This window comes from Chlorocebus sabaeus, chromosome 25, assembly GCF_047675955.1.
Source record: "Chlorocebus sabaeus isolate Y175 chromosome 25, mChlSab1.0.hap1, whole genome shotgun sequence".
Classification (NCBI taxonomy): Eukaryota; Metazoa; Chordata; class Mammalia; order Primates; family Cercopithecidae; genus Chlorocebus; species Chlorocebus sabaeus.
The window spans coordinates 85,830,164-85,902,252 of NC_132928.1; the positions used below are offsets into that span (position 1 = coordinate 85,830,164).

General features: G+C 43.3%; 2 protein-coding genes across 8 annotated transcripts; one reads left to right on the forward strand and one right to left on the reverse strand.

The window, feature by feature from the left end:
• Positions 1–1,144: 1,144 nt before the first annotated feature.
• On the reverse strand, positions 1,145–2,453 carry OR11L1 (olfactory receptor family 11 subfamily L member 1). The gene has a single exon (XM_007990072.3). It carries the CDS (start codon positions 2,123–2,125, stop codon positions 1,154–1,156), a length of 972 nt encoding a protein of 323 aa, XP_007988263.3. The 5' UTR covers positions 2,126–2,453; the 3' UTR covers positions 1,145–1,153.
• Positions 2,454–18,019: 15,566 nt separating this feature from the next.
• Positions 18,020–54,237, forward strand: TRIM58 (tripartite motif containing 58). 7 transcript variants are annotated; one of them, XM_073011928.1, is made up of 6 exons: positions 18,020–18,138; positions 23,038–23,133; positions 27,436–27,666; positions 30,594–30,616; positions 30,712–30,812; positions 52,142–54,237. In XM_073011928.1, the coding sequence occupies exons 2-6, from the start codon at positions 23,050–23,052 to the stop codon at positions 53,095–53,097; spliced, it is 1,395 nt and encodes a 464-aa protein (XP_072868029.1). In that variant the 5' UTR covers positions 18,020–18,138; positions 23,038–23,049; the 3' UTR covers positions 53,098–54,237. The 7 variants fall into 7 exon arrangements, with proteins under 7 accessions (XP_072868029.1, XP_072868030.1, XP_072868028.1 ...); XM_073011927.1 differs by lacking the exon at positions 18,020–18,138 and adding an exon at positions 19,545–20,145 and having other exon boundaries at positions 52,142–54,025; XM_073011932.1 differs by lacking the exon at positions 18,020–18,138 and adding an exon at positions 19,640–19,838.
• Positions 54,238–72,089: the final 17,852 nt, after the last annotated feature.

Genomic DNA, 72,089 nt, shown 5'->3' on the forward strand with positions numbered 1-72,089 from the left:
CGTGAGCCACCATGGCTGGCTTGCTTGGTCCTTTCTATGTCATTGTGTTTCCAGGAAATTCAGACTGTGGCACAGGACATGGCATGAATCATGAGATGAAAAATATTTGTAGAATTAATGAATCGAACAGTGGGCAGGATTTGTAGAGATCTTCTAGACTGGCTGAATAAAATAAAATGTAAAAGTGATTTAAGAGACCGGGCACAGAGACTCACCCCTGTAATCCCAGCGCTTTGGGAGGCAGAGGTGGATGGATCATGAGGTCAGGAGTTCAAGACCTGCCTGACCAACAGGGTGAAACCCCATCTCTACTAAAAATAAAGAAATTAGCTGGGTATGGTGGTACATACCTGTATTCCCAGCTACTCAGGAGGCTGAGGCAGGAGAATCACTTGAACCTGGGAGGCGGAGGTTGCAGTGTGCAGAAATCGCGCCATTGCACTCCAGCCTGGGTGACAGAGTGAGACTCTGTCTCAAGAAAAAAAAAGTGATTTAAGCATTTTAGTGACAGCCTCTGACTCTCAGGACTCACAGTAGCACAGAATACTGAGGATCTTCCCCTCCCTCCCTCCCTCCCTTCCTTCCTTCCTTCCCTCAATGTCATTGAACAAAAAAACACTAAAACAGCTAAGGTCTTGTAGATGAATATTTGGCACTTCAAAAATCCTTACTTTTTTCTTGTCATTAGAAGACAATGTAGGTCGACAAACATTTTAAATGTCTTTTTTTTTTGTGTGTGATTTATTCTTTCTACTGCTATTTAATAAGCACCAATGGCACCCACCAGGTTTTAGGTCCACAAGGCCAGTCTACTGATAGTACTTAAAAGATGCAGGTCTTTCTGTATATAAGGTTATATAAACATTATTGTAGAATGTGAAAGTAATGTGTGTGTAATCACCATCCACTGGAATTCAATCAGATTTTCCTAACAAGATGTTAGAAAGTGTCTAGCACAAAACTGACCTCAAAATGGTTTGGTGGAGGCAATTTATCTTCTGACCAGTTGCTGGCAAGGAACCCTCAAAAAACTGTTGTTTTTTGGCTTACGGAATTCAATGCAGTTCTGACAAGGAGCTTCAGGTTTAAAGGTCTGACTCTACCATTCGCTTAACCCTGAATTTAATCCACTGCATGTTCTGTGCAATTTTCCTCACCTAATAAAGGAACTTCCTTTTGCTCGTACTCCATAGATACCACATTTCCTTCTCATGACCTTTCTAACAGCTTCTTTGAAGTCTTTGTTCCTCAAGCTGTAGATAAGTGGGTTCAGCAGTGGTGTGACCACAGTGTAGAAGACAGAAATGATCTTGTTGACTTCAGGCAACAGGTGGGGACTGGGGTGCACATACATGGAGATCATGGTCCCGTAGTAGATAGTGACAACAGCCAGGTGGGAGCCACATGTGGAAAATGTCTTTCTCCGGCCAGAGGTGGAAGGGATTCTCAATACGGAGGACACGATGAAAACATAGGACCCCAGTGTCAGAAAAAAACAAATGCACAGCACGGCAGTTGACAGGATGAAGATGGTCACCTCAGTGATATAAACACTGGAACAGGAGAGCCGCATGAGTGGGAGGAGGTCACAGAAGAAATGGTTAATCTCATTGGGCCCACAGAAGTCCAACCTGGAAATCATCAGGGAAGGCAGAAAGCCTGTGCTGATCCCTGTCCACCAGGAGACCGCCACCAACCTGGTGCAGAGCTCATGATGCATGAGGAAAGGGTAGCGGAGCGGGCTGCAGATGGCCAGGTAACGGTCATAGGCCATCACGGCCAGGAGAAAGCACTCGGTAGCGCCGAGGAACACGAAGAAGTAGAGCTGTGCCATGCAGGCGGAGAAGGAGATAGCTTGGCCCCAGGACAGCAGGTTGGCTAGGAGAAGGGGCACAGTGGTGGATGTGTACCAGACCTCCAGAAAGGAGAGATGCTGGAGGAACATGTACATAGGGGAGTGCAGTCGCTGGTCCTGGCTCACCACAGTAACGATGACGACATTCCCTGTAATGGTCAGGCAGTAGATGAGCAGGAAAATGACAAAGAGCAGGGTCTGCCATTCAAGAAGGTTCTGGAATCCTAACAGCCGAAAGTTAGTCACAGTGGAGGTATTTTGGGGCTCCATTGCCTGTGGGGGATGAAAAACATTTTGGAAAAGCACAGGATGCAAGGCACAAATGTATCACTATTGATGTTTGGCACTTCAGAGATTAATTTTTAAATAGTTTAGAGCTGTATGCACAGCTTTTTAGAAGGATAAATGCATAATTCCGCATCTCTTTTCTAAGAACACATTTTGAAATCTTAAGCTGAATGTGAATGTTAGATCTTGTAAGGAGACTCAGCAAGTTTCATTTATCTGGGTTCTCTGAAATCTTGAAGTCTCCTATCCAAAGACAGGCAAAAGAGGACTCTGATTAGTAGACCTTCAGTGCTCTCACCATACCAAAAAGAAAAACTGAGGCGATGACTATGTTACTTGGATTGATTGTGATGATTATTTCACAATGAATACCTCTATCAGAACAAGGTTGTACACTTTAAATATATAGTATACAATAATATTTATCGACTACACCTCAGTAAAGCTGGACAAAAACTCAAAAAACTGACAATAACAACAAAACTTAAAAAAAAAAAAATCCTGCAGGGCTGGGCGCAGTGGCTCACGCCTGTAATCCCAGCACTTTGGAAGGCCGAGGCGGGCATATCACGAGGTCAAGAGTTCAAGAGCAGCCTAACCAACATAGTGAAACCCTGTCTCTACTAAAAATACAAAAATTAGGTGGGCGTAGTGGCACGTGCCTGTAATCCCAGCTACTTGGGAGGCTGGGGCAGGAGAATCATTTGAACTCGGGAGGTGGAGGTTGCACTGAGCCAAGATCACGCCACTGCATTCCAGCCTGGGCGATAGGGCGAGATTCCGTCTCAAAAAAGAAAAAAAAAATCTTGCACATACGGAAGCAAATGCCTTTCCCTTGTCATATGTGGGCTTTGTCTGAAAAGAAGCCAGACACAGCACGTCTCCTACGCCATCTTGGGAAAGTGTATATATTCTACCCTCAAGCAATATTTATTGGTCCCTGCTGTGTGTGTGTGTGTGTGTGTGTGTGTGTGTGTGACAGAGAGAGAGAGAAGGCCTGTGCTGAACTAATCTGTCTCACTCCACTGGTGTCCTTTCTTGCCTTACCCGACACCATACTCACGCCCAACCACTATCATTGCATCCTCGTGTACACCTTCTTTTCTTTCATTTAATTCCCTATCTATAGTTCTGGATAAAGTAAACATCCACCTGCCATACAGGAGCTTCTGTGAAGTTGAGGGAGTGGGACATAGCACAGAATAGAACCTCTGTAAAATGTACAACCAACGCACTCAGTGTGCCCTTACTGCTGGAGAGCAATCATTCTATATTTCCCTTATACACCAAAAATAAAATTCTAAACCCCACAACTGACCGAGCGGACTCCTCCTTTCTGCCAAGGGGATTTCAAAGAAACCTAAAAAATCTGGTTCAAGCCATGATGGGAAGAGGAGGTTGGACAAACCTCATCACGCTCTCCTTTCTTCAGAATTCAGGCACAACTGAGTAGCAATAACATCAAAAAAGAGATTTTAAGGCTGACAAAACAGACTCTATAGCAATAAGGTACCAGATTCGAATCTGACTCTAGTATAGCATCATGACAGACAGCCGACCCTGAAAGAAATGGAAATATTTTACCACAACATATATGTATTTGTCATATTTAAAATGGCCCTGCAAAGCTGTCTCTTGTGGGGGAAATCTACATTCTGTGGAGAACCCCTTTCCCTCTCCAGGCCTTTGTCTGATCCTCAAGAGATGAGCTGAAAGTCTAGCAGCTTTTAAAAGTCTCAATAGAACATTTTTGCCATCTGCTGCTTCTCAGGCTGGCAACATATGAGACTTCATCTACATCGTAAGAACCCTGGTTTCCCCAACCCCCTTATCTTAATCCAGATTCTCCTTCTATTGATTCCAGGTCTTTGGACAATAACTTAATTCTTTCAACCAGTTGCCAATCAGAAAGTCTTTGCATCCACGTATGACCTGTAACCTTCTCCCATTCTTGGAGTTGTCCTGCCTTTCCAGACCAAACCAATGCATAGCTCACATGTACTGATTGATGTCTTATGTCACCCTAAAATGGGTAAAGTCAAGCTGTAACACAACCACCTTAAGCACATATTCTCAGGACCTCCTGGGACTGTCACAGATCATAGTCCTTAAATTTGGCTCAGAATAAACCTCTTCAAATATTTGTTACAGACTTTGGCTTTTTATCAATACCCATATCTATTCACTCCTCCAATCTCTTAAGTGACTATTTCACTTATGCTGCTCTCTTTTCAAAGGTCTAGCACATCCTTGTTGCTCTGTACCCTCAGTAAGATACTTATTTCACTGGAAAATCCTGAAATCCTTCAATGGAAATATCCACAAGCTCAGGCCACTAAATTCTGCCACCGACTCCCTTTTGTTCCTATGCATTGACGCCTCACACTTCCTCTGAGTAAACTTTCTGCATCCGAGTCAAAGACAAATCCCTCCACCTGGGCATCAGGCGCCAATAACCTCCTACACACTGGAAAGGTATTGCAGGTGAAGGAGGCAAAACGATTCCTCTCCAAAAAAACTCAGGAGTGTTGAGCTGAAGAAGATGAACACACAGGGGACCTGCCCCTCCCTCTGCTTTCCTGAAGGCAGGACCAAGAATGTACAAAGACAAAGGACTTCCTGCCTCCCCTCTGCCTCTTCCCGCCTGAAGATTCTTGCTTATCAGTTCAGACAGCAACACCAGGGATCTCAGAACAGACTACTCTTCCTGTAAATGTTCCTTCCCAAATGTCTTGCGTTTTGGAAGCCTGACGATGCCATTTTCTTTGTTTTTTTCACTGTAGATAATGTATGGCTCCTTGCTAAGACACTATTTCAGCAAGGCCTCAAAGCCACTGCTCCCAAAGCGTTGCAGCAATCTAGGTGAGCCGTTTTCCTGAGAGAGCTGCTTTCTTTCTTGTGATGGGGGTGGCATGCAGAAATAATCACGCTTGTTTTTCTCTTGGTGATCTGTGTTTTGCTCATGAAAATCTGTCCCAGCAGTGAATTTATGAAAGTCGAGAAGAGAAATTCTTTTTTTCTCTCCTTCACGGGTATTCTCAGCTTCATGCCTGAATCACCCATGGTGCCCTTTCTGCCAAAGCATTTCCTCGACATGCTAATGGGCTGGATTGCTCTCCCCCACTTTAAAAAGACGAAACAGAGAAGAATAGGTCTAGAGGCTTTGCTGTTCTCTGAATACTACCTGCACTTCTCTGCTCCCTTTTCCTGATGCTTTCCCTTCTGGAGGGCACTGCCCCTCCCTGCTGCTCCTCGTCCTCCGCCTTCTTGCTCACTGGAATGCACTATGATCTGGATGTTTCTCTTGCCACTGCCCCAGAACGGCATTGCCCTGCAGCCACCCATCACATTCCCAACCCTCTTCATCTGTGGCATCATCGCACTGTCGATCCCTCCCTCTTCCTGGATCCACTGGTCACTTAATATCCACAACTACATACGCTCTTAGATCAGCGACAGCCCTGGTTTTTCACACTTGTACAGGGCTTCAAGTCTCTCAGTCTACCTTCATTTCCTTCACAGTTTCAGGCAGTCTCTTGACTTGAATACTGTCACTTTGCTCTCAGCCCTCAAATTTATGTCTCGAGCTTGAACACAAGCCTCCTGTAAACAACTGCCCTATGTGAAATGCTCACTCATATCTTGTCAGCATTTGCAATGTAACGAGACCTGACTTAGCTGACCAGCACTCCTGACTACCCCAGCCTCCCCCAGTGCAGCCTTCCTCCCACTTGCTCAGACCAGAAACTCTGAATTTGACTCTTGTTCCTTTCAAACCCAATGTCCAATTTTTCAGCAAAATTGACTAGCTCCACCTGAAAATGTATCCAGAACTGATCTGATCACCCTTCACGACCACCATCACTTGCTCCCTAGAAAAGGCACCACTATCTCTCATCTAGCACCTCCATGTCCAGCCTGCCCCACTCAAGAAAGCCGTCAAAGAGAACATTTTAAAACACGGGAGAGTTTTCACAGGGAACAGAGATGTACTGTGAATTGTTCCTGAAAAGGAAGAAAATATTGTGGCCAGACAATCCACATATTCACCTCTGCAGTTTCCACTTCGTCAGAATCGACGTTCTGTTGACTTGCTGTTTCTGTTCTTCATGTCTGTTGTAGTTCACTGTTTCTTCTGTGTTCTACGTTCTCTCTCATCCTTGGCCAAAGTTACTGGGAATATTATTTTCATGTAGCCAGGAAATAATTACATCAAGAGAAAATGATATCTTAACATTATTGCACATGCTACAAAGAGTATAATACTGAATGTGTCATATATATTGAACTATATAGTACTTGATTTCTTCAATAAAGCTTAAGAAACAAAAACAACCAACAAACAAACAAAAACAAAGCCTTGATGGACCCAGCCCTGCTTGATCTCTCCTCCCACAGCCTCACCAAACTCTTAGTCTACTTTCTTCTTGGTCCATTCCGCACCCAGCGCTCCCGCCTCCTTAGTATTCTTCAAGTTACCTGAAACTTGCCTCGTTTTCTCCTTAGCATGTTTAGTTCCCTGCAATGTTGTCCTTGAACAGCTTTGTATAGCTTATTTCTCACGTCCTTCCAGTCTGCTCAGATAACACCTTTTTTAGGCCTGATCTAAATACTCTTCTGCCATTCTCAGAATGTATAACAGAGTCAAGATAAAAGTGTTAAGTATATGTTTGTTTGAAGGCAAAATATTCCAGCAATTCTGGCTTGAAAACACTGAATGAAAACTAAGAGATGTGAGAAAATTGTTATTTGATCCACATAGATTGATTTATTCATATAGATTGATTTATTCACATAGATTATTTATTCAGCCAGGCACGGTGGCTGACGCCTGTAACCCCAGCACTTTGGGAGGCCAAGGCAGGTGGATCACTTGAGGTCAGGAGTTCAAGACCAGCCTGGCCAAAATGGCGAAAGCCCATCTCTACTAAAAATACCAAATTTAGTCGGGTGTGGTAGGGGGCACCTGTAGTTCCAGCTACTCAGGAGGCTGAGGCAGGAGAATCACTTGAACATGGGAGGCGGAGGTAGCAATGGGCCGAGATCCCACCACTGTGATCACTCCAGCCCGGGTGATAGAGCAAGATTCCATTTCAAACCATAATAATAAATACTCTTGGTAAAACAACAATGCTATCTTGGAAAATGGTTCCTTTTTGCCTTGGCTTTCACTTAGTATTTTATGAGAATATGACCATGGTATTCAATTTAAAATGAATGTCCACAGAAAAATAAGGTAAACATGGAGAGCAATGAGGGTCTCCTTAGGGAGACCACAGTGAAAACAAAACAGCCCTTTATTACAATAGACTAAGTTTACAGGACACTGGGCTCAGTTCCTAGTTTTCTAAAGTACCTCCCACAATTCATATCCAAACGAACAAGGAAACTGAGCTATTGTGTAATCACTGCTTCATGGTTAAATACTTTCAGTAATGAAGAGCTCACCACCTTTTGAAATAGTGATTTATTTATTTTTTTAAGAGACAAAGCCTTGCTTGGTTGCCCCAGCTGGAAGGCAGTGGCACAATCATAGCTCACTGTAATCTCAAACTTCTAGGCTCAAGTGTCCTCCCACTAGAGTGGTTAGGACCACAGGTGTGTGCCACCATGCCTGGTTAATTTTATATATATATTTTTTTATTTGGTAGAGGTAGAGGTCATGCTATATTGTCCAGGCTGGCCCTTAACTCCTGGCTCAAGTGATCCTCCTGCCTTGGCCTCCCAAAGTGCTGGGATTACAGGTGCTCTGGGCCTGATCATTTAAATACTGGCTATTTCCAAGTGCTAGAATTACTTTAATTACATTGAGCTGAAAAAAAAAATCTGCCTCCCAAAAGACTGGGTTGGCTTTAGCACTAGGGCAACAAGGGTAACCTCAGATTTAACTTTGTAGCTTTCTTTGAAATAAAAATAATCATGACTGTTGTTGTTGTTGGGGGTAGTGGCTCATGCCTGTAATCTCAGCCCTTTGGGAGGCCGAAGAGGGTGAATCACCTGAGGTCAGGAGTTTGAGACCATCCTGGCCAACATGGTGAAACCCCGTCTCTACTAAAAATACAAAAATTAGCCAGGCATGGTGGTGGATGCCTGTAATCCCAGCAATTGGGGAGACTGAGGCAGGAGAATCACTTGAACCCAGGAGGAAGAGGTTGCAGTGAGCCAAGATCATGCCATTGCACTTCAGCCTGGGCAACAGAGCAAGACTCTGTCTCAAAAAAAAAAAAAAAAAAGAATGTTGTTGTTCTTAGTTGCAACCTTGCCCAGAGTAAACTAAATGGCCTTTTGACTTCTTGAGAACTCTTGATTATTATTACAAAACTGTTATTACAGTTTGATAATTTAGGCAAGATCATTTACTGTTTCCATAAAGATAGAGAAACTGCAAAGGCTAAAATTGCCTTGATAATGTCAAATAATTTATTGAAGTTGATGTATTTTTAGAATCCAACATACACAACCAAAACAAGAACATTTATGTTATTTGACAGTAAAATACCCGCCATGTTGATTTTCTTCTTCTCTGCATGAACGCCCCTACCTGTTTTCCCAGCATCCAGAGCGCTAAACGGCCCCTGCTCTAGGCAGTGTCTACCGTGCCCTCCTGTGACCCAAATTCATACTATGCTTTCATTGTGAGATCTGAAATTTGCCATCTTCTGCTGGCGTCTGACACTGGGTAAAGCCAGCTTCTCCTTTCAATAACCTTGGGTTTCTTGGGGACCTGGCCCTTCTGAGAATCTTGTTCCCCAGATATTATTCTATAATTTGACAATCAAGTCAGAAAACAATCAAATCACCCTTTTGAGATTCGACTCTGCCCACTGAGGCGTGGATGTTGATAAAATACTCGAGACACATGCAATTTTTACATTCTTTTTGAAACGGATTTTTTTTTTAACTTAACATAGGCCCCAAAAATGTTGAACTAAAATCTGAATCAAACAAATGGAGATTTCTCTAAAATCCAGCAAGCAGACAGTGAGTAAGTGAGCCGTTCTGACTGAAAGCATAACCAGTGCTTTTTGCTGAATGGCATTTCCTCTTCATACCTTAATTACAGATGTGGCTAAATGGAAAAAATTATGACTGCAAATTAATTAATTCATTCAATTAAAGCAATCTGTAGCAAAGCTCATTCTAAGTTTAAATCTGTCAATTTAACAAAGAAAATGCAATATATAAATTGATCTGAGAGGCTATTAGCTTGAGTTTTAGAAAATAAGTTAAAAAAGAAAATATTTTCTTTTGAGATGAAGTCTTGCTCTGTCACCTAGGCTGGAATACAGTGGCACGATCTTGGCTCACTGCAACCTCTGCCTCCTGGGTTCAAGCAATACTCCTGCCTCAGCCTCCCGAGTAGCTGGGATTACAGGCATGAGCTACCATGCCCAGCTAATTTTTTTGTATTTTCAGTAGAGACGGGGTTTCTCCATATTGGCCAGGCTGGTCTCGAAATCCTGACCTTGTGATCCTCCCGCCTCGGCCTCTCAAAGTGCTGGGATTACAGGCATGAGCCACCAGGCCCGGCCTAAAAAAGAAAAGATTTTCAACCCATTCCTAATATAGCAGGATTTCTTTTTTAATTCCATTGTATAGAAGTCTAATTAAGAAGAGCAAATTTATTAATATTTCTAGTTAAATTTATATATTTTAGTCTAAGAGAAAATATTAAAGCATTGAATAAATAAACATATAAAAACAAAAAACACATATTTTGTTTGGTTCTTTATGATTCATTTATTCAACAAATACCTACTATGTGCCTGGAGTTCATTCGGGCATTATGATACAACAGTGAATCACACCACGTTATAGTCTGATGGGGCAGGCTGACGGGATTTATGATTTATTGATGTTTGATTTAACCAATATGCATTTTTTCAAGATAAAATGATTCATATGTATAGTTTTTAGAAAAGTTGGAGGAGGAAAGACAGTGCAGAAAAAAATACATCTTTTTAAATAGTCATAGAACTGTCTTTCAGAGTTAGGTATCTAATGTTTTGCCTTCCAAACTCTTTGTGTCCCACATACGGGGTAGAACAACTGGGTTACTACTTATACAGCCTGTATCTTGGTTTTCTTTGCAGCAAATTTTATATAGCCTGAATCTTGGCTATTTTGCAGCTACTTTTACAGTTAATTCCTACCATAGCTCTTTTCTCCCTCTGTTAAATTAAAGGGAAAAAAATGAATAAAGCACCCTTTATGGATTGTATAACAGTCCATTGTTTGGGGTGGTCTTTTCATATCTTATCACAAATCTAGATCTTGTAATAGCTGCATGTTTGCAGAGACAGGCATGACCTAGCCAGCAAAAATTATGTATCCACTTTCTTTCTTTTTTTTTTTTCTTTGAGACGGAGTCTCACTCTGTGGCCTAGTCTCGGCTCACTCCAACCTCCGCCTCCCGGGTTCAGGCAATTCTCCTGCCTCAGCCTCCTGAGTAGCTGGTATTATAGGCACCCCCCACAACGCCCAGATTATTTTTGTAGTTTTAGTAGAGATGGGGTTTCACCATGTTGGCCAGGCTGGTCTCGAACTCCTAACCTCGTGATCTACCCGTGTTGGCCTCCCAAAGTGGTGGGATTACAGGCATGAGCCAAATAACAAAACTTCTGTACTCATCAGCAACAGCTGAGAAAATGGAAATAAAAGGGTGCTCAGGCCTGCAAAACCATCAAGGCTTACACTCAAGAGAGTACCAGGCAAAGGGTACCTGGGATATCAGCCATGTACACAAACATAACCAGAAGGTGTTAGGCCCTCAATGTCCAAGGACAATCTTAGGCAAGATGGTTGTTTTTAATTTAGAACCACTCTTTGGAATCAAATAATTGAATAAAACTGGTGAATTAATTGAAACAACCAGCCACAAAAGGTAAATAACCAATCTAGAAATCAACAATTATTCCTTCTCAGTCAGCCACATCTTAAAAGTTCTTATATAATTTGTTGTTATCTTCACAAACCTTCCGGCACCTAACTGGGGAGAAAGTCCTCACTTCTGTATATCTCCAGGTAAAATACACAATGGAAATAAGGAAACTTCAGAACAATCAGCCCTGCAGACAATTAAACAAAAAATATGTCCCCAAAGATTTGCATTTGCTTTTCTTTCTTCCGTGTGGATTAATTGATTGGGGAGTCAAGGGTTTGGATGAGCATTTGTTGAGTGCATATTAGATTCCAGACACTCCATGTATAATGCTCCATGCAAGCCTTCTAAAAGGACCTTTTCACCGCAGAAGGCATAGGCAGAGAGACTTACATAACACACCAGGGTCAGAGGAAGGGTGCATTACGGCACTATTGTTTGAAGGCAGGTCTGTTTCAACTTCATTGTCTGATTTTCAGTTTAATGCACTGCTTTCAAGACAGTTATGGAAATTGCAGGGATTGTATTAGTGGAATCTAGTTGAAAGGGCATCTAAAGAAACATGTAAATACTAGTTATGGGAATGATGCAAAGTTTCTGGTTCTGCTAAGTAATTCGGGAGCTAGTAAGAGGAACAAATGAGGGAGAGACCTGATACATGAAGTGAAGAGAACTTCTACTGCCAAGTGGTAGACAAGGTCAGAAGGAGAGGAGTTGATAAGGAAAGCCGTTCTGCAAGGGTCCTGGGAGAGTGCTGGAGATGTAGCCACTTGGATTGGTACTTCTTATCAGCATATTCTTCTAGAAAGATCTGCTTTTCAGACAAATTTTATTTTTAAAAATAATTTTTAAAAATTTACTTTTCAAAGACCCAACTTGGATCATATTACCTTCTTTATTTTTATACTTTGAACAATGTGCTCATTTCTTTCAAAATTGAGGTTAACGTTTATAACTTTATTTATTTGGAGGGCTTCCCTCTTGCTGTTTCCACTATTAGGAACCACCTCCCTTCAAATATCATCATAAATTTGTTCCTGCTTTTCTTCCTACCCTGCCATCAATTAATCAAATATATATATGCCTCTTATCTTTCTTTCAATCATATATAATGCAGGAGAAAATACTCTTTTATAACTCATGCATTTTGTCTTCTTGTGCTATGGCGTGTGTTTGTGAAAGATTCTGGAACTCACAGACATTCTTAGCACATGTCATGTAAGTATTAAGAGCCAATACATGTTTTTTGTATCAAACTGATTTACACAATAGATTTACACAAACGAATTTAACACAATATGAAACACTGGATCCATATTAGGCCATTCATTGCAGACTCATTGCGGAAGTCTGTATATCTGGAAAAATGCTTCAGTGCCTTTTTCCTCCTCATTTAACACAGAATAGAGATAGAAAGGGGGTGTTGAGGGATCACTTCGAACTCATGAGAGAGCTTTTGTGGGCCTTCCTGGGAGAAGCGGCTAGGGAGACCTACTATGGGTGTTTGTGCATTTATCAGCTGGAACAATGCGATCTATGCAAATGCAGTTGGATCCGGGCTGCCTCCAAAGGCTGTCAGAAAACCCCACAACGTGGCTGTCCCATTCCGGCCACCCCAGTCACCCTAGAGCATCGTTCGGACAGACGAAGCCTCTAATTCACAGTAATCCACAGGATGTCAATGCTGGCAACCACTGGGAAAGAGAAAAGTAGGGTCTATATATCACATCCAGTGGTGATAATTGTGAGTGTCATTGATATCCACTGCCTACCAATAAAAACTAAACTGTTTGGCACAGCATACAAAATTAGCCCTGATCTCTTTCCCTGCATTGCCACCTGAGTGGGAGCCGCATCCAGCCACAGGTGGTTCAAAGACACCCTGTAGTCTTTCCTGCCCAGCTGGACTCTCCACGTGCTGCTTTCTCTGACCAAATTCCGTTAGAAGGACAGAGGCTGGCTAGGAATCCCAGGCCTCCTAAGGACTGGATTCAAATAGTTTATCTGTGAACTTTCTCAGACCTCTGCCTCCCATGCTCACATGCGGTGTCTTCCTTCTGGTGTCTTCCTTGTACCTGTATGTGGTAAGACGGGTTCCCTCTGTGTTATCACTTCGTCCATGTGCCAGTTCCTCCCTACAGCAGGACATGAGCTCCAAGCTCCTCTTCATAGTTAGCTCTGTGTCTTCAGCCAACCCTTGGTGTCTGGCTCCTAAATGTGTCTACTGAACAAGTGAAGAGATGCCTGTGACCAGTTTGCATAGTACGGCAGGAACATCATCCAACATTAGACCTAGAATGATAGATGGAATTCGCTCATTACATTTGCTCAAATCTCAGGTTTCTCATGTCTAAAACACAGATGGGGTTTAGAATACTTCCTTCAGGGACAGATTGCAAACCTCACATGGAATACTGCATTATTAATTGCTTACAGAATCTATTCTGAGCCCTTATTCTGAGCATGCTCAGACTGAAGGGGCTTTGGAATAAAATATTAAAAGAATACATTCTTAGGCCGGGCACAGTGGCTCACGCCTGTAATCCTACCACTTTGGGAGGCCGAGGCAGGTGGATCACCATCAGGGGTTCAAGACCAGCCTGGCCAACATGGAGAAATCCTGTCTCTACTGAAAATACAAAAATTAGCTGGGTGTGCTGGCATGCACCTGTAATCCCAGCTAGTCGGGAAGCTGAGGCAGGAGAATCACTTGAACCCTGGAAGCAGAGGTTACAGTGAGCCGAGACCCCACCATTGCACTCCAGCCTGGGCAACAAAAGCAAAAACTCCATCGCAAAAAAAAACAGAGAGAAAAAAAAAGAATATATTCTTTTCCTCAAATCAGTCAAATTATGTAAAAAAAGAGTGTAAACCACTCTTTAAATATCCATTATTATATTAATATAACTTCATCAAAATGCACACATGTTGCTTCCATCTCGGGTGCATGGAAAACAAACCAAGGACCAGATTTTATTTCTCTTTATCAATCTCCTGAAGACTACTTGGTTCACTCTCACTATCACTAGCCACTAAGAGCTGTCTCTGCTTTAACTTTGCCCTCTGAATCCCTTCCATAAAAGCACAGAGGTGCACTGAATTCCAGCAGGCCTTACCCAGGTAAAAATGGAGGCTGTGCCCACAGAGAACATCACATAATCTTAGTTCAACTTTACTTCAATATAGTTTCTGGAAAAAAAGGAAAAACAAAAAAATGCAGGGTATACCACCTCATTAGGATGGTTACTATTGAAAAAACAGAAAATAACAAGTGTTGGTGAGGATGTGGAGAAATCAGAACCCTTGTGCACTGTTGGTATAAATATAAAATAGTACAGCCACTGTGGAAAATAGTATGGAGGTTCCTCAAGAAATGAGATATAGAATTACCTTGTGATTCAGCAATTCCACTTCTGGAGATATATTCAAAACAGGGTCTGGAAGAGATATACATGCATTCATGTTTATAGCTGCATTATTCATAATAACCAAAATACAGTAGCAACCCAAGTGTCTATAGTGGAATGGATAAGCAAAATGTGGTATACACATACAATGAAACTGTATTCAGCCTTAAAAATGGAGTACATTCTGCAATATGCTACAACATGAATGAATCTTGCGGACATTACGCTAAGTGAAATAAGTCAGTCACAGGAAGATAAATACTTACATGAGGTACTTAGAGTAGTCAGAATCACAGACACAGACGGAATGGTGATTGCCAGGGAATGGAGGGAGGAGGAAGTGGGAAGTTATTGTTTAATGGGCTTAGAGTTTCAGCTTTACAAGATGTCAAGGGTTCTGGAGGTGGCTGTACAACACTATGAGTGTATTAGGTACCACTGCATTGTACACTTAAAAATGGTTAAGGTAGTAACTTTTTTTGTTATGAGTATTTTACTGCAATTAAAGAAAATGGGAGAGGCTGGGCGGAGTGGCTCACACCTGTAATCCCAGCACTTTTGGAGGCCGAGGTGGACAGATCACCAGAGGTCAGGAGTTTGAGACTAGCCTGGCCAACATGGTGAAACCCCGTCTTTACTAAAAACACAAAATCAGCCAAGCGTGGTGGCATGCGCCTGTAATCCCAGCTACTCAGGAGGCTGAGGCAGGAGAATCACTTGAACCGAGGAGGCAGAGGTTGTAGTGAGCTGAGGTCGTACCATTGCACTCCAGCCTGGGTGACAGAGTGAGACTCTGTCTGGAAAAAAAAAAAAAAAAAAAAGGAGAAAAAAATGCAGGGTTCAGTTGCTTGAATGAGGTCCTTTCAAAGCCAGAAACAGGGAAGGAAATGCTGAGTCAGCGGATGCTAGTCTTGAGGGCTGTGCTTTTACTTTTGGCATTTGAATTTGCCAACCCAATAGTCCTATAGATAGATAGATAGATAGATAGATAGATAGATAGATAGATAGACAGACAGACAGACAGACAGACAGATATAGAGAGAGAATTTGACCTTTCTGGTCTTAGAGCTTGAAATTTACTTTTGTTTTATCTGAGTTCCTTCCTCAGGAAAGGACCACCAGCCCTCTCGAAAAGTAAGAAAGAACTGAAACTCATCAGCTCACCCCAGGTCATCTCAACCAGATAGTAAGATGCCAGTCCAGTCCGCTTATTCAACATGATTGCTTCCTTATCCCTCCCTAGTTCCTCTTTTTCCACACAGTGTTATATTTCTTCCCTGCTGCTACATAAGCCCCTAATTTTAGTCAGTCAGGGAGATGGATTTGAAACTGAGCTCCTATCTCCTCTGCTGCAGCACCTGATTAAAAGATTCTTCTCTGGCAATAATCGTGGTCTCAGTGATTGGCTTTCTGTATGGAAAGCAGCAGGACTTAGACCGAACTCCTGGTGTCTTGAGAACAAATTGGGCTGATTTGAGGGCTATGGAGCTAAGAGATTGTGAATCCCCAAAGCTGAGGCAAAGGGTTTGGCCATGGAGATCTGAGAAACTCCATGAAAAGGGTTCAAAGTAAGGAAGAAAACATTGCTGTCCTGAAGAAATGGTTTCAGGAGCCCAAAGCCATGAGATAAAATAAATCACAAAAAAGAGCAGGGAGGAATAATGCTCAGATGATGGCAGATCCCATATTTTAATGACGTCACAGAAGGCAGGACACAACGGGAGAGGAATATTAGAGAAGGAGGATGGTTGCGGGTGGTATTAGCTAAAAGATTTGCAACTCTGCAACCTGTAAATGAATCAGAGGGTGGACTTATAAATTAAGGAGTGGGGTGCATTGGAATTTGGTCGTATTGGCATAAACAAAGAGATGCTTTATTTACCCCAAAAGAAAGCTCATGAGAAAATACAAATTTAAGTTAGATTATTCCCATTAAACCAGAAACTGCCTGGCGAAGCACTCCACATAGCATTTGTAAATACAGTGACACCTAGATATAATCCAATCCACGACTTACCTGCATCGATGTGCTATAAGGGAAATGTGTGTTTCTAAGAACAATGGTACCGATGTCATTCCTAGTCAACCAGTGTCAGAGACAAAGCATTTTAAGCTCAGCAACTCTAGAACCAGCAGGGGAAGAAGTGAGCTCGCCCACTCCGTCACACCCTCCTGAAAATCACAGTGACCCCCAACATCAGAAGCCAGAGGCCTTCCCTTAGGATCATAGGCACTAGGAAATCTGAATTTAAGTGAGCTTGGTTATCAACTGGCCCATACATTTGAGCAAATGTATTGTTTTACTGTGTCTCGTTATGCCTGCAAAACAGAAAAATGCTCCAACATCTGCCAGAGTTATGGAGAGCCAGAGCAAGATCATATATGTAAAATGCAGACAAACATGGATTTCACATTTGACATAATATAATCATCTTTGAACTTCCCTCTTTCATTAGCTCCTAGGATAAACTGTGCTAATTCTGTTCATTCACTTATTAACTTGTTTATTCAATTAGCATTTGTGGAGTGTCCACTTGTGCCAGTTACTCTTCAAGGTCCTAGGGATACATAGAGCAGTGAACAAAATAGAAAAAATTCTCTCTTCCTAATGTAGCTTACCTTTTGACTCACCATCCTTCCATTCACTTTGCTATTTCATTTCCTTTTCTTCAATTAAATATATTTGCTACATGGCCGGGCGAGGTGGCTTACACTTGTAATTCCAGCACTTTGGGAAGCCAAGGTGGGCAGATGGTTTGAACCCAGGAGTTTGAGACCAGCCTGGGCAACATGGCAAAACCCTGTCTCTACAAAAAATACAAAAATTAGCTGGGCGTGGTGGCGGGCACCTGTAGTCCCAGGTACTTGGGAGGCTGAGGTGAGAGGATCACTTGAGCCTGAAAGGTAGAGGCTGCAGTGAGTCAGGTTGTGGCACTACACTACAGCCTGGGCAGCAGAGCAAGACCCTGTCTCAATATATATACGCATGTGTGTGTGTATTTGCAACATGCCAGGACCTATATTAAGCATCTACTGTCTGTTAGCTCATTTAATACTCTGAAAGGCCTTGTAAGAACGACACTTCTTCACTGCATGTTAGAAGAAATGCAGGGCAGAAATGTGGCACAGCTAGCCTCAAGTTTCTTAGCAAGTGCTGCAGCCCTTAATTTGGAGCCAGAGTCTGTTTTTCTTTGCTAAGTCTTCTTTCCGCTCTTTAGCTTTTTTCTCTAATGTCACATCTTTAATGTTTTGCTAATACAAACCCATGTGTGTTCTCCAAGAATCTACTCACTTTAATTAGGCACTTAACCTTTAGGCAGGAGGCCTCAAAATCCTTAGCTCTGGCTGTCACCAGAGATCCAGCCCAAGACGTTGTCCTTATAACAAAGACCCACAAACCCCACAGGATCCCCAAGGACCTGAGTCATCTGGTCCCGCCTCTTGCTGCAGCCTTATCTGCTGCCACCATATTCTGGCCCAGCTTGCCAGCCTGCCTGGCTTCTCAGTGTCATCTGGGTATGTCTTGCTCCCACCTGCTGAAGTTTACCTTGTACTCTTCATGGCTTCGGGGGGCACAACCTTGCGGAGCCCCCCTTCCTGCTGGCCAGCTTGTGTTCACCTATCAGAGGTTAACTCAGAGACCTCAGGTGTCGGCCCCCCACCCTGCAGTCTCATTCGGAGTCCTCTGTTATATTCCTGCAGGACTGGTAAGCCACCTTCCTTGCAGTTATTGGTTTGTAATTACGTTTGCATGATTTCATAGCCACCTCTTCTAGTTGATCTTAAGGCTCCTTGAGAAATGAGGTCCTACCTCTTTTCCTTAACATGTGTGTTTTCAGTACCTGGTGCAATGTATGAGACTCCTGGCTACAAACAGACACAACGTGTGCTCAGGGGCGGTTTGATTTGCCAGAGGCACACCCCACCATCACTTCAAACTCGACCATACTAAAGTTATTTTGCACAGATGCAGACACTGCCCCAGACTTGTCTACTTTCTGGACGACGTTAGAGTCTTTAATGTACTTTATCCTGATTCAGTCTCCCATTGGATGAAGTAACATACTCTGTCAAATCATTTTGCTCCTGTCTCAGCCTCCCCCATCTGACAGGTACAGCACCGAGAGGCTAAGCTTGAATTATTCCTTCTGATGAGCATTCTATAGCTTTGTCATCTCCAAGATTGGCTTTGCAACAATCCTACAACACTTGTGTATTCCTTATAGGACCCTCATTGAACTAGGCCAGATATTTATTTAAATATTTAGAATTATTTTTGGCTGGACTGTAAACCTATAGTTATACATCTTCCCGTGTCAGGCGGTGTCTCATTTCTTTATCTAGAGGTAATTAGTGCAAGAGAAAAAAATGAAGTTTGGAAAAAAACACTTAAAAAGTGATTATGCTATATAAAGAGGGAAAGGTTTTTAAGAAACGATTATGGTATGAGAGGACCATGGATAGCTCAGTATACAATGGAAGGGGCTCAGAGGGTGGAAGGCGGGCGAGGGATGAGAGATCACCGAATGAGAACAGTGTACACGATTACAGCGACGCCTGCGCTAACGCCTAGACTTTATGCAGTGTATCCATGTAACAAAACTGCAGTGGTACCTCAGAAATCTGCACAAAATCTACATAATAATGATGGAGGCCGGGCGCAGTGGCTCACGCCTGTAATTCCAGCACTCTGGGAGGCCGAGGCAGGCAGATCACCTGAGGTCACGAGTTCAAGACCAGCCTGACCAAAATGGTGAAATCCCCGTCTCTACTAAAAATACAAAAATTAGCCGGACATGGTGGCGGGCGCCTGTAATCCCGGCTACTCGGGAGGCTGAGGCTGGAGAATCGCTTGAACCCGGGAGGCGGAGGCTGTAGTGAGCCGAGATCTTGCCATTGCACTCCAGCCTGGGCGACAGAGCGAGACTCCCTCTCAAAAAACAAAAACAAAAACAACCCCAAAAAAAGATGGAAGGAAGGAGGGAATGTAGCAATTCTCCAAATCTACTGACAGTGAAAATGAGATGACGAGGGATTCCAGTTAGAAATGCCGTTTCCTGGGGGTGTGTGTGGCGGGGGGTGGGGGGAACCATAACGTTAATTTGACCCCCGACGTTGGGAGCGCCTGAGTGGTGGCTTTTCACCGGGTGTGGCTCGTCTGAGCTCTTGAACTGAGGCCAGCGGACACCACCCACCGGCGCCTGCTTTCCTGCGGCGTGGGCTCCTCCCCCGTGCAGACAGCGAAGGGAGACGGTGCGGGTGGCCGGGAGCGCAGCCACCCGGGGAGGCGGGCCATGGCCTCGGGGCCGCCCGGGGAGCGGCTGCGCGAGGAGGCGCGGTGCCCGGTGTGCCTGGATTTCCTGCAGGAGCCGGTCAGCGTGGACTGCGGCCACAGCTTCTGCCTCAGGTGCATCTCCGAGTTCTGCGAGAAGTCGAACGTCGCGCAGGGCGGCGTCTACGCCTGCCCGCAGTGCCGGGGCCCCTTCCGGCCCGCGGGCTTCCGCCCCAACCGGCAGCTGGCGGGCCTGGTGGACAGCGTGCGGCGGCTGGGGCTGGGCGCGGGGCCCGGGGCGCGGCGGTGCGCGCGGCACGGCGAGGAGCTGAACCGCTTCTGCGAGGAGGACCAGGCGGCGCTGTGCTGGGTGTGCGACGCCGGCCCGGAGCACAGGACGCACCGCACGGCGCCGCTGCAGGAGGCCGCCGGCCGCTACCAGGTGAGGCGCCCCCCGGCGGGGGCTGCGGGCGCTGCGGGACCGGGAAGCGGGAGACCGTCCGGAGCGGAGCCGCCAAGGCCACCCGTCTCCTGAGCGGCTCCCACGGCCGCTCCCCGCGCCCCGCGCCGTACCCCCCGCCCACGCGGCTCACTCAGTGTGGGTCTCCTTGCCTTGCCTGGGGTAACCCCCTTTGCGACACACAACCATTATTTTACACCGTCCGCTCCTCCCTCAAGCACTCTCCTGTCCTCGAACTCGCGCTGGGCTGGGTTTTCCTGGTGCGGATAGTCTGGTCCCTCAGCTGGGCTCTGGTCGGGAGGGCTGTGGTCCAGTTCATTCTTGGTAACTACTGTACATCTATATCGTAAACTTGCCGTAATAGTTCTCATTTGTGCAATGCTTTGCTTTTGCACAGTGTTTACGTTAAATGAGTGTTGTTACAAAAGCAACGCACGGGTTTGGGCGTTGTTAGGAAGAGTGTCATCCTGGGCACGGGTTCCGATCCCTCCAAAACTCAGGCGCCTGTGCCTCCTGAAGTAGGAGAGGGTGGCCCGCGGGTGGCTCTCCATCAGCAGGGATTTGGGGACTTAGGATTCGAACATCCTCAAAAGGTGTTTCATTTGGAGTGTAGCCCGGGAAGCTTAAAAGAGAAAGAAGAAAAACAAAATGGAAGTATTTGGCCCCCAAAGTGGCATCTGTGAAATTTTGTGTAGAATTCTTCCTACTGGTGCCCTTCAAAAGTTCTTGGGTGTTTTCTGAACACACTTTAATCCCAGCATGTAGAACAACTGCCAGCAGCGAGGAGGTCTAAGTCGTCTTTAATCTACTGACATGTTTAACCAAAGGACTATCAGTCGCGCTGTAGTGCATTGCAAATACTAGCTTTCTTAAAATTTTTATTTGTTTTGTTTTTTTAAATTAAGGTTTAGGATATTTTCCCCTTCCCTCTGGACCTACCAGTATCTCTCTTGGTATGTCTTCTTGATTTTCATTGTCATTGGCGAGATGTAGGTAATTTCTAGTTAAACTTTTCTGCTATGTTCTTGCCTTTTTTTTTTAAAAAAAAAAAGTCCAGAAAGTACCATACAGAGGATTGGTAGTGTAATATTTCTTTTTTCCTTTTTTTTTTTTTTTTTGAGTCGGGGTCTAGCTCTGTAGCTCAGGCTGGAGTGCAGTGGTGTGATCTCGGCTCATTGCAACCTCTGCCTCCCGGGTCCTGGTTCAGACAGTTCTCCTGCCTCAACCTCCTGATTACAGGTACGAGGCATCACACACGGCTAATTTTTGTATTTTTAGTAGAGACAGGGTTTCACCGTGTTGGCCAGGCTGGTCTTGAACTACTGACCTTGTGATCCACCCTCCTTGACCTCCCAAAGTGCTGGTGTTACAGGCAGCCCAGCCTCTAGGGTAATATTTCTAAAGATGTTCTCTGTATTTCCAGTAGTTCTTCAGTTAAATACCAAATAAATATTATCTAAACTCCTGAGCTTGTCAGTGATAGCGTTCTAGGGCCTTAAGTTATATTTCCATAGCTCTTGTCTTAACTAGCCAGGAAACCCAGCAAATTTAGCCGAATCACTGTTTTCCTAACCGTGCCACATCTCCTTGCTTTTGCTGACAGTTTCTTTGGCCTGAGGGAGCTTTTCTCTATCTACAAGTGTCAAAGTGCTTTCTCTATCTACAAGTGTCAAAGCGTTCATTCTTTGTAAACACCAAAACAAATGCCACTTTCCCCACTGGGTCAAATGGTATCATGAATTACTACTGTTATTTTATGTATAACAATTATAATATTCTCCTTTTAAAAACAATTGATGTGTATATAGGATTTATTAAGTAACTTTGAGAATAGAATTTTTAAATTAAAATCCTGTTTATGTATGTATCTTTGTGGATATTTTCTGTAAATAAAATACACATATTTAGTGAGGGCCCTATCATTGAAGGAAGATTTAGTTCTTGTATTTTTACTCATTGTAAAGTTTACAACATATTGTATTTTTTCATATAAAATATGATAACCTCCCAAGTTCCTTCTGACCTAATAATACTGCTAATACTACAATAATAAACCCATGCTTTATCATAAAGTAATCAATAACTTCAAGAAGTTGAAATATAGAGAGATATAATAGCATCACTCTTCATCCAAATACCAATAGATGACATTTTGTCTAATATTCTCATTTACATCAGCCCAGTTTTAATATATTCATTACCAGCACATTTTTTTCAAAATTAATGCTATTTTGTAAAATATATTTATTTATTGGACATTATCATTGTATTTCTTGTCATTAAACATTCTGTAACATCCTATTTTAATTCTATCCAGTTAATATGATTTTTTCTCCCCTATCTTTAATGTTTTAGTTAAGTTATGCTATCGTATATAACAATGCAGTGAGCATACTTTTAGATAACTATTTGATTGTATCTGGTATTGAAATACATTTAAGGAGCTAGGCATGGTGGCTCACGCCTGTGATTCCAGAACTTTGGAAGGCCAAGATGGGAGACTCTCTGAAGGCCAACAGTTTGACACCAACCTGGGCAATATAGTAAGACCGCATCTCTACAGAAAACAAAATTAGCTGAGTGTGCCTGGAGTACTAGCTGCTTGGGAGCTGAGGTAGGAGGACCATTTGAGCCCAGGAGTTTGAGGCTGCAGTGAGCCATGATCGCATCACTGCACAACAACCTGAGTGACAGAGCGAGACCCTGACACTAAAACTTAAATACATTTATGTTTAGTTTTTAATGATATTGAACATTTTTTATGTGCTTTCAAGAGATGGTTTAAATTGATATTTGTATTTCCTCACACATCTGTGTAACGTTAGGTACTGAGTGAGAGCATCTGTAACAGCTTTGAAATATCTTCCCAAACAGGTAAAGCTCCAGATGGCTCTGGAACTTGTGAGGAAAGAGTTGGAGGACGCCTTGGCTCAGGAGGCCAATGTGGGGAAAAAGACTGTCATTTGGAAGGTAAGACTGTGTTGGGGCTTTAGGAGGCTTGCATGTTTGAAGGATCCAGATTCGGGTCAGTAATTCTTCCACCGTCTTCCATTCTCCAGCACTTTTGTTCCATCTCCATAAATGCCCAAGAACACCTCAGAGCCATCCTGGGTCATCCCTGTCCCCTCAAATGATATGGTTCATTTTTGTTCTTTTTGTCTCTGTTGCCGTCACCCAATCCAAATTATAATTAAATGGCTTTGCTAGCTTGATCTTACTGTAAAACCCACTGCTGTATCCCTGTCGCCTAGAATAGCATCTTATACTGTCACTACTAGTTTGAAAATATTTGTTAGGTGAATGAAATAATGAATATTTCACAACTTTGTAACAGAAGAAGTACAGCCCAAAGTGATCATCTTATATACAGGGAAATAATCTGAACATTCAGCCTTTTTTGATCTTCTGTACATACGCATATTCCATTTTTTTTTTTTTTGAGATGGAGTCTGGCTCTGTCTCCCAGGCTGGAGTGCAGTGGCCGGATCTCAGCTCACTGCAAGCTCCGCCTCCCGGGTTTACGCCATTCTCCCGCCTCAGCCTCCCGAGTAGCCGGGACTACAGGCGCCCGCCACCTTGCCCGGCTAGTTTTTTGTATTTTTTTAGTAGAGACAGGGTTTCACCGTGTTCGCCAGGATGGTCTCGATCTCCTGACCTCGTGATCCGCCCGTCTCGGCCTCCCAAAGTGCTGGGATTACAGGCTTGAGCCACCGCGCCCGGCCTATTCCATTTTTTTATACGTCACTAGCTCTTTTTATTCCATGTTTCATTCATGCGCATGCACGTGAATATGTGTATACACACACACACAGTGATTCGTACACACACACAGTGATTCGTACACACACACACAGTGATTCTCAACCTGAGGCGATACCCACCACCCCCAGATACATTTTGCAATTTCTGGAGATGATATTTTTGGTTGTCACAACTGAGGAAGGGTAGGTGCAGTGCATCTGTCATCTAGTAGAGACAAGAATGCAGCTTAACACCCTGTAGTCCACAGGACAGTTCCCATATCTTATGAGAAAAAATGATCTGTTCAAGATGTCAATAGTGTCAAGATTGAGAAACTATATATAGAAACTGTGTGTATAGTTCTATATATTCATATAATGTATTATGTAATATGATATATAATAGGTTATACTCTACAGGATATTCCTATTCTTTTTCCTTTTCCAAATAACCCTTCTTTTCTGATGACTCTATATATTTATAATTATTTCCTTCTTGTTTTCTTTGAAAATTTTGTCTTATACTCTATCTTTACACAGATATTACATAAAAACTTTTTAAACTACATTTTTCTATATTTACTACATTACTAGATTACTATATATATACACATAGGGATAGGAAAAGATAACACTTATCCGAGAAGAAAGATGTATGTTAAGGCCAGGCATGGTGGCTCACACCTGTAATCCCAGCACATTGGGAAGCCGAGGGAGGTGGATCACCTGAGGTCGGGAGTTCAAGACCAGCCTGACCAACATAGAGAAACCCCATCTCTACTAAAAATACAAAAAAAAAAAAAAAATGAGCCGGGCGTGGTGGCGCATGCCTATAATCCCAGCTACTCAGGAGGCTGAGGCAAGAGAATCGCTTGAACCCAGGAGGCGGAGGTTGCGGTGAGCTGAGATAGTGCCATTGCACTCCAGCCTGGGCAACAAGAGTGAAACTCTGTCTCAAAAAAAAAAGGAAAAAAGAAAAGAAAAATGTACATTATAGGTAAATAATGTAGATAGTGATAGGAAAGGATAAAAGTTATCAATATTAAATAATATTGATGTTAATAACTTTAGTACCTAATGTTACTCAGATGTGTGAAGAAATATTTAAACTTATTAACGTTGATACTGACAAACTTGTTCATCAGTATTATTAACGAATATTTTTAAACTAGTAGTGACGGTATAAGATGCAACTCTAGGTGAGAGGGATATAGCCGTGGGTTTTGCAGGAAGAGCAAGTTAGTAAAGCATAGTTTGGATTGGGTAGTGGCAATCGAGATAAAAAGAGCAAGAACAAAGCTTTACAATATTAAATAATGTTCGTTATTTGCCTATAATGTACATAGTGATAGGATGTACATTATTTAATATTGTAATATTGATGGATAATTTTTGTTCTTTTCAGGCTGAAATACAAGTCTATTGTTTTCAATCCTGGCCTGACCGTAGATCTATAAAATCAGAATGCCTATATCGGAGAGCTGAGTTCCTGCATGTTTTAAACCCTCTACTGATTATTCTTAAGTAGGGATGATACTGAGATCCCTGTTCTAAGCCAAGTAAACTTGCATGATCTTTACCATCAAGAATGTATCCATGTGAGCCAAATGCAGCAAGCACATTTTTGGTCACAAGGTATTCTAAATACTACAAAACAACCTTTCCTGTTTCTCTGTCTGCAGATATAGTTGTGCTCAAGAGGGTGGTGTGAAAGGAAGATGAATTGCAGGCAAATCGCTTCCCACCACACCCCCCTTCATGCCCCAGGTATGACTCAACTCTTTTCTAGTGGCTGGGTTATTTGCCCCACCCCACAACAGCACAGCCGTGCTGATATGAAGAGAGCTTCTCATATTTACATGAGTTACACCTTTCAGGAATCAGTGTATGGAATTCAGACTTGACTGATTTCAGAAAGAAGATGAAGTTTTCTGAATCTGGTGATTTAGAAAATGGTAGAAGGAAGTAGAATTGGAAAATGGAAGGAAGGAGTTAAGTCTTAGGGGATGTTTAGTTTAAAAAGGTGATAGTTTATGCCTTTTAGTCAAAGCAAGAAGTTACCACGTTTAAAAACAGGCAGATAGGCTGGGCACAGTGGCTCACGCCTGTAATACCAGCACTTTGGGAGGCCAAGGTGGGCCAATCATGAGGTCAGGAGTTTAAGACCAGCCTGACCAACATGGTGAAACCCTGTCTCTACTGAAAATACAAAAATTAGCTGGGCATGGTGGTGTGTGCCTGTAATCCCAGTTACTTGGGAGGCTGAGACAGGAGAATCACTTGAACCCCGGAGGAGGAGATTGTAGTGAGCCAAGATTGTGCCACTGCACTCCAGCCTGGGTGACAGAGCAAGACTCTGTCTCAAAAAAAAGATTGAAAAAACCAGGCAAATGACTTCACCTACAAGGCAGTATAATAGTGTAACAAAACTCCATTTGTACCTCATGAATATATACAAAAAATAAAATAAATCGATAAAACAGGACAGAGAATGGGAGGTACAGATACTTTGAGGGAGTGATTTGCCTCTGGTACTCAGCTTAAAGTTAGTTTCCAATATGCTTATCTCGAGAGGAGAAAATCTAGAAACTAAGCCTGGGATGAAGTATGTTCCTTAGGTCTATTCAGAAACTGAAGACGTGAGATTCGGGTAGAAATCGGGGTTAATTCCCTGACGTGAACTGTGAACTCAGTGGCCTGAGCATTACTTAGTTCTTTCTTGGCTTCGTAGAGAACGTTAGACCTATGGTTGTTGGTTGTGTTCACTATTACCATATTATGAAACAGCATTCATATTTTCTCATCTCTCAGCCTTTTCTTATTCAAACAATTCTAGGTCTCTAACATTTCTTCATAATTCGGTTGTTTCTAGTGGTTCTAGTGACTAATCTACTAGTAAATAGTAACCTGTTGTGTGACTGCTCTATGCCGATCACTGTTCTTGTAGTTTAATAGATATTCAACCGTAATCCACATACTCTTCTTTTTCCCGACATTTTTTAAGAGATGGAGTCTTGCTGAAGTGCAGTGGTGTAATCAAAGCTTACTGCAGCCTCGAGCTCTTAGACTCAAGTAATCCTCCCACTTCAGCCTTGTGGGTAGCTGGGACTACAGGGCTTACCACCATGCCCGGTCAGTTCATCTAATTTTTTTAAAGATAGAGTCACGTTTTGCTTTGTTACCCGGGCTGGTCTTGAACTCCTGACCTCAAGCAATCCTCTTGCCTCAACCTCCCCAGAACCTCACATTTTGTATATGGTACTGAAACTTCAATATAAAAGTACCTTGCCCCCAAGCCTGTGGCAAAATGGGAACTCCAGTCCAACAGTATTTTTTAAACTTAGTTTGAAAACTCTCCTGGGCTACTTCTTATACGAATGGACTGCAGTCTGTGCATGTTGTTAGAATGCAGCCAGTCAGTCCACAGAGTTACGGATCCCAGGGAAGTCTGGACATTGCCTTCTCCAGCTCTGTCCTGTACATGGCTGCAGGAGGCCGAGCGCTGATGATGTGATCCACTGTGTCACCTCAGGAGAAAGTGGAAATGCAGAGGCAGCGCTTCAGGTTGGAGTTTGAGAAGCATCGTGGCTTTCTGGCCCAGGAGGAGCAACTGCAGCTAAGGCGGCTGGAGGCGGAGGAGCGAGCGACGCTGCAGAGACTGCGGGAGAGCAAGAGCCGGCTGGTCCAGCAGAGCAAGGCCCTGAAGGAGCTGGCAGATGAGCTGCAGGAGAGGTGCCAGCGCCAGGCCCTGGGTCTGCTGGAGGTGAGACCGGGTGCCAGAAAAGCGGGCAGGTGTGAGACTGAGGTGACAGGGACTAGTACAGTGGCTTTCAGAGACAAACACGTTGACGTTTATGTTCTTTAGGAAAAGGGCACCCTCGAATTTACTCAGAAGGCAGCTTAAACACCCTAGAATTTACTCAGATGCTATTCCTGGCATCAGAATCATGAGATTCTAGAGAATCATATAGTTTGAGTCTGGCATGGTGGCACTTGCCTGTAGTCCCAGTTATTAGAGAGGCTGAGATAGGAGGATTGCTTGGGCCAAGGAAATTGAGACCAGCCTGGGCAACATAGCAAGACCCTGTCTCAAAAAACAAACAGACAAACAGCATATAGTTCGTTTTAAGGACTAAAGAATTTTTTAAATTAAAATTAATGATTTCTGAAAATTTAAACAGCTAGGAAAAGGACAGGCTATACTCTGCTGGCTGAGAAGTAATTCCTAAAACCTCAGAGTCAGTTTGCGGTTTGTCCATGATGGCATTGCTGTTTTTCAGGGATGGCTAACCCAGAAAGTCTGCATAACACATTTTAGTGTCACTGGCCAGAAGGATGAATAATGATTTAAATTGTCCAGTTGAAATTGTTATATTGGATTGTAAAGCAAACATTGATTTCCTGGCCCACATTGCGTGCCCGTTCCAGGCATGGTGAGGAGGGATTATGTGGACTCCCGTGCAGCTTCCTCCCAGTCTATTTGGGATTACAGAACAGAAAGATGAATGACATTGAAAGGGAATCTTTGTTTTTAATCCTCTGTGAAGACATCATATCCCAAGTGAACAGGGAAAGTCAAAGCTGTTGATGGATCATGTTTTCTTGATAGAACCAATGGCAACAGAAATTTATCTGGGCCAACTTCTATCTCCTCCCCAGTGAGTCATTCAGGGGATTCTAAACTAAGTGATTCATGTTCTCATTTAACAGCTGACCCACAGATTCTACCTTTTCTGACTCAGTTCTAGACACTGAAATTGCCATGAATATTAATAATCATATTAACTCTCTGTATAATGTTTGCAAGTACAGTTACTAAACAGTACTGATTACGAGGCAGAGGACCATGAAATGAATTTGTAAAACCGTTTGTCTCATTTTATCTTATATATGTTAAATTTATATTTTATTATTATTGCTGTGCTCATTTCCTTGTTAGCAAACTAAGAGTAAGAAGGAATTTTCCAAATAGCAGACAGCAAAACACAAGAACTTTGACAGTTTTTTTTCTTTTCTTTTCTTTTTTTTTGAGACGGAGTCTCGCTCTGTTGCCCAGGCTGGAATGCAGTATGCAGTGGTGTGATCTTGGCTCACTGCAACCTCTGCCTCCTTGGCTCAAGCGATTCTCCTGCCTCAGCCTCCTGAGTAGCTGGGATTAAAGGTGAGTGCCACAGCACCTGGCTAATTTTTTTTTTTTTTTTGCATTTTTAGTAGAGATGGGGTTTCACCATGTTGGCCAGGCTGGTCTTGAACTCCTAACCTTAGGTGATCCACCTACCTCGGCCTCCCAAAGTGCTGGGATTACAGGCATGAGCCCCTGTGCCCGGCTTGACAATTTCAACAACAGTATTGCTCTGCCCACCTAGGCCTCCCAAAGTGCTGGGATTGTAGGCATGAGCTACCCTGCCCGGCATGGGAGGGTATATTCTTAAATAGGGTATCTTATCTATCTACTGTTTCATAAGGGCGGGATCTCACTCTGTCACTCAGGCTGGAGTGCAGTGGCTCAATCATAGCTCACTGCAGCCTCAGTCTCCTGGGATCAGGCAATCCTTGTGCCTCAGCCTCCCAAGTAGCGGGGACTAAAGGTGTGCACCACCATGCCCAGCTAATTTTTAAAAAATTTTTAGTAAAGATGAGACTTCATTGTGTTGCCCAGGCTGTATATTTTTGTACTTTCCTTTCTTCCCTGGTACTAATAAGCTACATTTTACCCCCGAAGGCCAAGACCGAGGCCTGACATTCCCATACAGGGTAAAGCAAATTATTTCCCTCTTTTATGCCATCAAAATTTATCTGACTGGCGACTGTTTTTAAGGGGAGAGGGGAAATGTATCCCAAATGCAATTATTAATATAATAAATGTATCACAGATATATTTATTTAATAATCTACTTTGAGAAAGTAATGTTAGTAGTTATTAAAGGCTTCCTTTATTAATCTACTTAGATAACCTACTCATAGGAATAGCTCTGGTACGTTGGTTCAGAGAATTAGGAATTTATAATTCCTATGAAGACATTTAGGGAAACATTTTGTGTCTTTATTTAAGGAACCCATCCCTGCCCCTCAAATTCTGTGAGTACTTAGGATCTATTTTATCCTGCTCCATCTGAATTACCTACAGAATGTTACTCTGTTACAATATGCAAGTGGCAGAATTATTAATTCAGAAGATAATTAAATTGATAGATGTTGCAGGAATTAACCTAAACTTTGTATAGCTTTAAAGAAAAGAGATTTGGCTGGGTGCAGTGACTCACGCCTGTAATCCCAGCACTTTGGGAGGCCAAGGTGGGCGGATCACCTGTGGTCAGGAGTTCGAGACCAACCTGGCCAACATGGTGAAACCCCGTCCCTACTAAAAATACAAAAAAAACAAAAACAAAAAAAATATTAGCCAGGCGTGGTGGCGGGAGCCTGTAATCCCAGCTACTTGGGAGTCTGAGGCAGGGAGGTGGAGGTTGCAGTGAGCCAAGATCGCGCCATTGCACTCCAGCAGCCTGGGTAACAAGAGCAAAATTCCATCTCAAAAAAAAAAAAAAAAAAAAAAGAGATTTATTGTCTCCTATAATTTTATCTTAATAATGTTTTCCAGTAATTTCTAAGGAAATTTTCGTGGTGTCCTCAGTCTGACTGGGAAAAGCAGTTCAGAGTCCAGCTTTCACTGTATTTTTCTTTCCTTTTCAGGGTGTGAGAGGAGTCCTGAGCAGGTATGCATGCTTTCTGAATTGGTGAAGGGACTGGGAGAGGCAGAGGAGCTGGTGGAGAACCCTGCTGACCTCTGTGGTTTCTGTGCTCTTCCCAGAAGTAAGGCCGTCACAAGGCTGGAAGCAGAGAACATCCCCATGGAACTGAAGACAGCATGCTGCATCCCTGGGAGGAGGGAACTGTTGAGGAAGTTCCAAGGTAGTTTGCATCTTAGAGACTGGGAAGTAGGCTGCCTGGGGTTTGCCTTGTATTGCAGTTTATTACTGTGCCAGTCAGCTGCAGTGAGCAACAGAACCTAAAGTCTTAGTGGCCCAGATCAGCAGAAATTTGTTTTGAGAGTGTGCCGTTGGTTTGTTCCTGGGTGTGGGGACTTCTGTGCCACATCTTCTCACTCTGAGACCCATGCTGACAGAGCTCCACCTCCCTCTTGGTGCTGGGAGCCATAGAAACGGGCAAGGTTATTGAAGAGATGGGGGAAGAAGTTCTCTTACAGAGTCAATACAACACCTCACTTCTGGTCACCAAAATGTGTGGGGATTTCTCCCCGCAAACAGCCAATCTGTTCTCCAGCACATACTCCAGCCAGATGTCCTTCCATGCAATTTGATTTTGACACTATCTACCTGGAGATAGCACCAGGTCCCCCGGGTTAAGGGCTTAGTCCCACAAGACTGACCCCACTTCACGTGCCAGCCACAAGCACAGGTTGTGGCCTGTGATTCTGACCAACTGACTGTAAATTGGGGTTCCCACAACCCCTTCTTGAGTTCACTTGATTTCCTGAAAGAGCTCACAGAACTCAGGGACACATATTTACTCATTTATTATAATGGGCATTACAGAGGCTAGAGATAAACAGATGGAAGAGATTCCTAGGGCGAGGTTTATGAGAAGGCGTACGGAGCTTCCACGCCCTCTCTAGGCATGCTACCTTGGGAACCTCCATGTGTTCAGTGATCTGGAAGTCCTCAGTACTCAGTTCTTTCTTTTTTTTTTTTTTTTTTTTTTTTTGTGATGAAGCCTTACCCTGTCCCCAGGATGGAGTGCAGTGGCACCATCTTGGCTCACTGCAACCTCCGCCTCCCAGGTTCAAGCGATTCTCTTATCTCAGCCTCCTGAGTAGCTGGGATTACAGCCACATGCCACCACACCCGGCTAATTTTTATATTTTTAGTAGAGACGGGGCTTTATCATGTTGGCCAGGCTGGTCTCAAACTCGACCTCAAATGATCCACCTGCCTTGGCCTCCCAGAGGGCTGGGATTACAGGCGTGGGCCACCGTGCCCGGCCAATGAACTCAGTTCTTTTAGGTTTTCATGGAAGCACTTTGTAGATGTGATTGATTAAATCATAGGCCATTGGTTTATCAACGCACCCTTCAGCCCGTCCCTCTTCAGAGGTAGGTGGGAGCATGGCACTGAAAGTTTCAAGCCTCTAATCACATGGTTGGTTCCCCTGGCAACCCACAACCATGGGAGGCTTTCTGGGGGATCACCAACAGAAAGTTATTATATTGCCCATTATAATATATAATAAAAGTTATTATTATAATGCCCATTATAATAAATGAGTAATCTTAGTAGCATGCAAAAGACACTGTTGTCTTTCTGGAAGTTCCAAGGATTTTAAAAACTATATGTCAGTAAACAGGATGTAGACAAAATACATACTTCACAGTTTCATAGGCATGGTGACTGTAGACCAAATACATACTTCACAGTATCATAGGCATGGTGTCTGTAGACCAAATAGATACTTCCCAGTATCATAGGTATGGTGAATCCTGCACCGTAGACCAAATACACACTTCACAGTATCATAGGCACAGTGACTCATGCACTGTAGACCAAATACACACTTCACAGTATCATAGGCACGGTGACTCATGCACTCCTCTTAAAGGCATCCTTGCTGAATTGGGGCATGTGGCCTTCCTGAGATTTCATGGCTAAGCCAAACTATCAAGGAGACAGTGTAGGGGGCAAGGGAGAACTTTCCCCTTTCACTATGAATGTTTGCTGAAAATCAACTGACCAAAGACAAATAGGAACAAAGGCATAGAAAAAGTTCAACATTCAAAGCACAGCGGAATCGCAGGAGAATAATTACTCAGTAACTCAATGGGATACGGATGCTTATATACCCTTCTTTGTTGGAGGAAAGGGAGATGGGGAGGCGTGGATGATTTTAGAGGGATAGTAAATGATTTTTTGGTGGATTCATTGGACTTGGAGTACATACAGTGGCTTGGGACAAAGTCTATTGAAAAATAGACAGTGGTTTGTGACTGAAGTCTGTCCAGGTGTGTTGACAGACTTGTTTATCTTCCTGCAGTATGAACTAAATTAATTAAAACACAGGGACTTTAGGAAGATAAATGAGTGTTAGAATAAAGCTTCTTCCAGTGTGTGCTCGTCTCCAAGGGCCTTTAATTTAAAATAATCGGCATTACCGGGGTGCCATATTTTAGGGTAGAATTCTCTGGTCTTCAGTGGGAGAGTGGACCATGCCCAGAAAAATGCGGATTGGTGTATTCATGAGCAGTATCAAAATCACAGCCACCCATAGAATCTACATTTGGTTAGAACAGTGGGCTCAAAATTGTAGTTCATCTCTTATTAGCTGTGATATGAGTAACGTTAGTTCCAGTAGATTTACATTTCCTTGTTTATAAAATGCTAAAAATGTTTGGAGGACAAAATGAAACATTTGAAAGTACCCCACCTCCTAAAAGTTATCAATATGAAAGCATTGCAAAGTTATTAATTAACAAGAAATTTGGTTTAATGTATTGGCTGAGAATTTGTTGAGTTGCTATTTTTATGTAGGAATAAGCAGTGTCACAAAAAATTAGTCTGTTCAATCTGATTGTATTATTCTTTGAAACAGTATAGATTCAGTATTGTTTAAAATTTCATTTTAAAATCTAATTTATCCCAAGTAATGAAAACTGACTATGTCTAAATAGTGGCTTCACTACTTACAGGGAAAGAGTGTAAAGTCCCTTAATGAGAAAATCCATCTCCGCAGCATAGTACCCACGTTCTCCTGGGTAGATGAATGTATACTAAATGCCCGACTCGATTAAAATCATCATGGCACCCTTAGACTCAGTAACCTCATATCCATATTTATTTTTATTGAATGAAACAATTCAAAATGTTTTATTCTATCTCATCCATTCTTTTAAACATTGGAATATATCATTAAACAACAACAACGGCAAAATATGCTACAATCCATAGCTTTGTGTTGCAGATACCTACTTAGCCAAAATACACAGGCTGTAAGAGGCTGATACAGAATATTGAATAAAATAAAAAGGAGTATGAAAAGGGTAATGAGAAGTTCTGGTTTTGAATAAGGTGACCAGGAAGGACCTCGCCCCGCGGGGATAATGCAGCACATACATGATTTGGAAGAAAGCACTCAGACAGCAGAAATGAGCGCTGAGGCCTGACATGGAGGATGGCAGGTGTGTTCCAGGAGCTGTGAAGATGTCAGTGTGAGGACTCTGTGGCGGAGGGTCAGAGAGACCAAGGAAGGGCTAGATGGGCAGGCCACTCTGAGCAGGATACTTTATCCCTGAGTGAAATAGGACGTCATTGAAAGTTGTACCTAGAAAAATAGTTTGATTGGACTAATGTTTTATGAGGATCACTTTGTATGGTTTCTTGTAAGTAAATTACGGAGAGGAGAAGATTACCTGGGAAAAGCAGTTAAGGGTCTTTGCAGTAATTTGATGAGAGATGATGATGTGTTGGAACAGATGTTATTACGGAAGGTGCCGCAAGATGGACGTATTTTTGTTATACACTGAAGGCAGAGCTGTTAAGATTTGGTATTGGATTATATATGATGTGCTATTAAAAAGAAGAGCCATGAATGATTCCAAGGTTTTGGAGCTTGCAAACTGGCAAAATGTGATGGCCACTTCTGTTGATGAGGAAAGCTACAGTTGAAGCAGAAGAAGGGGTTGGGTTTTGGACACGTGGATGTTGCGATGAGTGCTAAATATCCAAATGTTGCTATCAGGTGGGCAGATGAGTGTACAATAGGGACTTTCAGGGTAAAGTTCAAAGCTAAGCACATGCATTGGGAATCAGTCAGCATATGAATGGAATTTTATCAAAGCGATGAGCCAGTCAACTCCCGGGTAGATAGGGAGTGAGGTGAGAGAGAGAGAAGAAGTCCAAGTCTTGGGACCATAGGTTTCTCCAGTGGTGGTGGTGGAGGAGAAGAGAACAGCAAAGAGGATGAAGGAGTAGTGAGCAGCGAGAGAAGGGAAACATGGATGAGTGCTGTCTGTGGAAAAGGGAGATTTTCCAGCACAAGTGGATTCTCAGTAGTGTTGAGAGATACAGAAAAATCATTGAAGACGAACTCTGGGCCAGGTGTGGTGGCTCACACCTGTAATCCCTACACTTTGGGAGGCCGAGGTGGGCACATCACCTGAGGTCAGGAGTTTGAGACCAGCCTAGTCAGCATGGAGAAACTCCGTCTCTACTAAAAATACAAAATTAGCCGGATATAGTGGTGCATGCCTATAATCCCAGCTACTCGGGAGGCTGAGGCAGGAAAATTGCTTGAACCCAGGAGGCGGAGACTGCAGTGAGCCGAGATCACACTATTGAACTCCAGCCTGGGTAACAAGAGCAAAACTCCATCTAAATAAAAAGACAAACTCTGACAAATAGCCATTCATCAACACGCAGGTCCCTGGGAAGATGGACATGAGCAGTTTGGTTGGGGTATAGTCACATCATGATGAAGAATTGAGTTCAGGAGAGAAGGGGTAGGGAGAGGAATGGGGTGTAGACCATATCAAAAGCCATTTCACAGATGTCTTTTGTTAGAAATGAAGCAGACAAATGTGCTGGAGCAGGCATGGCATGGGAATACATGACTTCTGTTAAATGCACAATCCGTGGAGACCTACCTTTCCATCTCTGTTATTTACCTCTAGAGTTTGGGAAGACCACATGAACTCTTTGACTCGGAATCTACTCTTGTGTAATGTAGGAATGACAGTGGTGACCCTCAGGGTGGTTATATGAGTTAATAAAAATAATGCAATATGCAGTTATGTGACCACTCAGGTTCGGTACCAATAAAAGTTCACTAGGCTGGGCGCGGTGGCTCACACCTGTAATCCTAACACTTTGGGGAGGCCGAGGCGGGTGGATCACCTGAGGTCAGGAGTTCAAGACCAGCCTAATCAACAAGGAGAAACCCCATCTCTACTAAAAATACAAAATTATCTAGGTGTGGTGGTGCATGCCTGTAATCCCAGCTACTTGGGAGGCTGAGGCAGGAGAATCGCATGAACCCAGGAGGCGGAGGTTGCAGTGAGCCGAGATCGTGCCAGTGCATTCTAGCCTGGGCAACAAGAGTGAAACTCTGTCTCAAAAATTAAATTAAGTTGAATTAAAAATTTTGAAAAAATTCACTAGGCCTTGAATTGAATTAAAAAATTTGAAAAAATTCACTAGGCCAGGCATGGTGGCTCACACCTGTAATCCCAACATTTTGGGAGGTTGAGGCTGATGAATCGCTTGAACCCAGGAGTTCAAGACCAGCCTGGGCAACATAGTAAAACTCCATCTCTACAAAAAATACAGAAAACTAGCTGGGCATGGTGGTGTACGCCTTCCCAGCTACTCAGAAGGCTGAGGTGGGGGGATGGCTTGAGTCTGAGAGGTGGAGGCTGCAGCGAGCTGTGATTGTACCACTGCACTCCAGACTGGGCAACAGAGCAAGGCTCTGTCTCAAGTAAAAGAAAAAAAAGTTCACTAGAAGTGTTTAAAGGCAGGTAAGTATAGTGGTAGTGACAGTAGTGGTGGTAGTAGTAGCAGTAATAGGTATAGTAGTAGCAGTAGTAGTAATAGTAGTAGCAGTAGAAGCAGTATTCTGATATTAAAACTCAAACTATATTAACATGTTAGTCTGATTTTGCATTGCTATAAAGAAATACCTGAGGCTGCGTAATTTATTAATATAAGGAAATGTGGTTTGTTTTGGCTCATAGTTCTGTAGACTGTACAGGAAGCATGTTGCTGGCACCTGCTTCTGGTGAGGCCTCAGAAAACCTACAGTCAATGTGGAAAGCAAAGGGGGAGCCAGCGTATCACATGGCAAGAGGGAAGCAGTAAAGTGGGCAAGTGCCGGGTTCCTCTTAAACAACCAGCTCTTGCATGAACTGATAAAGAACTCACTTATCAGCAGTGGGATGGCATTAAGACATTCATGGGGGATCAGCGCCCACGATCCAGCACTTCCCACTAGACCCCACCTTCAACACTGGGAATCACATTTAAACATGAGACTGGGAGGGGATACACACCCAAACCATATTATTAATTAACTATTTATAAGCAATGCTAATAAGGAAATCCACTGAATATTTTACATCCCCCCTTCACTGAGGTTTCATATCTAGATGTATTTATTTATTATATGTATGGGTCAAATGTCTCATCAATCTCGCTGGGACTTCAGAGTATCAATATTTTTTATTGTTACGTAATGAATAACTACAAGCTTAGCTGCCTAAAGCCATACCATTTAGTAGCTCACAGTTCTGAAGATCAGACATCCAGGTGGGATCAGCTGGTTCCTCTGCTTAGGTTTTCTCAAGGCCCAAATATGGGTGTTGGCCAGGCTAGGCTTCTCTGTAGGTCTGGGGAAGAACCTTCCCTCTAAGCTTATTCAGGTTGTTGGCATAATACAATTCCATGCAAATGCAGTACTGAGATTCCTGTTTTCTTGCTGACTGTTGGTTGGGGGCCATTCTCAGCTCTGGAGATCACTCGTTTTTCTCTTCATGTGACCTTTACATCTTCAAAGCCAGCAAAGAGATATCAAATCCACGTCTTACTGACCTTTCCTGCTGCCACCAACCCAATAGCCAGAGAAAACTTTCTGATTTTACAGGGCTTGTGGGATTAGATTAGACTCACCTTGATAATCTCTCTCTGGTCATATAGTGTAACATACTCATGAGACTGACACCAGGGTGTGAAGGTCATGGGGTTCATCTTAGAATTCTGCCTACCACAGTAATATAACTTTGAAAGTAGTGGGCTTAATATTAATAAAATTCTCCTATAAATTTTTAAGAAAAGAATTCCTAAGGGGTTTGTAAATTTTATGTTAAATGCAGAAGATCCTCCTAAGTGCACCCAAATGCTTTGGATGTAAGCCGGACATGGTGGTGTGCACCTGTAGTCCCAGCTGCTGGGGAGGCAGACACAGGAGGATCGCTTGAGTCCAGGAGTTTGAGGCTGTAGTGGACCATGGCTATGCCCATGAATAGCTCTGCACTCCAGCCTGGGCAACACAGCAAGACCCCATCTCTCTCTCTTTCTCTCTCTCTCTCTCTCTCTCACACACACACACACATGCACACACACACATGCTTTAGATGTAAATGAAAGGAAATGAAATGATTGTTTACTTGGTTTGTCATCATCAATAGTTGTTTTTATTGAGGAAGTTAGAGAGTTCTGGATTATGCAGAGGTAACAGTGGAATACACCAGAAAGTAATAAAGAATAATAAAGTAATAAAGAAGATTTCACCTGTAAGGTGAAATACTGATTTGTTTTCTCTAGGCGTTGTTAGAGAGAGAAGTGAGGAACTCTGGGACTATTCATTTCAGTGGTTTCCTGAGTTTCTACCTTTCTTTCCTTTCACCTGCTCCACCACATTCCTTCCGCAGTGGATGTAAAGCTGGATCCCGCCACGGCGCACCCGAGTCTGCTCTTGACCGCCGACCTGCGCAGTGTGCAGGATGGAGAACTATGGAGGGATGTCCCCAACAACCCTGAGCGGTTTGACACGTGGCCCTGCATCCTGGGTTTGCAGAGCTTCTCATGTGGGAGGCATTACTGGGAGGTTCAGGTGGAAGAAAGAGCAGAGTGGGGTTTAGGGGTCTGTCAAGACACACTGCCGAGAAAGGGGGAAACCACACCGTCTCCTGAGAACGGGGTCTGGGCCCTGTGGCTGCTGAAGGGGAATGAGTACATGGTCCTTGCCTCCTCATCGGTGCCTCTTCTCCTGCTGGAAAGTCCTCGCTGCATTGGGATATTCTTGGACTATGAAGCCGGTGAAGTCTCGTTCTACAACGTCACCAATGGGTCTTATATCTACACATTCAACCAACTCTTCTCTGGTCTTCTTCGGCCTTACTTTTTCATCTGCGATGCAACTCCTCTTATCCTGCCACCCATGACAGTAGCAGAGTCGGGAAATTGGGCATCCAGGGATCATTTAGATCCTGCTTCTGATGTAAGAGATGATCATCTCTAAAATTCTGTTCCCAAGATGCAGTCCCAGCCTAGCAAACGTTCCTGGAGTGGGGTGAAGGATATCAATATACTAAGTTTTAACAGATACCCCCATTTAGGTCAGCACTTGATTCCTTGTTGCTGTGAAATATTTCCATGGGACAAAAGAGGGAATACGCAATATTTGCATATGGGAAGATTATAGAGCATAATAATTTTATAAATGCAGCAATCTCAACCTCTATTTCTAGATCACATTTTCTTGATGAGTCTTCCTTCAAATTAATGACCTTGGATTACATAAGGATTTCTATACCTTCATTATAATTTGTTATTCCTTTCAACATCCTTGTATTCCAAGTCTTCCATATAAGAATTAGACATGGCAATTCTTAAACTGATTCAGAATGGTCTGATACTATTCCAGTATCACATCCATACTTCTGTTTCTCCTCCTTTTCCTGATTTTTCTTCTCATTCTCTCCTTCCCCCCTCTATCTCTCGTTCCCTGTCACTCTCTCTCTCTGTCTCTCTCTTGTTCTTTATTTTTTGTTTCTTACCTCTTACTGTTTAACCTGTTGCTTCCTTCTAGATTAATACATTTAGAGCCATTCCTTTATACAGTCACATTTCCTGTGACTTTACTCAGTTACTTTTAAAGTCCTTTTTATTCTGGGACTCATTTTTAAGAATTACAAAGCTCATTCCTCTGAATCTGATATTACTGACTGCTAGACTTTTTCCTTTTCTTTGGATACCCTTTAGGAATTTATCAGAATTTTCATTCAACTCGTTCTTTAACGTAGATATTTATTAGTTTTAAGACCTTAAGGCTGGGCGCAGTGACTCATGCCTGTAATCCCAGCACTTTGGGAGGCTGAGGTGGGTGGATCACAAGCTCAGGAGTTCGAGACCAGCCTGGCCAATAGGTAAAACTCTGTCTCTACTTAAAAAAAAAAAAAAAAATACAAAAATTAGCTGGGTGTGGTGGCAGGAGCCTGTAATACCAGCTATTTGGGAGGCCAAGACAGGAGAATTGCTTGAATCCTGGAGGCAGAGGTTGCAGTGAGCAGAGATCGCACCACTGTACTCCAGCCCAGTGCGAGACTCCGTCTCAAAAAAAAAAAAAAAAAAAAAAAGACCTCAGACAACACTTCTCTCTCTCTTTTAGCTGCTTGTTATGGTTCCTATATGTGGAACAATTGTACTGGCCTTGCAGTGGTATGGTAAATATTTAAGGTCATATTTGATATTGCTGGTTTGAATTCAGCTTTTCCATTTAAATACATTATAATAATGATGAAATGATGATAATATTTAACTTATTTTTAAAGTATATTCTATACCTTTCCAACAGAAGTTTTAAAAGTCATTGAAGGCTAACCTTGCTGCCCTCTTTGTATCACTGTCTTCTAATAATTGTTATGGCTGGGCGCGGTGGCTCACGCCTGTAATCCCAGCACTTTGGGAGGCCGAGGTGGGTGGATCATGAGGTCAGGAGATCGAGACCATCCCGGCTAACACGGTAAAACCTCGTCTCTACTAAAAATACAAAAAATTAGCCGGGCGAGGTGGCGGGCGCCTGTAGTCCCAGCTACTCGGGAGGCTGAGGCAGGAGAATGGCGTGAACGCGGGAGGCGGAGCTTGCAGTGAGCTGAGATTCGGCCACTGCACTCCAGTCTGGGCAAAGAGTGAGACTCCGTCTCAAAAATAATAATAATAATAATAATAATAAATAATAGTTACACAAATGCTAAAATGTTTAAATGGTAACCAAATATTAATTAATGGCAAATTACTTAACATTATCTGACAATAATCTGCAGAAGGTTTAATTTTCCTCCTCAATTTGAAGTTCAAGATGTTTTTCTCTTCCAGGGAGATTTTTTCGACTGACACCTTTAACTTACCTTCCGATTATATTATTAACGTAGGCTTCTTCCTAGATTTTTTTAATTGTTTGATCACGAGTGAACACTTCTACTCTCTGTGTTAGATTTGCAAACAGAGGGAATAACGCATCCTCACGTCCCTCCTCTTGGTGTTCCACGGGCCGGTGTGCCCTAGCCCTCCCTTGTGCAAGGTCTGTGTAGGGAAGGTGGGCTTCAGCTCAGCCACAGCATCCCTGCCCCCAGGGATGAGGAGGGTGGCCTGAGATACCCCATCCATGGGGCACCACCCATTCACTGAGACGGGGAAACCCTGGGTGGGAGGGAGAACACGTCCATGTGTCTTCTACTCTCTCCATAGAGTGGAACGAGAGGCCCAGGAGTATCCATTTCCCACCGTGTAGCCCAGTACTCTGGTCTCACTGTCTCTGCTGAATGCTGTCTCACTGTGCATTTTATTATGGTTTATGTCAGTCAGTAGACTGATGTGAGTCTTCATCTCTTGCATTCTTAGGTTCGCAGAGTTTTGTGTGTCTCCTGTAATGACCTCTTTCCCTTTCCAACTCCTGAAAGGTTTCCACTATTTCCTCTGGAACTTTGTTTCATTACCAGCAAAATCCTCTACATCCCTACCCGTTTCCTGGCTTTCCCTCTCCTTTCCTCTGAATGTGTCTTTTATATTCAGCTGTCCACTTGACATTAAAATAGACATTTTAAACTCAATTTGCCTTAAACTTAACCACGCATTTCTCCCCAAGTCTCTTCCTAACTACAACAACAAAAACCACAGGCTGCTCCCTGGCACTGGATGACAACTCCATTCTCCTGTCACTGGATGACAACTCCATTCTCCTGTCACTGGATGACAACTCCATTCTGTCACTGGATGACAACTCCATTCTCCTGTCACTGGATGACAACTGCATTCTCCTGTCACTGGATGACAACACTCCATTCTTCAGATTGCTTAGGCCAGCCGTCCAACTGAGTGCTTTCTTGACTTCTGCAGCCCACATCCAGCCCATCAGCAAGCCCTGTTGGTCCTACCTTCAGAATATGTCTGGGGTTCAGTTGTCCTGGCCACCCTGCTGCTGTAACCATGGTCGGAACTCCATCCTGCCACTCTGGATTATGACTTTCGTTTCCTCACAGTGGTCCTGCTTGGGCTCTAGGCCCTTCTGCTCCCATTCTCTCTGCAGCAGCTGGGCTGATCCTTTTAGCATCCAAGGATATGTTGGCATCACAGTGACCTAGATGGTGATACCATCACAATGACGAGTGAAAGTCAGAATCCTCACAGTGAACCCCTAGGCCCTAGAGGTTCTGAATCCCCATGCCCCCTTTGATTCTCTCTTCCTCCCCCACTTCCCTTTGCATTCTGCTCCAGCTGCCCTGGCCTCATGGCTGGGTTTCCACCAAGGCAGGCGCTTCCCATCATAGGGCCGTTTCCCCCACTGTGGCTTCTGCTTGAAATTCCCTTTTCCCTGATGTTCCCTTGACTCATTATTCCCTTTCTTCCTTTGAGTCTTCTGAGATCCAGCCTCTCAGTGATGCCGTATAACGCTACTCACCCCAGAGCCCATCCGGAGCTCACCTTTCCAGTTGCCCTTGCTGGGCTCAGTGGAGGCTCTTTGTTCCCCGTAGAGTACGTGTCATCTAGTGTACTATATTGTTCTCTTATTTATTAGGCTTGTTTTATTTATTTATGTTTTGCCTTTTGTGCTAAATGTAAACACCGCAAGGGGTGGTATCTTTGTCTCTTGACAATGACACGTTCAGTGTTTCTCAAGCACCTCCAATGCTGGTTTGTTATCAATCTGTATTTTTTGAATAAATAAATGATTGACTATCTAGAGAGCAAAATTGATGGACCTGAAAATGTTGTGTGAAATGTAACGTAGTATACTGATGTAACAACAATAATTGGCCAATAAAGTTTAATTCCAAGTGCTAAATTAGTAAAATTTTGGGAATAGAGAAAAATTGAGCAGAAGACTAAGTTTGTAAACATGATGGATTTCGTGACCTGATAACTTGGCATGTCCAGGCCTAGTCCCATTGAACCCCCTGTGGTTTTGATTCCCTGTGACATCACAGCGACACCTTTGCATTATGCTTTGTCTCATACTCCATAAGCCGCCTCGCAAAGTGGTATCGTCACTAAAAATGTGAGGAACTTTCTATAAACTTATGTAGACTAGAAACTTTAAAAAAAAAAAAAAAATCGACTTTCGTGTTTTATGTACCTTTCTTTACCTAAACAATATGGTGCATCCACGCCATCTAGAAATGGGGTGTCTTAGGTCTACTCTCCTCATCACTTCCCTATTACTGTGCATTTCTCTGTTATATACATTGGGCTTTTTTTCTATCTCAAATCATAATTGTTTTCTTTCTGACACATCCTTAGGGACTGCTCTGACAATTACCAGTGAAATTCTCTTCTTCTAGAGCACAGTGGCTCCCACCTGTAATCCCAACACTTTGGGGACTGAGGTGGGAGGATTGCTTGAGACCAGAAGTTTGAGACCAGCTGGGCAACAAAGCAAGACCTGGTCTCTACAAAAAAATATAAATTAGCCAGATATGGTGGTGCAAACCTATAGTCCCAGCCACTTCAGAGGGACTTGAGCCCAGGATTTCAACTCTGCAGTGAGCCAGGATCACACCACTGCACTCCTGCCTGAGTGACAGAGTGAGACCCTGTCTCTTGAAAAAGAGAAGACTAAAAGAGAAAGTCCCCAGCATGAGCTTCTAGGCTTTTCTGAGCTGTAACCCTCCAGAACTCTGTCTATATATCCAGAAGACTGGGTAATTTATTCTAAGAACTAATCTGCTCAGTAACTCCCTGATATAGCTTGGCTTTGTGTCCCCACCCAAATCTCATGCTCAGTTATAATCCCCAGTGTTGAAGGTGGGGCCTGGTGGGAGGTGATTGGATCATGGGGGCAGTTTCTCATGGTTTAACACCATCTCTCTTGGATGAGTTGTGAAATCCGGATGTTTAAAAGTGTGTGGACCCCCAACTTTCTCTTGCCCCTGCTTTTGCCATGCAAGGCAGCAGTTCCTGCTTTGCCTTCTGCCATGAGTAAAAGCTCCCTGAGGCCTACTGGAAGCAGATGCTGCCTTGCTTTCTGCACAGCCTGTGGAACCGTGAGCCAACTAAACCTCTTTTCTTCATAAATTTCCCGGTTTCAGATATTTATAGCAGTGTGAGAACAGGCTAATATACCCCCAGGTCCCCCTCCTCCAAATCAGGTGACTGGTTTATCAATTTAATAAACTTTTTAATTTTTTTTTTTGAGATGGAGTCTCATTTTGTTGCCCCAGCTGGAGTGCAGTGGCATGATCTCGGCTCACTGCAACCTACACCTCCCAGGTTCAAGCGATTCTCCTGCTTCAGCCTCCCAAGTAGCTGGGATGACAGGCGCCCGCCACCACACCCAGCTAATTTTTGTGTTTTTAGTAGAGATGGGGTTTTGCCATGTTGGCCAGGCTGGTGGTCTTGAACTCCTGACCTCAGGTGATCCGCCTGCCTCAGCCTCCCAAAGTGCTCGGATTACAGGTGTGAGCAACTGTGCCCGGCCTTAAACACATTTTTCTAGCATGTTGAGAAGGCCCTGAGTGAAGAGGACTGGGAGGAGGGGATACATGGAGCGATCAGGAGTGGGAAGTAAAATAACCTCCTTAGCCAGCGGAAGTAATGGAAAGCATTTAGAGTGGTGATTGCAACCCCTAGAACCCCAGAGGGCTGAGAACTGGGAACACTGGGATCTATTCAGCCTGTCTGCCCTCCAAGCACTGACTCCTTGGTGCATGCTTTCTCTGTGCTTCTGGGGCCCTCTGTAGTCTGCTTTTCTATTACACGGGGAAGAAGAAAGGATGCTGGGCCTGCATATGTGTACCACATATATTCTATGAATTCTATACATTCACTTATGTAGAATAGTCTCTTTATTCTCTAATTCTCTGACTACATCTACCCAAAAGTACCCAGTCAGATTGATACGTTTCTTAGTTAATTGACTGTACGTCTGATTTTTTTCTGACATTGCTTGGCTATAGCTGTATATTTATTTATTTTATTTAAAAATTTCAGCATTGTGATGTCATTTTTGCCTTTACAAGAGCGTTCAAACATAGTTACATATACACAATCTAAGTAATGATACTTGCTCAATTTCCTTACTAGTTTTTGAAACTAAAGTATAAACCTATGTATGCTAACATCTTCCTTTCAAATCAAAAAGTAAAAATAAGGCTGGGCGCAGTGGCTCACATCTGTAATCCCAGCACTTTGGGAGGCCAACAAGGGTGGATCACCTGATGTCAGGAGTTTGAGACCGGCCTGGCCCCCATGGTGAAACCTCATCTCTACTAAAAATACAAAAATTAGCCAGGCATGGTGCCCATAATCCCAGATACGAGGGAGACTGAGGCAGGAGAATTGCTTGAACCTGGGGGGCAGAGGTTGCAAGTTGCAGAGATAGCAGCACTTCACTCCAGCCTGGGCGAAAGAGCGAAACTCCATCTCAAAATAAATAAATAAATAAAAATAAAACAGCCACCCTGTGGCTCCTTAATGTATGTAATAATACACTTTATATGACTTTTTTTCCACTATCTAGGACAATGGGTTCTTTCTTTTATACATAAAAATATTAGTAAAAAGAAGATGTCAAAATATTTTGGCCCTATTTTCATCAGATATAAGGAGAAAGAAAAAAACAAATGCATGATTCTGTTCTAGGTAGGATGGGACCAATTATGCCTCAGCTGTTTTCTTAGCCATCTAATGATTCTTGGGAACAGGGGAGGGGAGCAAATGGCTCATTGGTATTTATGGTTTTAGAACAGCAGCGGATTGAGTTCCCTAATTTTACTTACGTGAGGTAGTAAATTCTCTTTATATCAAGGGACAAATTCTCATGGTCCGCATTTTCTCTCGGGACCTGACGGGAGATGGGGCAGTTTGATGTGGTGCACGCCTCTGCCTCCGTGGACGTGCTAGTGATCCCTGTGGCTCTGAAGTTTCCCCAGCGGTTTGAGATGCTGGTGAACCCAGGCCGCTCTCAGGGTCCGTCTCCAGTCTTCCCTCAGCAGAGCTGCAACACTGTGTACACGCAGTAAACCCGTATCGATAAATACTGTGGCCACTGCACTTACAAGGAATGGGCCAAGTCTGAGAGAGGCACTTGGATTTCCTTACCCCTGGCTATGTGCGCCCAAGAGGGTACAAGGCATTCTGAGATCTGACTGAGGCCCTCTGGCTACGTCTATGCTCCTGCATCCTTTCAGTGTTGCCTAGCAGCATACAAGTAAAAATGGTGAGTAGGTTTCTGCATTGAGGTACTCAGCTCAGAGGTCTGCACTTCTAGGTTGGTTTGTTAAATAAAGAAGCCACAGGGAGTGCCTCAAGGGTTAGAAAAATCTCAAGAACACACTCGTTGCTCTTAGAACACTTACAAATTGTGACAGGCTGGGCGCGGTGGCTCACGGCTGTAATCTCAGCACTTTGGGAGGCTGAGGCGGGCAGATCATGAGGTCAGGAGATCAAGACCATCCTGGCCAACATGGTGAAACCCCGTCTCTACTAAAAATACAAAAATTAGCCAGGCATGGTGGCGGGCATCTGTAGTCCCAGCTACTCGGGAGGCTGAGGCAGGAGAATGGTGTGAACTTGGGAGGCGGAGCTTGCAGTGAGCTGAGATCACGCCACTGCACTCCAGCCTGGGCGACAGCGCAAGACTCTGTCTCAAAAAAAAAAAAAGTGAATTATGATAGACACACCAACACACAAAGATACACAGTCAGCACTTATATCACAACTCATTGTTTAATTTTAACAAAGCAATACATCTGCCAATGCGAAATTATTATTATTACTATTATTATTATTATTTTGAGATGGAGTTTCGCTCTGTTGCCCAGGCTGGAGTACAACGGTGTGATCTTGGCTCACTATAACCTCTGCCTCCTGGGTTCAAGTGATTCTCCTGCCTCAGCCTCCTGAGTAGCTGGGATTACAGGCACCCACCAACTTGCCCAGCTAATTTTTTTTTTTTTTTGAATTTTTAGTAGAGACAGGTTTTCTCCATGTTGGTCAGGCTGGTCTTGAACTCCCAACCTCAGGTGATCCCCCTGCCTCAGCCTCCCAAAGTGCTGGGAGTACAGACGTGGGCCACCGCGCCCAGCCTAATGAGAGTCTTCTTTAACCTCCACTTCACTTTCTAAAAGAGAGTCTTTTTTCGGCGAGGGTGGGGGAGGACAGGGTCTCACTCTGTCGCCCAGGTTGGGGTGCCAGTGGCATGATCATAGCTCACTGCAGCCTTGACCTCCTGGGCCCATTGATCGCCCGTCTCAGTCTCCTGAGTAGCTGGGACCGTACGTTTGTGCGACCATGCCAGGCTAATGTTTAATTTTGACTTTTGTACAGATGGGGTCTCCCCATGTTGCCCAAGCTAGAAATGACCCTTTTAAACAATTTCAAACCGTACATCCAGATATCGGTTCTATCTGAATACAAATACAGTCATGTGTTGCTTAACGATGGGGATATGTTCTGAGAAATGCGTCTTTAGGTGATTTTGTCATTGTGTGAGCATCACAGAATGTACTTACGCAAACCCGATGGTGTGTCCTACTACAAGCCTAGGCCATAAGTGTGTGGTATAGCTTGTCACTCCCAGGCTACAAACGAGTACGGCGTGTCCTGTACTGAATACGGAAGACAGCTGTAACACAGTGGTAAGTATTTGTGTATCTAAGCATAGAAAAGGCACAGTAAAAATACTGTATAAAATACAAAAAAAGGTAACCTGTCCAGGGCACTTACCATGAATGGAGCTTGCAGGACTGGAAGTTGCTCTCAGTGAGTCAGTGAGTGGGTGGTGAGTGAATGTGAAGGCCCAGGACATTCCCGTACACGGCTACAGACTTTATCAACTTTGTACACTTAGGCTATATTAAATGCATTAAAAAATATTTTTCTTTCTTTAATAAGAAATTATCCTTAGTTTACTGAAACTTTTTACCTGGCAAACCTTTTACTTTTTATTAACTTTGTGACTTTTTTGTAATAGCACTTAGCTTAAAACACACATTGTAAAACTGTATAAAATACGCTCTTTTTATTCTTATTCTACAAGTCATATTCCATTTAATTTTTTAATATTTATTTATTTATTTTTTACTTTTCAAACTTTTTCTTTGCAAACTAAGACACAAGCACGCACATTAGCCTGGGTGTCCCCTGAGACGGAATGATCAGTACTACCACTGTCTTGACCTCTACACCTTGTCCCACCGGAAGGATTTCCGGGGCGGCCACATGCATGGAGCTGTCTCCTCCTGTGATCACAATGCTTTCTACAATACTGCCTGAAGGACCTGCCTCAGACCCCTCTTCAGGAGGTGGAACCACCACATATGTAATTTGTTGTTGACCAAATGTGTTGTTCTGCAACATGTGACTGTATACATATATACATACCATGTGTGTTTGTGTGTGTATAGTAAGAGTTTGTGAACAAAAAATGGAGTCACACTATATACAATCTCACTATACATTATATTTAGCTTTCTTTTTCTTTCTTTTTTTTTGAGACGGTGTCTCACTCTGTCACTGGGCTGGAGTACAGTGGCATGACCTTGCCTCACTGCAACCTCTGCCTCCCAGGTTCAAGCCGTTCTCCTGCCTCAGCCTCCTGAGTAGCTGGGGTTACAAGCATGTACCACCACGCCCAGCTAATTTTTGTATTTTTTAGTTGGGACGAGATTTCACCATCTTGGCCAGGCTGGTCTCGAACTCCTGCCTTGTGATCCATCCGCCTTGGCCTCCCAAAGTGTTGGGATTACAGGCGTGAGCCACCACGCCCGGCATATTTAACTTCCTACTTGTTTGATATTAATATCTTTTTTTTTTTTGGACAAAATTCTTGGTAATGTCATTCCAATTTAATGATTGTTTCCAGTCATTATTAAATCATGTCTACCACTTTAAACACATACCTTGTTTCCCAGTATTATCTATTTCAGTACATGCTATAATGAAGTTTTTGAGGGTATGTGTTTACTGATTGAGGGTTAATAAATGCAAAGCAGATTCCTAGATGTAGAATTAACAGGGCAATGAGAAAAGTATGTCATTTAACATTTTATGAAAGACAGATATTTCTTTTGTTAAAATAATATGTACTATGTCAAGATATATGTGTATTTAAATAGTCGTTTTTTTAAAGATCTCTCTAAAGATACTATTTCAATTTTGACTCTTATCAAGAGTTCATGAGGCCAGGCATGATGGCTCACACCTGTAATGCCAGCACTTTGGGATTCCAAGGTGGGCAGATTGCTTGAGATCAGGAGTTCAAGATCAGCCTGGGCAACATCGCAAAACCCCATCTCAACTAAACATACAAAAATTAGCCGGCGTGGTGGAACATGCCTGTAATCCCAGCTACTTGGGAGGCTGAGGCAGGAGAACCTGGGAGGACGAGGCTGCAGTGAGCCCAGATCACACCACTGCATTCAAGCCTGAGCAACACAGTGAGACTCTGTCTCAAAAAAAAAAAAAAAAAAAAAAAAAAAAAAAGAACGAAATAATCATGAGATTGGGCTTATTTCCCACATTTTTTCAAACTCTGGATATTACCAAGCTTTTCATTATTTACCTATCTGGAAAAGCAAGTATCTTTATATTTAAATTTTTATAACCTCAATCATCAGTGAAAACATTTCTAATGTTTATATCACTTGCTTGTAAACCATTTTCCTGTGAACTGTTTCTTCAAGTCATTACATATTTTTCTTTTGCTACATGTTTTTATTGCCAATTTTTTGAGAAAAAAATTAAGCAAGGTAGCCTTCGATTGTCTTCTTGAATTTTTCTACTATTGTCATTATTTTTTAGAGTTTGCTAGTAGTGTTTCTTTTTTGTTTTGTTTTGTTTTGTTTTTGAGATGGAGTCTTGCTCTGTTGCCCAGACTGGAGTGCAGTGGTGCCATCTCGGCTCACTGCAACCTCCGCCTCCTGGGTTCACGCCATTCTCCTACCTCAGCCTCGAGAGTGGCTGGGACTACAGGCATGCACCACCACACCTGTGTAATTTTTGTATGTTTAGTAGAGAAGGGGTTTCACTGTGTTGGCCAGACTAGTTGTGAACTCCTGACCTCAGGTGATCCACCCATCTTGGCCTCCGAGAGTGCTGGGATTACAGGCGTGAGCCACCGCACCCGGCCAATAGTGTTTCTTAGAGTGTAGATTTTTCTAAATAGGTAATTTATCTATGTTTTGCTTTTTAACTTTTGAGAATTGCAGCTTGGCTTATGATGTATACTTATTCAAGATGATTGGGAAAAAAAGGAAAAATATCATGCTTTCTGATAGTAGTTGTATTTTTGAAATGTTTAAATATATAATTCATAATTTTAATATTTTTGGTGTAAGGAATAAAGATGGGACCCACACTCCCTTCCTCCCACAAATGCCTTGTCAGTTATCATGATATAGTTATTGTATTTTCAAAGCTTGATAAGATATAAGATAAGAGAATTTCTCTTCAGTAGGCTTTTTTTCTTCTGGATTTCTCTGGCTAGACTTATGGGTTTATGTTCCTATTCTGTGTTTGCATGACACATCACCTTTTTTTTTAAACATATGTAGAAACTTTTACACTCACTAAACTTTTATATGTTTTATATATTTATATTTCATATTAAAAATCTCAAAGCATATCTGTAAACTAAGTAAGGTAGGTTTGATTATTACCATTTTAGATGAGAAAACTATGAAAAGGCAAATGAGCTTGCTGAGATCTTGTAATTTAGTCTTGTTGACCTAGGGATAATGCAGAACAGTTTGGAGGGATTTCCCAAAATGTATGTATGTATTTTTATTTGTCTTAGTTTGGGAGTACTGTTTTGTTACCTGCATGTTTGGATTTATTTTTATTTGTATTAATTTGGGAGTACTGCTTTTTAGCTGCTCGTACATATTTATATTTATTTATATTAATTTGGGAGTACTGCTTTTTAGCTGCACGTATTGCATAGTGGTGAAGTCTTGGCTTTTAATGCGTCCATCACCCAAACACCAGGATGGACCGAGTTTCTCTATATCCATCTGTAAGACTTGTGGTTTGTCTCATCAAATATGCTTTGCTTTGAATGTGATGTGGTATTGGAATTGGAACGTGATAAGAGTTTTCTGTGCATATGCGTGAATTATTGCATTACAATTATAATATCTGTTACAAAGGTTTTTCAAGCTGTTTTATCCTCTCAGGCAGTATATAGTACTGTGGAAGAAAAACTCATACACTCTATTTCTTCAATACCAGGCCCAATTAAAAGAGAGAGAGAGAAAGAGATTTTATGTGTATTTTGCTTGTCTCTTACGTTATTTATCTACTAAAGTGTTTTAAAAATTACCTCAGAAATGATAACCCAATGAATGAGGTGTTTCTTTGAGACCAGTAATAGATAAAGAACTCTGTGTGTAATGAATATTTTCTAAATACTATTGATGGATTATTCTGAGGCTCCATTTTGAGTCCTTGAGGTTTTTGGCAGGAGCTTAGGGACTGGAGTCTCTAGAAAAATTCATCGTTTGGTCACAGCAGGATTTGTCTTCACTTCATTGGATTTAGAGGCAGTACTAATAGTGGTTAAGAATACACACTCTCAGCCACGTTGCTGGGGTTCAGAATAAACTCTGCGTCTTCCTACATATGACAGTTTGCTCAACACACATGTGTTTCAGCTTCCTTTTCTATAAGTTGGGAGCTAATAATAATAGTGCAACTCCATATAACTGTTGGGGTTACATGAATAGAATATATATAGTAAAAAAGCATAGAAGAATGCTTAGCTTCTGTTGGAGTTAAATGAATAAAATAAATATAAAAAGCATAGAAAAGAGGCCAGGCACGGTGGCTCACACCTGTAATCCCAGCACTTTGGGAGGCCGAGGTGGGTGGATCATGAAGTCAGGAGTTCGAGACCAGCCTGGCCAACATGTGAAACCCCGTCTCTACTAAAAACACAAAAAATTAGCCGGGCATGGTGGTGGTGCCTGTAATCCTAGCTACTTGGGAGGCTGAGGCAGGAGAATGGATTGAATCCGGGAGGCAGAGGTTGCAGTGAGCTGAGATCATGCCATTGCACTCCAGCCTGGGCAACAGAGCCAGATTCCATTTCAAAAAAAAAAAAAAGCATAGAAGAATGCTTAGCTTGTGCTGGGGTTAAATGAAAAAAATAAATATAAAAAGCAGAGAAGAATTGCTTAACTTCTAGTAAGTTCTCCCTTAATATCAGCTGTTACTATTATTAGGATTGATATTTCTGTTTAGCTGCAGTAGAGATGGATGGAACCAATGGCAGCACCCAAACCCATTTCATCCTGCTGGGGTTCTCTGACCGACCCCATCTGGAGAGGATCCTCTTTGTGGTCATCCTGATCGCATACCTCCTGACCCTGGTGGGCAACACCACCATCATCCTGGTGTCCCGGCTGGACCCCCACCTCCACACCCCCATGTACTTCTTCCTCACCCACCTCTCCTTCCTGGACCTCAGTTTCACCACCAGCTCCATCCCCCAGCTGCTCTACAACCTTCGTGGACGTGACAAGACCATCAGCTACACGGGCTGTGCCATCCAGCTCTTCCTGTTCCTGGGTCTGGGTGGTGTGGAGTGCCTGCTCCTGGCTGTCATGGCCTATGACCGGTTTGTGGCTATCTGCAAGCCCCTGCACTACATGGTGATCATGAACCCCAGGCTCTGCCGGGGCTTGGTGTCAGTGGCCTGGGGCTGTGGGGTGGCCAACTCCTTGGCCATGTCTCCCGTGACCCTGCGCTTACCCCGCTGTGGGCGCCACGAGGTGGACCACTTCCTGTGTGAGATGCCCGCCCTGATCCGGATGGCCTGCGTCAGCACTGTGGCCGTCGAAGGCACCGCGTTTGTCCTGGCGGTGGGCGTTGTGCTGTCCCCCTTGGTGTTTATCCTGCTCTCTTACAGCTGCATTGTGAGGGCTGTGTTACAAATTCGGTCAGCATCAGGAAGGCAGAAGGCCGTCAGCACCTGTGGCTCCCACCTCACCGTGGTCTCCCTTTTCTACGGAAACATCATCTACATGTACATGCAACCAGGAGCCAGCTCCTCCCAGGACCAGGGCAAGTTCCTCACGCTCTTCTACAACATTGTCACCCCCCTCCTCAATCCTCTCATCTACACCCTCAGAAACAGAGAGGTGAAGGGGGCGCTGGGAAGGTTGCTTCTGGGGAAGAGAGAGCTGGGAAAGGAGTAAGGGCATCTCCACCTGACTTCACCTCCATCCGGGGCCACTGGCGGCATCTGGAACGGCTGAATTCCAGCTGGTATTAGCTTGTGACTCCCAACTTGCCTTTTTCTGGACTTTTGTGAGGCTGTTTCAGTTCTGACATTATGTGCTTTTGTTGTTGCTTTTAAAATTGAGACGGGCTCTCACTCTGTTACCTAGGGAGGAGTGCAGTGGTGCCATCATAGCTCCTCCAACTCTTGGGCTTAAGCGATCCTCCCCCACCTCAGCCTTCCAAGTAACTGGGACTGCAGGTGCGCATCACTGGCGGTGGGAATTGTGGCTTTTCTATTTTCTATGGCGATGGGGTCTAGCTGTGATACCCAGGCTGGTCCCAAACTCCTGGCCTCATGTGATCCTCCTGCCATGGCCTCCTAGAGTTCTGGGATTACAGGTTATGTGCTTTATGTGTGAACTGAATAACACAAATCATCCCAAAACCCATCATGCTCTATAAAGCAGCTGTAAAGAACAAAGTGAGATAAACCATTGTAAAGATGAGTTTCCACCAACTTATACCAGAGTGCTAAGAGGAAATAACTCTTCTCAATCAGAGCTTTGCTTTGTTTGTTGTTGTTTGCTTTAAAGTCTAACACACCTGACATGTTTCAGTCAGAATGACCCCAAATGCATCACTGTTCTCCACGTGGTCCAAGTGCCTCTCTGTTTAGAGCCATCAAATCGTGGAATTCAGCAGTTTGATATTTTCTATATTCCCAATTCCTACCCAAACCTTTTCATGAAATCGTAAAGTTTGTTGTACCCTTTATCTAAACCTTTGGAATTTTCCCCAAAATCTAGTGTAAGATTCTGCATAAACCAAGAAGTGAACCTGTAAAATAATGATACGTGGGTCATTTAAATCTTAAAGCATCATTCCTTCTCAGGCATGTTTTTTCATTATTAGTGAGAAGAACCTGACATTGGTTCAGTCCCTTCTGTGTACCAGACGCTCCTCATTCATCTAACCTCAGTATTTGTATGAAGTCAGCGTGAGTATCATTATTCCCATTTTATCTCCCTGGTCCTTGAGATCTGAAGGTTGAATCTTTTGCTTGAGGGGAACTGAATCAGGTTTTTTTTCCAAGTTCTTTCTGACTTCTGATTCATGTGGTTTCTATTGCATCATGAAATTTCAAAGAGCAAAAGTCTTTAAGCATTTGGCTTGGCATGCAATGTCAAAGACCCTTTGGGGCTCAGGAGCATGCCTGGCCACTGTTCCTTACACAGTGCGGTCCTCAGTGTGTCCCACTGATGTGCACTCCAGTTATCTGAGGTCTTGTTCCAATGTGGTTCCAGTTCAGCTGCTGATAAGAGGGGTCTGAGTTTCTGTGTCTCCTCTCAGGTGATGCCCTTACTTTGGGGACTCAGACTACATTTTAAGGACCCAGGAAATACATCACCCCATGCTCTGGTTCCAGGCAGTTGGAGGGCAGACACGTTCTGGAAAAAGCTGGGAGAGCATTCATAGACAAAGGGCGAATACAAGGTGAGAGGGAGTGGTGTGAAAGGCCTGCTGAGGGGCGGTCCTCATTCCTCTGCCATCGCTCCTGTGCTCGGCTCCTTCCTCCTCCACGGGTGTATTTCTGTCCTTCTCACCTCCACACCTCACATCAAAGGTCACCAGCCCCAGGGCATTGTATAAGTGTAAACAAACCAGAGCCCGGAGAGGGGGATTCCTGGGCTTCCAGAGCTCCCCCTCTGACTATTCAAGGATGCTGTTTGTGAGAAGTACTGATGTGGATGGGCTAATGGTGAACTGAGAATGAGTTATCTGTGTGGCAGTTAGGATTTATTTCCGACAGTTACAAAACTCCCCAAGTCCACATATATATGTTAAAAAAAAAAACTTTATTTTTTTTTTTGACATGGAGTCTTGCTCTGTTGCCCAGGCTGAAGTTTCTTCTCCTTTAGCTGAATGGTTTTCTGCTGCAATCGCTGTTTGATTAAGGTTGCTTTTGGCTGCAGGTGTCCCGTTCTATACTTATTCCTCTGCTTGTTCCCATTTCTCGAATAGTCACTACATTTTATATTTTGTCACGTCTTTCTTTTCTTCTTTAAAAATATAAAATCTCTCTTGAAACTCCTATCTACTTAACCCTTTGGTGTTGTTTTTCCCTCCCTCCCTCCCCCCCCACTGCCCCCGCAGCCCCCGCAGCATCCCTCCCTCCCTCCCCCCCCACAGCATCCCTCTCTCCCTCCCCTGTCCCCTGCCCAGTCCCTCTCTCCTCTCCTGCCCCCTTCACCTCCCTCCCTCCCCCCTCCCTTCCTCACTGTCTGTCTCCTCCCTCCCTCCCTCCCTCCCTCCCTCCCTCCCTCCCTCCCTTCCTTCCTTCCTTCCTTCCTTCCTTCCTTCCTTCCTTCCTTCCTTCCTTCCTTCCTTCCTTCCTTCCTTCCTTTCTTTCTTTCAGATGGAGTTTCACTCTTGTCACCCAGGCTGGACTGCAGTGGCACAATCTGGGCTCACTGCAACCTCCGCCTCCCAAATTCATGCGATTCTTCTGCCTCAGCCTCCCAAGTAGCTGGGATTACAGGCATGCACCACCACACCTGGCGAATTTTGTATTTTTTTTTTTTAGTAGAGACAGGGTTTCTCCATGTTGGTCAGGCTGGTCTCGAAATCCCAACCTCAGGTGATCCGCCCGCCTCAGCCTCCCAGAGTGCTGGGATTACGGGCTTGAGCCACCCCACCCGGCCTCATTCACAGTTTTCAGTTGAAACATAATTATATTTTTAGCTAATGATGGTTAATACTCTTGAGGTGCTTGGTATGTGTCAATCAACTCAGACAATTTACCTGTATTTACTCACTGAGTCCTCAAGAAAGAGAGGTGGGAAATACATCACATCTATCTTACAAAGGAGGAACTTAGGGCTCAGAGGTTTTAGATTTCAATACACTGTTACTGCGGGAGTGGGAATTTGAATAAGGGTGTTCTGATGGTCCCATCTCAGTTCCTCGCCACTGGGCTATGCTCTGTGTGAAGCCCTGAGCAGCTGAGTCCTAGGAAGTCATGTGGGCTCCAGAATGTACAAAACAGTATCTCTCCACCTGGGAAGGTAGTGCTTTATTTTTTAACTTTCCAATTTTAACTGGAATAAACTTTCCCCCTCCTCCCACTATCCACATTCCCCACTGAATCCTCTAACTATTACTAATTCTATGGAAATTTGTGGAAATTAATAAAACCTTGTGGAGGCCAAGGGAATGCTTCCCCTTCATTTGAATGTTCACTGAAAATCAACTGGAAAAACACAGCTGAGAAATAATAAGAGAAAAGACATATGAATTTATTAATGTGCACAGGAGTTTTACAAAACATAACATCTCAAAGAAATGACTGGATGGTTGACGCTTTTATACCATCTTGAGGTTCCAGAGAGAATGAGGCTTGGATCAGTGGCAAAATGGCTTGTGGGACCAGAGAAGAGGTGGCCTGTCTAGCAAAGGTGGTCTTGTTACGTGGATGGAACCTCACAGGGAGCAGTGCTCAGAGAGAATAGATGTAAATGTTTCAGACCCTTAAAAATGTCAGACCCTCAGTTAATCATCCCTAAATCAGGATGAGGGAAGGCCTCAGAGAAAGCCTGGCTGCATCAGTGCAGATTTTTCTCTACAGATGCAAATCTTCACAAAAGACAGCTTTTCAACTAAGTTTTTATTTCCAGCCCTCCTGAACAACCATCTTGAAACATCTCAAAGAAGTATATTTTAGGCTAAAGTATTTTGGCATCCTTTGAGATCTGAGAAGCCAAAGTAGGTATCTCTTTATCGAATAAGATGAACCCCAAGGTTAAGGAAACGAAAAATTACCTACGGGCTAAGGGCTCTAAGGCCTTGCTGCCATGGCAACTCCCTAAATTCCTATGGCTACAGCAAAAACCACAGGTTTGATAAACTCCCTATCAATAGGAGCCATCAGGCAAAATGCCAGGCCCTTCCTAACTCCGGTTGACAACCTCTCTTGGTGTCTGGCTTGGGACCCCTTTCTGGTAACAATCCTGGTCATTCTTTGGGTGACACTTTCAACCTTGCATATACGATATGATATACTGGCCCTGTTTGACGAATTGTGTAACTCGGTGTTTCTCAACCTGTTTATTTTTTGTTACCACTGGCCCTAAAAACCTTTAATGCCTCTTTTTTTCCTTATTATTCCCTCTTCCATGGGACTTAAATAATGTTTTTATTATAGATTCAGGGGGTACCTGTGGAGGTTTATTACATGGATGTATAGTGTAATGCTGGAGTTTGGGCTTCTGGTGAACCCTTTGATAGAGGAGTTAGTAAGAAATTATTTAGACAGATAGTGAGGATTGAAGAGTTCTCGATGGAATTTTCCCTTAATAAAAAGCAGCCCCCAAATCATTTCTTTTCTAATAAAAAGCAGCCGGAAAAATCAAGCTGCAAGCTTACATAAGCAAGCTGGAAACGTCCACAGGTGAATGCCAGCAGCTGTGCCAATGGAAAAAGGCTGCCTGGAAGCCAGATACATCCAACTGGAGATTCCCTCCTCCCTTGTTGCCAGGTGTGCAGGTGTCATGGCTTCAGCCAGGTAAAAACCCCGTCTGCATAATACAAGATTCTTGGCTATGTAAATGGCACCCCTGGTCAAAGCAATCCCCTGGGCCCTATGTAAATCAAACCCTGCCTCTTCAAGCCGCCCTGTGAAATCAACCGCATCTCGCCCCAAACTCGGAAACCCACTTGGGCGCTCCCTTCCTCTGCATGAGGAAGCTCTCTCTTCTTTTGGCTATTAAACATTCCGCTCTTACACCTACTCTGTGTGTGTGTGTGTGTGTGTGTGTGTGTGTGTGTGTGTGTGTGTGACTGTATCTTTGTTCTCCTTACTGCCAGACACCAAACCTTGGGTGTTTGTCCAGATCAAGGACACCTCTTCACCCTCGCCCAAATAGTGAACATAGTACCCAATAGGCTGTTTTCCCAACCCTTACCCTGCTCCTTTTTCCTCTTTTGGAGTCCCCGGTGTCTATATTTTCCATCTTTATGTCCATCTTATGCCCATTGCTTAGCTCCCACTTACAAGTGATATCGTGTGGTATTTGATTTGGTGTCTGCATTAATTGACTTAAGAATTAACTGATGGATCCAAGTTGCTGCAAAGGTCATGATCTTATTCTTGTACCACATTTTCTTTATTCAGTCTACTGTTGATGGGCACATAGGCTGCAAAGGTCATGATCTCATTCTTTGTAATGGCCTCGCAGTATTCCATGGTGTGTAGGTACCACATTTTCTTTATTCAGTCTATTGTCGATGGGCACATAGGTTGAATCTATGCCTTTGCTATTGCGAATCATGCTGTAGTAAACACATAGGTGTCTTCTTGATAAAATTTCTTTTTCTTTTGGTAGATACCCAGTGGTGGGATTGCTGAATTGAATCATAGTTCTATTTTTAGTTCTTTGAGAAATCACTATACTGTTTTTCCATGGAACTTTAATACATTTAGGAAAGTTTAAATTTTTCCCCTGAAGTTTCAATGATTTGAGTTTATAACCAAACTAATCATAGATGGATTAACAGGAGAAAAAAGGCAAAAAAAATTATTACTTGCAATGTTATGCACAAGAGTCACATAAAATATGAAGAAGAAAGGCAAGATGGTTGACACTTAAATATCCTTCTCACTGGGAAGAGAGGAAATGGGAGGCTGTAGGAATAAATGATTTTCCAGGGAAGTGAATGAGCCCAAAGACCACAGGCCTAGGACTACATTCCTCTGGGCTCTGGGAGAGGTAACATCACAGGTTATGAGAGAGTGAAGGGAGGAAAGGCTGTCGAGTGGAGGCTGTCTTGTTACGCAGGTGAAAATAGGTCATCTCAGAGCTGCCATCAGAAAGAATAGATGGCGGTCTGTGGATGAGCTAATTCTTCCTAGACCCAGACAAGGCGGGGAGATCTCCGAAATAGCCCAGCTCTTTATCTCATCAGTGGGGATATTTCTCTACAGATTCATATCTCCTCCACAAAAGGCAGCTTTGCTGGGCTATTCCTGTCTCAGACCCTCTGAATAGCCATCTTGAAGTATGTTGGAGAAATATATTTTGGGCTGAAATATTTTTGGTCTCCTGTGCACCACAGAAATAATATGCTCTATATCTATTTGTAAACTATAGCACTCTGGAGGGCCACAAAAGTTTAATATCTGAAACTTTTTTTTCTAACCTCCTAAAACCAATTTATTTTCACTTTGGGGGTATTATCACCTTTGATAGCGTTAGATCTGGCAGAAAATACACATCCACTAGACGAATCAATCTCCCATAATCCTTATAGAAGATTTGGAGTACAGACCTTTTACATTTACTGAGGGGCCAAATGTCTTTATTTCTTATTGATACATAGGAGTTCATATTTATCTGGTACAGGTGGTATTTTGATATGTTACTCTTAAATAATGAAACTCAGAAAATAGGACTACATGTAAGTTTATTGGAGCACGAAGCTTGAGGATGGCCACTCAGTCAACCCTAACTCCAAATAAATGGGATCAGCATTCCAAAGTGGGGAAGTTAAGGTTACATGTATGTAGGTAGAGACAGAGAAGCTACAGCCAAATTAGAACATTTTCCATACAAGACCCATGCATACATCACAGTGGTTTGATTGGTTACGTACAGCAGCATTCCAGGGAAGGCTAGTTGATTCCTCTCTGAGGACAGGCAATAACCTGAGGGGCTCTGATCTCTGGTGCTGCTTGGTTTGCTAGGTATAGGAATGAGGAAGATAGCTAATCTATCATTGGACAAGCTGAAGTTTTAGTTGTATGCTACATAATTCAGGTTATATAGCCACATTCCTCTCAAGGTTCAGAATAATTTAACATTCTAACAGCTTTAAGTTTAATTTCACAGATACATGTATACAGTGTGTAATAACCAATTCAGGATAGTTGGGATGCCTTTTACCTCAAGGATTCATCATTTCTTCATGTTAGGAACATTCCAAATCTTCTCTTCTAGCTATTTTGAAATATACAATACATGATGGTTAACTATGGCCACCCCACAGTGCTATCAAACCCTATAACTTACTCCTCCTCTCTAACTCTATTTTTGTCCCCCCAAATATCTTTATTGTGGAAGATTTCCAAGGGGGGATGGTGAAAAACCACAGCAGGCACTCCACTCTCTTTCTGGATATTACAAGCAGTATCACTGGTTACACGCCCTGCGTGTGTACACGCCCTGTGATATTCTAAGTAATATTATTCTCTCCCTTTTTGGAATTACGAACAATGTTACTGGGAGGTGTACATCCCCTGCGATATTGTGAGTAATATCATCCCCTCCCCTCCCAGATATTACAACCAATATCACAAGGGGGTTTCCAACCTCTGTGATATTAGGTGTAATAACATCGTTTCCCCCTTGGATATACAAACAATATAACAATGGGGTGTATACTTCTTGCAATGTTGGGAGTAATATAATCTTTTTCTCTGGATATTATGAACAATATCACACTGAAGTATACACTCCCTGTGATATTGAAAGTAATATCACCCTCTTCCCCCATGGATATTATGAATCATGTCACAAGGGGGTGTACGTCCTCTGCGATGTGGGGAGTAATATCACCCTCTCCCATCCTGGATGTTAAGAACCGTATCAGAGGAGGTTGTACACCCCGGTGATATGATGAGTAACAGCACCCTCTCCCCCTCGGAGTCTTATGAACCATATCACAAGGGGCTGTGTGGTCTCCGCGATATGAGGAGTAATTTTACCCTCTCCCCCCTGGGATATTATGAATCATATCACAGAATGGTGTATGCCCCCACGATGTGGGGAGTAATATCATCCTCTCTTACCTGGGATATGACGAACCATACCACAGGGGGGTGTACGCCCCTCGCGATTTGGAAAGTAATATTACCCTCTCCCCTCCGAAATATTACAAACTATATCACAGGGGGTTATGCCCTCCGCGATATGGGGAGTAATATTACCCTGTCTTCCCCAAGATATCGCGATCCATGTCACAGGGGGGTGTACGCTCGATGCAATATGGAAAGTAATATCACCCTTTTCCTCTCAAAATATTACGAACTATGTCACAGGGAAGTGTAAGCTTTTGGCGATATGCGGGAGTAATATCACCTTCTCCCCTCTTGGAAATTACGAACCATGTCACAGGGGGATGTACGCCTCACACTAGCTAGAGAAATATCACCCTGTCCCCCCCGGGATATTACGAACCATATCACAGGGGGATGTACGTCCTGGGAGATAAGGGGAGTAGTATTAGCCCCTCCCCCCAAGATATTACGAACCACATCACAGGGGTGTGTACGCTCCCGTGATAAGGAGAGTAATATCCCCTTCTCCCCACCGGGATATTACGAACCATATCACAAAGGAGTGTACGTCTCCCCTGCAAGATATTACGAACCGTATCACAGGAAGTTATACGACCCTCGTGAGATGGGCAGTAATATCACCCTCTCCCCGCTGGAATATTACAAACCATATCACAGGGGGGTGTGTACCCCTCCCAATGTGGAAAGCAATGTCACCCTCTCCCACCTGAGATATTACGAACCAAATCACAGGGGGGTGTACGTCCCTGCAATATGGAAAGTAATATTTTCATATACATAATATACTTAATACCCTCTTCCCCTCGGAATATTGTGAACCATATCACAGGTGGGTGTACGCCCCCCGCGATATGGGGAGTAATATCACCCTCTGTCCCCCCAGATATTACAAACACTATCGCAGGGGAGTGTACGTCCCTCCCGATATGGGAGGTAATACTACCCTCTCCCTTCCGGGAGATTACGAATCTTGTCAAAGTGGAGGTGTGTATCCCCCAAAATATGAAGAGTGATATCACCCTCTTCCTCCCTGGATATCACAAACAGTATCACGGGGGGTGTACACATCCTACGGTAGGAGGAGTGATATCACCCTTTATTCCCGGGGATGGTATGAACCGTGTCACAGGGGAGTGTGTGCCCCCCGCTATATGGGGAGTCATGTAATCCTCTCCCCTTCAGAGTATTGCCAACCTTGTCACAGGGGGGTGTACGCCCCTCGCCGCGCGGAGAGCAGCACCACCCTCTCCCGCTCGGAATGTTGTGAACCGTATTACAGGGGGGTGTACTCCCTTGCGATGTGGGGAGTGATATCACTGTCCCTCCCCCGGGATACTACGAATCATATCACATAGTATGTCCCCTGCGACATGGGGAGTAATATCAGCCCCTCAGACCTGACAGATGATGACTCCATCACACTTTCCGCGATGTGGGGAGTACTGTGACCCTCATTCCCCCTGGATATTACAAGCCATGTCATGGGTGTGTGGGGTGTCCGCAGTCCGCAACGTGGAGAGTAATGTCACCTTCTCCCCCTCTGCATGTTACAAACCGTATCACAGGGGGGTGTAGGCTTCCCGCCATCTGAAAAGTAATATCTGCCTCTCACCTTCTGGATGTTACAAACTATATCATAGGGGGTGTACGCCCCGCGACGTGGGGTGTCATGTCACCCACTTCTCCCTTTCTGGATACTACGAACCGTATCACAGGGAGGTGTACACCCCCCGGGATATTGAAAGTAATGTCACCCTGCTCTCCTGCCCTGGGTGTTATGAACCATATCACAGAGGTGTGTACACACCCGGGGTTTGGGGAGTAATAGCACCGTCCTCTCCCCCCTTGGGTATAACAAACAATATTACAGAAGGGTGAACATCCCCCGGGATATGGGGAATCATATCACCCTTCTTTTTCTCACTGGGTATTATGAATTATATCACAGGGGGTTATATACATACCCCCTGAGATATAATGAATAATATCACCCTCCTCTCCCCTCCTGGATATTACAAATCATACCACAGAGGGTTGTACGACGACCCCCGTGATATTGGGAGTAATATCACCCTCCTGTCCCCCCCTGGATATTGTAAACCATATCACAGGAGGTATACACCCCCTGCAATATATAAAAACATATCACCCTCCTCTCCCCCACTAAATATTAGAAAAAATATCACAGCGGGGGTGTACACACCCTGCGATATTGGGACCAATATTATCCTCTCCCCCTGTGGATGTTAGGAACAATATCACTGGCAGGGTGTACACCCCCTGCGATATTGGAAGTAATATCATCGTCCCCCTTCCTGGATATTAGGAACAATATCACAAATGGAGTGTCCATCCTTTGTGATATTGCGGGTAATATCATACTCATTTTTTCTAAAGATTAGAAAGGAAAGGATGATATTAATCCTAATTCACAGGGGGTGCACACCCCTTGCAATATTGGGAGTAATATTCTTTTTCCCCCTTAAATATTGAAAACAATAGGACAGGGGGGTTTTACTCCCTGCAATGTTGGCAGTAGTGCCTTGTTCTTCTTCCCTGTGTATTAGGAACAATATCACAGGAGGGGTGTACACCCCCTGCGATATTGTGAATAATATCATTTTCTCCTTCCATGGATATTTGGAACAGTATCACACGGGTGGTGTACACCCCCTATGATATTAGGATTAATATCATCCTTTCCTTTCTGGATATTAAGAACAATATTACGGGGGAATGTACATTTTCTGCAATATTGGGAGTAATATCATCCTCTCCTGTTTTGCATATTTCGAACAATATCACAAGGGGGTGTACACTGCCTGCGATATTGGGAGTAATTATCATTTTCTCTTCCCTGGATATTATGAACAACATCACAGGAGAGGGTACACTACGTGAAATATTAAGAGTTATGTCATCCTTTTACATCTGGATATTATGAACAGTATCACAAAGAGGCGTACAGTTCCTTCGATATTTGGAGTAATATTATCCTATTTTCCCTGGATATTATGAATAATATCACAGTGAGGTGTACACCCTCTGTGATATTGCGAGTAATATCATTTTCTCCCACCCTGGATATCACAAACAATATCACAAAGGGGTGTACAGCCCCAGAGATATTGGGAGTGATATCATTCCCCCCCGCCCACTAAGTATTAAGAACAATATCACAGCGATGTGTACACCCTCTGTGATATTAAGAGTAATATCACCCTCTCCCTTCTGGATATTACGAAAAATATCACATGGGGATGTACTCCCCCTTCGATATTGAGAGTAATAGCATCCTCTTCTCTTCTTGATATTACAAACAATATCACAGTAGAGTAAACACATCCTGCGATATTGAGAATAATATCATCCTCTCCCCCAGTGGATTTTAGGAATAATATCAAAGGGGGCAGTGTACACTCCCTACGATATTGGGAGTAATATCATCATCTCTCCCCGTGGATGTTAGGAACAATATTACAAAAAAGTATACAACCTTTGGAGTATTGGGAGTAATATCATACTTATTTCCCCTGGATATTAGAAAAAATATCGGGGGGGTGCACACCCCTTGCAATATTGGGAGTAATATCATTCTGTTTCCCCTTTAAATATTAAAAACAATATCACAGGGGGAGTTTACACCTTGCAATATTGGAAGTAATATCTTGTTCATCTTCCCTGGATATTAGGAACAATATCACAGGAGGGGTGTACGCCCCCTGCGATATTGGGAATAATATTATTTTCTCTTTCTGTGGATATTTCGAACAATATCACAGGGGGTGTACAACCCCTGTGAAATTGAGATTAATATTATTCTTTTCTTTTTAAATATTAAAAATAATATTACAGGGGGTGCACACTTCCTGCAATATTGGGAGTAATATCATCCTCTCCTCTTTTGGTTATTTCGAACACTATCAAAGGGGGGTGTACACCCCTTGCGATATTGAAAGTAATATCATTTTCTCCTTTCTGGATATTACAAACAACATCACACGGAGGTGTACACTCCCTGGGATGTTGGGAGTAATATCATCCTTCTTCCTCTAGATATTACGAACAATATCATAGTGGTGTGTACAGCCTCTTCGATATTTGGTGTAATATTTTCTTTTCCCCTGGATATTACAAACATTATCACAGAAGGGTGTACAGCTCCTGTGATATTGGGAGTCATATCATCCTCTACCCCCCTAAATATTGCAAACAATGTCTCGGGGGTGTACACCCTCTGCGATATTGAGTAATATAATTCTCTCCCCTTCTAGATATTACAAAAATTATCGCATGAAGATCTACTTCCCCTTCGATATTGAGAGTAATGTCATCCTCTCCTCTTCTTGATATTACAAACAATATCACAGAAGGGTGTCCACCCCCTGCGATTTTGGGAGTCATATCATTATCTCCCCCTCTGGATGTTAGGAACAATATCACAGCTAGTGTACACTCTTTGTGATACTGGGAGAAATATCATCCTCTCTCGTTTTTAATATTACGAACACTATCACAAGAAGGTGTACCCCTCCTGCGATATTTGAATTAATATCATCCCCTTTCCCTGTGGATATTATGAACAATATCACAAGGGAATGTACACCTTCTGTGATACGGGGAGAAATATCTTCTTTTTTCCTGAATATTATGAACAATATCGCAGAGGGGTATACACAGGAGGGTTTAAACCTCCTGAGATATTTGGAGTAATATCATACTCTTCCCTTCTGGATATTATGAACAATATCACAGCAAGTTTACATTTCCTGCAATATTGGGGGTAATAACATCCTCTCACCCACCTGGATATTACAAACAATATCACAGGGGCGTGTATATCCTCTGCGATATTAGGAGTAATATCATCCTCTTTCTCCCTGGATATTACAAACAATATAACAGGGGAGTGCAGAACCCTTGCGATATTTGGAGTAATAATATCCTCTAACCCCTGGATATTACAAACAGTATCACAGGGTGGTGTACGCGCTTTGCGATATTGGGAGTAATGTCAGCTTCTCCCCCAATAGAAATTACAAGCAATATTACAGGAGGGGGGTACATCCCCTACGATATTGGGAGTAATATCATCCTCTCCTTCTTGGATATTAGGAGCAATATTTCCAGGAAGGGTGTACACCTCCTGCGATATTGAAGGTAATAGCTTCCTTTCTCTTCCTGGATATTAAAAACAATATCACAATGGGGCTGTACACTTTCTGCTACATTGGGAGTAATATTCTCTCCCCTCCTGGATATTAGGAACCATATCACAGGAGGGTGTACATGCCCTGCGATATTGGAAGTGGTATCATCCTCTCTCTCTTTTGATATTATGACCAATATCACAGAGAGGCATACCTTTCTTGCAATATGAGCAGTAATATCACCCTCTCCGCCATGGGATATTGTGAATCGTATCACAGGGATATGTAACCGTCCCCGCGACATGGGGAGTAATGTCACCATCTTTTCACTGGGATATTATGGACCATATCACGGGGGGTGTACGCCCCCTGAGATAGGGGGAGTAATATCACTCTCCTCTCCTCTTCTGAGTATTACAAACCTTATTACAGGAGGGTGCACGCCCCCTGCTAGATGGGGAGTAATATAGCTCACTTCTCCCCCCTGGATATTACGAACCATTTCACAGGGGGGTGTATGCCCAACGCAATATGGGGAGTAATATCACTCTCCTCTTGTCCCTTGGCTATTATGAACCATATCACAGGGGGTGTTCGCCTCCCACCATATGGAGAGTAATATCACCCTCCTCGTCCCCCAGGGATATTATGAAACATATGACAGATGGGTGTACGCCCCTTGCGATATAGGGGGTAATATCACCCTTCCCTCACCCCTGGATATTATGAAACATATTACAGGGGGGTGTACGCCCTCCGCAGTCTGGGGAGTAATATTACCTTCTCCCTTTCTGGATATTAGGAGCCATAACATAGGGGGGCATGTGCCTTTCAAGAATGGAAAGTAATATCAACCCTCCTCTCCCCTCTTTGGATATTACGAACCATATCACAGGGGGTTTATACCCCCCGTTATGTAAGAAGTAATAGCACTCTACTCTCCCCCCTGGATATTATGAAACGTATCACAGGGGGGTGTACACCCTGCGATATGGGAAGGTATAATCACCCTTCTCTCCTCCCCTGGATATTACGAATCACATCACAAGGGGGTGTACCCCCCAACGATATGGGGAGTAATATCACGTCTCTCCCACTGGATATTACGAACCAGATCACAGGGAGGTGGACACCCCCTGCAATATGGGGAGTAGTATCATTCTTCTTCCCTCTCTGGATATTATAATCCCTATCACAGGGGTATGTGCACCCCTGCGGTATAAGGAGTAATATCACCCTTGTCTCCCCCACTGGATATTACGAACCATATCACAGGAGGTGATGAGGAAAGAGGATGATATTACCTCCAATATTGCGGGGAGTGTACACACCCCCTTGTGATATTGTTTCTAATATCCAGGGAAAGAGAGGATTATATTACTCTCAATATTGTGGGGGGGTTGCACAACCACGCTGTGATATTTTCCTAACATCCAGCGAGGGAAGACGATGATATTGGAACCGTATTACAGGAGGTGATAGGGTTCATAATGTCCAGAGGGGGAGACGATGATATTACTGTTAATATCGCAAGGGGTGTACACCCCCCTGTGATATTGTTTGTAATATCCAAGGTGGGGAGACTATGACATTAGTCCCGATATCACAGGGGGTGTACACCCTCCTGTGATGGTGTTAGTAATATTCAGGGTGGGAGAGTATAATATCACTCGCAATATTGCAGGGGATATACACCCCTCTGTGATATTGTCCATAATATACAGAAGGAAAGAGGATGATATCACTCCCAATATCCCAGGGAGTGTACATCTTCATTTAATGTTGTTCTTAATATCCAGGGTAGGAGAAGATGACATTACTCTTAATATCAGGGGCTGTACACTCCCCTCTGATATTGTTCATAATATTCATGGGGAAAGAGGATGATTTTACTCCCAATATCCTAAACACTCCATGTGTACACCAGCCTCTTATATCGTTCATAATATCCAGCGGGAAGAGGTTGATACTACCCTCAGTAATATCAGCAGAAGGTGTACACCCTGCTGTGATATTGTTTGTAATATCCAGGGAAAGACAGGATGATACTACTTCCAATCTTGCAGAGTGTGTACACCCCCCTGTGATATTGCTCCTAATATCCAAAGAAGGAGAGGATATTACTCTCAATATCGCGGGCAATGTACATTCCCCTGTGATATTGTTCCTAATATCCAGGAGGGTAGAGGATGATACTACTCGTAATATCGCAAAAGGTATACAAACCCCCTGTGATATTGTTTCTAATATACAGGAAGGGAAAGAATGATATTGCTCCAAATATCGCAGAAAGTATTTAATTTCCTGTGATATTATTCCTAATATCCAAGGAAAGAGAGAATAATATTACTCCCAATATCGAAGGGTGTGTAGAGCCCCCAATGTCATATTATTCCTAGTATCTAGGAAGAGAGGATGATATTACTCCCAAAATTGCAGGGTGTATACACCCGTCCTGTGATATGGTTCCTAATATCCGGGGGGGAAAAGGATGATATTACTTTCAGTACCGCAGAGAGTACACGCACCCCGTGTGAGATTGTTTCTAATATTTAGTGGAAGAGGGGATGATAGTACTACCAATATCTCAGGTGGTGTAAATTCCTTTGTGATAGTGTTCCTAATATCCAGGAGGAAAGAGGATAATATAACCTCCAATATCGCAGGGAGTGTACACCCCCTCTTGTGATACTGTTTTTAATATCCAAGGAAAGAGAGGATTATATTACTCTCAGTATCACAGGGGGGTACACAACCATTCTGTGATATTTTCCTAATATCCAGGGAAGAAGATGATGATATTACTCCCAGAATCACAGAGGGTGTACACCCTTCCTGTGATATTGTTTTGTTTGTTTATTTTTTAAGATGAAGTCTCACTGTTGTCACCCAGGCTGCTGGAGTGCAGTGGCACAATCTTGGCTCACTACAACCTCCGCCTCCCAGGTTCAAGTGATTCTCTTGCCTCAGCCTCCCGAGTACCTGGGATTACAGGCACGTGCCACCATGCCTGGCTAATTTTTGTATTTTTAGTAGAGACGGGGTTTCACCATGCTGGCCAACCTGGTCTGGAACTCCTGACCCCAGGTGATCCACCCGCCTCGGCCTCCCAAAGTGCTGGGATTACAGGCATGAGCCACCACGCCCGGCCTGATATTGTTCTTAATATTCAGAAGGAAATAAGATGATATTACTCGCAATATCTCAGGGGGTGTACGTCTCCCCTGTGATATTGTTCTTAATATCCAGGCAGGGGGAGAGGATATTAATTCCAATATCCTAGCGGTTGTACAACTTTTCTGTAATATTGTTTTTAATACCAAGGGGAGGGGAGGATATTTCTCCCAATATCGCAGGGGTGTACAACCCACCTGTAATATTGTTCCTAATAGTCAGGGAGGAAGAGGATGATATTATTCCCAGTGTCACAGGGGATACATCCCCCCACCCTGAGATAATGTTTCTAATATCCAGTTAGGGAGAAAATGATATTATTCTCAGTATCGCAGGGGGTGTACATTCCCCTGTGATATTGTTTCTAGTATCCAGGAGAGGAAAGGGTGATATTACTCTTAATGTTGACGGGCATGTACACCCCCATGTGATACCGTTTTTAACATCCAGGTTGGGAGATGATAATATTACTTGCAGTATCTCACAGGGTGTACACAACCCCTGTGACATTGTTCCTAATATACAGGAAAGGAGAGAATGATATTACTTTTAATATCACGGGGAATTTAACCCCCTGTATAATTTTTTGTAATATAAAAGGAGAAAGAGGATTATATTAATTTCACTATCACAGGGGGTGTACAACTTCTTAGTGATATTTTTTATATCCGGGGGCAGAGGATGATATTACTCTTAATATCGCAGGGGGTGCATCGTCCCTCTGTGATATTATTCCTAATTTACAGGGGGAGGAGAGAGAATAATATTACTAACAATATTGCAGGACTGTACACCCTCCCTTTAATATTCTTCCTGATATTTTGAGGGGGAGAGGATGATATTACTTCCCAGGAAATGTACACCTCCCTTTAATATTTTTCCTTATATCCAGATGAGAAGAGGATAATATTACTCTCAATATCGCAGAAGGTGTACACCTCCCCTGTGATATTGTTCTTAATATTTAGTTCGGGAGAAAATGATATTACTCCCAATATAGCAGGTGTTGTACACTCTTTCCAGTGATATTGTTTCTAATATCCAGGGACGAAGACAAAAATATTACACCCATTATCCCAGGGGGTGTACATTCCCCCGTGATATTGTTCCTAATATCTAGCGGGGGAGAGGATGATGTTACTCCCAATATCGCAGCAGGTGTACAACATTCCTGTGATATTGGTTTTAATATCCACAAGCGGAGAGGATGATATTACTCCCAATATCACAGGGAGTGTCCTCCCCCACTATAATGTTCCTAATATCCAGTATGGGAGAGAATGACATTGTTTTTAATTTCCAGTGAAGGAGAGGATGATCTTAAATTCAATATCGCAGGGGCTGTACACACCCCTGTAATATTGTTCCTAATATCCACAGAAGGAGAAAATAATATGACTCCCAATATTGCAGGGGCTGTAAAACCCCCACCCCGATACTGTTTCTCATATCCACGGGGGGATAAACGATATTACTCTTAATATCACAGGGAGTGTACACTTTCTCTGTGATATTGTGTCTAATATCCAGGAAAGGAGAGGGTGATATTATTCCCAATATCGCAGAATGTGTACGCCCCCCTGTGATAATGTTTTTAATAACCAGGCTGTGAAAGGATGAGATTACTTGCAATATTGCACGGGGTGTACACACCCCCTGTGATACTGTTCCTAATATACAGGGGAGGAGAAAATGATATTACTCCCAATATCGCAGGTCAGGAGTTCGAGACCAGCCTAGCCAACATGGTGAAACCCCGTCTCTACTAAAATACAAAAAGTTAGCCAGCGAGGTGGTGTACGCCTGTAATCCCAGCTACTTGGGAGGCTGAAGCAGGGGAATCACTTGAACCCAGGAGGCAGAGCTTGCAGTGAGCCGAGATCAAGCCACTGCACTCCAGCCTGGCAACAGGGCAAGACTTCATCCAAAAAAAAAGAAGAAGCAGAAATATTTATTTATTCCATTAAGACTACATATTAGACTACATATAAGACAGGAGTTGTAACAGGGATCACCGTCTACTTATATTGCCAATAATACACTGTAATTTCTAAGACCTAGTCTGCATTGGAGATGGTGAAGAAATAAGTGGTGATACTACAGTTATCTCCACTCTTACATATGTGAGATAAAGCACGAATCTTTTCTATTTCCTCTAGCTGGCAGTAGTACTGCTTAAGCTTTTGACCATAACGGTTCTTTCCATGAGCCAGGAATTCAATGTGAGCATTTCATCAGTTCTGAGTCAGAGTTTCCATTATTCCCTCTGGGATGGGAAAATAACTGGGTCTACAATACCATGTCTTTGGTTTAGCCATTTGAAATCAAACTGTTTGCCTCCTAATGCCCATAGGAAACCAATTATTATTATTATTATCAGTATACATACTCGGGAGGGTTAATGAATGCTAACACTAATAAATTAATAATTATTTACACGGATAAATATGCACCACCTTTTCTGTGGTACATATTTATCTGTGTAAATAATTATAATTATCTCTTGGGTAAAGTCAGATACAAAACTTTCAATAAAAACCTGGAGTATAACTGGGTGCAGTGACTCATGCCTGTAATCCCAACACTTTGGGAGGCTGAGTTGGGAGGATTGCTTGAGACGAGGAGTTTCAGACCAGCCTGGGAAATGTAGCGAGACCCTCATATCTACCAAAAAATACAAAAATTATCTAGGCGTGGCAGTGTGCTCCTGTGGGCTTAGCTAGTAAGGAGGCAGAGGCGGGAGAATCTCTTGAGCCCAGGAGATGGAGGCTGCAGTGAGCTGTGATTACAC

Bases quoted from the DNA above. Each gene is read 5' to 3' on its own strand.
- OR11L1 (XM_007990072.3), bottom strand. From the start codon at position 2,125: ATGGAGCCCCAAAATACCTCCACTGTGACTAACTTTCGGCTGTTAGGA.
- TRIM58 (XM_073011927.1), top strand. From the start codon at position 19,726: ATGGCCTCGGGGCCGCCCGGGGAGCGGCTGCGCGAGGAGGCGCGGTGC. The intron at 27,667-30,593 runs GTGAGACCGGGT...TTTCCTTTTCAG, and splicing joins AGGCCCTGGGTCTGCTGGAG to GGTGTGAGAGGAGTCCTGAG. The intron at 30,813-52,141 runs GTAGTTTGCATC...ATTTCTGTTTAG, and splicing joins ACTGTTGAGGAAGTTCCAAG to CTGCAGTAGAGATGGATGGA.